The following is a 72089-nucleotide window of genomic DNA, read 5'->3' on the forward strand; positions in this document are numbered from 1 at the left end:
AACCTTACATTTTATTAGAACAACGATTTAACTTTTGTTGTAAAAAGTTTGCTAAATGCATGGACCATATAGTACTTTTGCGCAATCATACTCATGTTAAGTATTTTCGTCATACTTCGTTTTTGGTTCCTAGTACGGAAATTATGTTTTACAAGTGATTTAACGTTTGTAGATAATATGTATCCATACATATTTAAAAATCCTCTATCCCAAACATCAAAATATTGAATGAGAAGGAAAGCAAAAGAAAAAAATCAAAATAGAAAAAAAAAATCAAAACTAATACATATAAGTTTTTTTTTACTATCATTTTTTTTCTGCAACCGAAAAACAAAAACAAAAAAAATAGAGTTATACTTCTTTATTTTTTTATGCTTTTCTTATTAATTTGGCTATTTTTTTAGCTTCTTGTTTTTTTATTTATTTTCGCTTATTATTTTTTTTTTTCAAATATCTGAAATAAATTTAATTCGTGGGTTAAGTCTTTGATAACCAATGACCTTGTCATTTATCCATAATGTAAAAAGCTTTTGTGTGTAAGCATGTTGTGGGTATACAAGATTACGCCGAAAAGTGAGCAATTAATGAATTTATTTTTTGTTTTTCTTCGTTTTTTTGATCTTTGATGATTTTTTGATGATAATCTTTTTTGTATATCGTATTTTGTTATACATATGTATGTAGGTAGTTTTTTTTTTCACTTATGATTATGATGATCTTCTTTATATTATATTTTCTCAGAGATTAAATTTTATTTTTGTAACTAAAATTTATATGTATATATGTATGAATTTTTCATACTTATTACAAAAATATAGCACGCGAATTGACTAAAATACACATAATAGTAAGAAAATAATATAATCACAATAATAAAAAATAAGCAAAAAAAAATTGTTAACTACATATTAAAAATATTCACAATAAAGAAATGTGTTTGTTGTCTAGCTATTTTAAAAACGATACCTATAGAAATTTTAGATGAGGGAAATAAAAAAGTTAAAACAAACAAAAAAAAAAAAATTTATAACAAAATATTGAGAAAAATAAAAAAAAGAGAAGAAAAAAAAATTAAAATCACCAAAGATTTTTTAATCATTCAAATTAGATTCAAGTGAACAGTCGTGTTCACATCTTCTTTCGCGGAATTTTTACTTTTTTTTTTTACACTATTATTTTGTTTATTTTATTTTAATTTTTAAAAGTTGAAAAAGGAAAATAGCAAAATATTAAAAATTACAAAATCAAAATCAAATTAGTAATGAACATTATCATATTAGTAACAAAAATCGTATCGAAATGATTTTGATTTCGGGTTAAAAACAAAACAAAAAAAAAAACGCGGAATTTAAAAAAAAAATTATTTTTTACTTTATTATTTTTAAATTTTTTTTTTTGATTAAAATTTTGCAAAAATACGTATTATAAAAAACAAAAAAAAAATTAATTAAAAATTATTAAACATTTAAATTAATTAATTATTGAGTAATTATTATTAAATAATTACTTTATATTTATATATATTATATAAAATATAAATATATATATATATAGGAAATAATTATGAAATTAAAAAAATATATAAGTTTTATTACAATAATAATATCCTTTACGATATTAAATAAAATTTCAGCAGTAAAAGATGGTGATTATACAGGGTAATTAATTTAAATAAAAATTTTATATTTTATAATACTTATTATTATTAGATTTTATGCATAATGTTATATATTATAATAAATATATATGGACATATATACATACATAATATATTTAATAATTAATTAATAAGCTGCACACATTTTAATTAATTAAGATTAAAAAAATTATTCAATCTATATATATATTATATGGATTTAATCCATGGTGGATACATATATATATTTGACATTCCTATGAGTAAATATTATAAAAATACATGCATGCATATGTATATTTTGTTTTGAATATGTAGAGCTAAGTAAATATTAAAAATAAAAAAAAAAATGAAAAAAAATGTTGTTATAATAAATTAACAATTTGGAACAATTTTATCTTATTTTCCATAATAATTTATGAAAGAAAGAAAATAAGTAAATAAAAAAATAAAATAAAGATAAATTAAAATATAGGAAAGAAAAAACTAAATAACTGTAACATGTGTTAAATAAAAATGTTAGATTATGTTGTAAAACTTATCAAAACAAAACAAAAAAAAAATAAAATTTGTAATTTGTGTTGCATTGCATATTGAAAAATATAAAAATTATATAATTTTTGATCTTATATATTAAGAGGAACAAATTATTTGTAATTAAAGAGAAATACTATAAAATACAGTTATATAAATTACTGGGAGATGGAAAAAAAAGGACCAATACAAAAAGATTTGATTGATATTACCGTTATTTGCAACTAAAAACAAAAAAAAAAATGTGTAGTTTAACAAAAAGCAAATTGCATAAATTTAATTAGTTTACCGTTATATTGATACATATATATATGCATACCATTTTTAAGGATAATAAGATTAAAATATAAAATATGATATTAAAAATCAATTATCAAATTATTTTTTCATAAAAAATAAAAAAAAAAAAAATTAAATTTTAATTTATTCTATCTGATTCTATTTTAAAATTTTTAATAGCAACTTGAGCAATAAAATAAAAAAAATTTTTATGAATAAAATCTTAAAAATATTTTATGGCTATGTATTAAAAATTTAATAAGATTTTATACTTAAAATTTGTATAAACTTATTCTTTAATGTTAACAAAATTCTATCAAATTTGATTTATTTTTTAAAATAAAATTTATTCAAAAAATATTAATTGGATAAAATATATTTATAGATTGAATATTAAAAGTAATTATTTAAGTTAAAAGTTGTATAGTTTAAAGAATTCCGGTTCCTTATTTGCATAATACTTTTCATAATCGAATTTAATTCGGCAAGGATTCGATCTATATCTGCATATTGTTAAATTCGATTACATATATATTTTTAGAATGATAAAATGATATAAGTTCAAACTGTAATTAAATTTTTTTTTTCAAATTTTTTTTAAGCTTTTATTTTATCAACAATTTTTATGTTATACATCTCTATAATATGTTATACATCTAAAATATTATTATATTAGTTCGACCATCGTAAATATATAGAGTTACGTTAACGTAAAGGATATGAATCAATTGATTGTAATGGTTTTCAAAATTCAATTTTGATTTACGATACATATTATAAGTATATTGGTTACGCGTATGTTTCGCATACGATATACATATAATATATGTAAAAATGTACAAATAAAATGTCTTTTTCGATTTAAAGGAAATTTTTTCAATTTCCAATTTTTTTCTTTTTTTGGAAGTTGCAGATTCCAAAAATTATCAATTCATTTTGTAAAATTTTTGTTAGATATTAAGCCATTTAATTCCAATATTTATATTAATTGTTTTATACATGTATACTTATATATTCTCATATTTTTACTATGAAAGATCTTATTACTGTACATTAAGTATTACGCACTATATAATTTATATTCAGAATTCTGCGTAAAATTAAAAATCTTCAATTAATCATAATATAATTAAGATTTGAAATCTGAATTTTTCAACTAATTTTCATTTTATTTTTTTTTTTTTTTTCAAATTTTCAAATTTTTCAACACAAAATAAAATTGTCAAGAAAAATACACTATAAATAAGAATCCTTCACATTGTTGATTTTTTATTATCTATTAAATATTATTTTATTTTTCTACTATGTATATATATATACTTATATATGCGTATATTGCGAAAACATTTCCTATCATATATAATTAAATTATATTAGATAATATAAAACAAACACAGATTGGATTATTAATTTTTTTTATTGATATTATTTAAAAAAAAAAAAAAACCCTAAAAAATTATTTTAATAAATATTTTATTTTGATTAAATTTAAAAAAAGCTACAAAATTTTATGTTGAAATATTCATGACACTTTTGATTTACGTGCTTATGATGAGCTTTAAATAAGTAATAAATTATTGATATTTGATATGCCTTATGTAAATATGAAGAAAAAAACATGGAGAAATAATGGACCTTTTTTTTCTCTTGCAATGTTCATTGAAATGCTTTAAAAAATAATATTTTGCAGTCTTAAAATGATATACTTAAATGCACAATGTCGTCTAATATAATTTATGTAAAAATATTGTTTGTTTTTTTCAATTTTTATATCTTTTTATTGCAATGGTCTTTATAATGACCTTATAAGCCATTTATAATTAATAAAAGGTAATAAAATTTTATTATTTAAATTATGAATGAAAATATTTCTGAAAATTATTCTAGTTGTATTTTATTAATAAATTAATAAAATTATTGCAAATTTTATTCTAAATTCCTTGAAAACATAAATATTTTCAAGAAAATTGAAACGATGTTGCGAAAATAAGAGTTTGCGGGATATTTTGAATTATAAAAATATTGTTTGAAATTTAATTTTTTTCCTTTATAATCATTTCTTGTTTAGACATTCTTGTTACTGGACCTATTTATTGTTTTTTGAAAAATTTTATTTAAAAAAAAAATATAAAAAAATGATTTCAAGTACGTTACGATAATTTTTTTTCACTAGTCATTTATATAAAATTATTAGTGTTTCAAAGAGACTTAATCAACTTAATTATATGAATAATATTTTAATATACAAATAGGAAAAATTCAAAATATTAAATTTGTATTTAAATATAAATTACTTTTATAAGATATGTAATAAAAATCATTTATTTTTGTAGTTCAATGACCAAGAAAAAAAATGTATATAAAAATTTTTATATTATTATTTTTAGTTCAATAGCCGCGCGCGGCACATATAATTTATTAATTGTATATATTCGATGTATATGTAGTACATTACGCGTATAGTGAAACATAAAATTTATTTTTTGATAATAAAGGTAAAAAATAATAAAAAAAAACTAAAAATAAGACATTTTTGACGTAGAAATTCAGAAAAGACACATGAGTCTATTGAAATTAAGTTAAAAAAAATTTTTTAGAAAATCATTGTGAATGAGTGTGGTAGTGCTTCCAAAGAATGTTTCTTCTAACAAAATTTTTCTTTGTATATTGTTTTCTTATTTGTCCAATAAATAATGCCCTTGTAGAAGATCATCATTAAAAATTTACATTAAAATGTTGTAAGATGAGGTAGTTAAATTTGTTTTTCATTTTGTAATTAAGTTTTTTTATACCCTGCACTTCGTGAAGGGTATATTAACTTTGGTATGGAGTTTGTAACTACTTGAAGGAGTCATCTGCGGTATGGACATATATATATATTCTTGCTCAGCGTAAAATTCTGAGTCGATTTAGACATGTCCGTCCGTCCGTCCGTCCGTCCGTCCGTCCGTCCGTCCGTCCGTCCGTCCGTCCGTCCGTCCGTCCGTCCGATCGCACGATAACTCAAAAACGAATAATGCAATCGACACCAAACTTTCACAAGTTTTTTCTTTTGTGCCAAGGACGAACCCTATTGTTATTGGACTAATTCGGACAACGGGTTCGGGTAGCTGCCATACAGCTCAAAGAGTTTATTTTAAATATTTCGAAAACTAATAAAGCTATAAATATAAAATTTTGTATACATGTGTCCAATTATATTCTACACATGCTCTAAAAATTATAATGGGATAGCTGCACCGGTTCGGGTACCTGCCATACAACTCCAGAAGCTAATTTTAAATATTTGGAAAAATAATAAAGTCAGATTCATGAAACTTGGCACTTGTATGTCGAGTTACAGGTTAGATATATTTCTGAAGTTTTGGTGGAATTGCTTGACAGGTTCGAGTAGATACCATACAAGCCTAAAAGCTTATTTTTAATATTTGGAAAAATAATAAAGTCAGATTCATGAAACTTGGCAGTCGGATGTCCAATTATAGGTCAGACATATCCGTGAAGTTTCTATAGAATGATTTCACGGGTTCGTGTAATTGCTACACAATAACGAAAGGTGCAGGGTATAATTCAATCGGTTTATACTGACTGAAACGTTTTTACTTGTTTTAAATTATTTTACTTTATTAACAATTTTTTATATATTATGGACATTAAAATTATTTAGTTCATATAAAATCAAGTTCAAATTTAATAATAGGTCAAAATTTTATCCAACTAATTATTGTCTAAAAGCATTTAAAATACAAAATTTTGTTCATTTAAATATTGTGACAAAATGATTTTATTTATTTTCTATTTACATATATTTGTATTACTTTATTTATTGTAAGCCATGTCGAATATCCATGTCAAAAAATAAGTTTTAAACTATTTTAATATAAAATCTAAATTTAAATTACTAATTATTTCGGATATTAAAAAACTATTTGATTCAAAATCGAATTGGAGAGCCAAGATAACTAATAAAGTTCTATTTGATTCTGTTCCTTTTATCAGCGCGTAATACTTACAAGCTCTCCTAAACTATATCAGTCTAAAAACGATGTAGTTGCATACATTTTATACTATTATTGATAAACCGAATTTATAATTAAAGTTTTTTAAAATAATTGTAAAATCCTTGATATTACATTTTTATTCCGTGCATAAATAGAAAGTGTTATAGAAAGTGACATAGATAAGAGTGTGTTATGGACATCTATACTGAAAAAATATGTTCTATTCATAAATTATTTTCAATAACTAATTTCATTTAACATATGCATAGATATACATAAATTATAATTAATACCTAATTTCAATTTTTATAAAATTATAATTATTTTAATTTCTTGTTCCTTAATTACATTAAATTATTTTATTTATTCAGAGTAGTTTGGAATTTGGATATGCTTAACACTCGAAAGTCCAAACTGCTCTAAAGTAGTTACGAAGTATGAATACATGTAGCTAAAAGGCGAACGCTATTTTGTATGAAAATTTTATAATATTATAAGTATATGTATATTATAGGACTTAACACAAATCTGTAGACAGGAAATGAAATTTCGTTTTTTTTTATAAAGTTTGAAATAAATTGGCCAAAATCATATTTCTATGATTTGCAAAGTATATTGTCAGTAGAACCATCAATAATTAAATAAAAAAATTTTTTTTTTGGATTTATATTATTAATATTTGATTTATTTATTTGCATTCCATTTCTTTTTTTTATTGTTTTTCTTTTGTTTTAATAATAATTTCGTCAATAACGAATATTTTCATACATTTATACTACATATATTTATGTGTTATTTTTGTTATTCGAACAATTCACGGATTTTTTATTCACATAAAATAAATTAAAAGTTATCATATTAAATATAGTTAATAGATTTAAATCACGATTAAGTTGTTTAAGTTATATTTCAGTTTTATGTTTGGAGTTATAAATATTAATTAATATTTTAGCTTTTTAGATAGTTTTAATATAATTTATTTTAATTTTTATATATTCTCAATGAATTTGATGTTTATAGTGTTTCGTTGTATAGTTATATTTAGTTTACATAAAATAAATATAATTGCCGTTTAGTCACCTGTAAAAATGATAACCCTATGCACGCTTCGTTTCTAGTATCGCATACATAGATTAACTTGAATATGAGAATGAAAATGAAAAGCTACACGCAAGTAGTCACGTTGAGAGGGACACGAGCATTGGATTGTTACTCTACTGATTAATTTTAAATTGCTTGATTATCAAAATCCAATTATTTTATATGAATACTAAGAAAATTATGAAATATTCTTTTCTTCGAGCAATATGAATGAATCTTTCAATACATTGAATTCATGATAATGTTGTCTACACATACGATACAAATAAACCTACATATTTTACAATATAAAATTAACATAAATTTTTTTTTATGCGACGATCAGCCTAATTTTTTTTCTTCTCAACATTTTGTTATACATATTTTGTAAATATTCACATAAAATGATTAATAGCTGGTTAATTAAAGTTTACCTCGTTTAAGGTATAGGTACCTGTTAGACTTTAATGTCTTAGCTGTGTTTTATTTAATCTTTTAGCTTTGCCATATTTATTTTCTGTTTCCTTTCATTTTATATTATCTTGAAATTTTTTAAAGACTTCTTTATATTATTTTTTATCTGCATTCATTGTTAAAAAAAAAAATAGTTATGCTAATAAAATCAATTATCAATTCCGTAATTTTTTGACAACAACAACAACAAAATATGCACTTTATGTATTTCAACAATTGGGACTTTAATGTACTAATATCGATACAGTTTGTTTAATACTTTTAAGCTGATTAAAAAGGTAAAACAATATTTTTTAGGTTAAAATTAACTGTCAATTATTATTTAAAGTGGATTTTATTAAATTAGTGTTTACGAAATAAATTGATTAAATAAGAGTACGTTCTAGATAATTTTGACAATATCTCAGTAAATATCGATAATTAAATATCGAAAATATTATATCAGTTTAGTTATAAAATTTTACACATTTTTTTTTATACTTTCGAGATTTCGTTTTTATTCACAATACGTCATGTTTATGATGATTTAAATGCAATCGAAATATTGTTAATTAAATTTTAAACAAAATTTAATTAACATTTTAATACTAATTAATAAAATAAATTTTTAATTGTAAGTGTATCGCACATATAATGTACACGTATAATGTGTACGTACCTATATGAAGTTTGTCTATGATTGTATAAAATTATAAAATTACGTATGCCATACAGCCTTCAAAAATTTTAATTAATATTATTGTTTCTCATTTATACATTCTTATATTATGTGCATAATCTTAATGGCATTATACTTATTTAAATAATATTAAATGATAATATATTTTTTGTGGATAAAATTAAATAACTGGACTGATTTTATTCTTCATAAACATTCTGATATCATTTACAATAATAATATTAACGTTTTGGTTTTCTTATTACATTTAAACCATTTTTGTATGATCTAATATAGATGTCGCCTTTGATATTTGAATAATTAAATTTTTGTGACATTTCTAAAAAACTACTGAAAAGTCAAATTAACATAATGTGATTTAAAATACAAACATATGTATGTGAATTGTGCATTTAAATTGTAAACTAATTTTGTAATTCTTTGAATATTTATTGTGTGTAATTTAAATATATTTTTTCAATAATTATTGCTTAAACAATATGTTATTTGTTTTTGTAAAAATTTAAATATTATAGTGAACATTTATTTTCAAGCTAAACATAAAGTACATTATTGGATGTACATATGTATGTATGTATGTATGTAGGTAACTACAACTATTTTTAAATATGTACAATCTTTATTCTATCGTAGTTGAATAATGTGATAAGTTTAGTTAAATATTTTATGCATAACAGTTAGTCACTTGACATTTCAATTGTAAAACTAAAATGGATTTTTCTTTAATTTGCAACGTAATACCTCAAATGCACTTGTACCTGTAAAGAAGTGAATCGGAATATTAAATATGAATAAATGTGTATGGAGGGGCGCTATTTTGACTGCAATAAAAATACTGCTTGAAGTTTGCAGCTTTTCGCCAGTCATCGTAATATATACATATGTATGTACATACATAATGTGTATTATTTAGTATAACTTGCTTAAGTATAAGATGCTATTCATTACAATTTGCATGGTGAAATATGTTTGTTAAACAATTATATGACGCTCCTTAACGAGCAACCAAGCAATGTATTATTTTGTAGTAAAAACTTCAATATTGTTTTTATTAATACGCGCAATTTAACATTTGAAGTGTTTTTGACTTAAAGTACTTATTGTTAATAAACTTAAACTATTTAGAAGTAAATTTTTACTTGAAGTTCTAAAGAATGGAAATAATAAGGAAGTATATAGAAAATCGAGGATCAGTTAATTTCTTGCATCATAGAATACATTTAAGAAATTTGAATCCTTTGCGGGTTGAAGAAATTAGGTTAAGGTAATTTTTTTATTCAGCATTAAATTGAAAAAATTTAATATTGCATTTAAAAAACTGTTTTGACTGTCAATAAGTGCTTCCAGTTATTATAGCCCTTATTGGAGGTTTTCAATTATTTAAAACAATATCTCTCAAAATAGCTTCTTTTCAAAAATTAAGTCTCATAAGTTGCGGTAAAATTCATAAAAAATCTACACCTGCGGTTGAGGTCTTCTTGTTAAAGGTTTGCAAATTTAACTTATAAAAATGCCATTATCTTTAGTGATCTTCAAGTTAAATGATAAAATATTATGTACATATTTTATATTTTGTTAAATATTTTAACAAATTAACACATCAATTAAATGTCGCACATAATTACAAAACCTATACGTTATAGTATTTTTTTTTTCTTCCAAATTTAAATTAAAAAAAAAACCTTAAAACGATTAATATACAATTTCATTGAAAAACTTAATAAATTAAAAATTGTGTGTTTTTTTTATGAAAGATTTTTTAATTTGTTGCTAAGGTTATTTACTATTTACAAAAAAAAAATAAATTATATTTTTTTTAATATCAAAATCTACCGGTTAAATTCGCACATGAAGATGTCATAGGCCATAAGGAAGTTTTTAAAAATATATTTCCGCTTTTTATATAGCTAGCTAGCTGGTCGACATAATTTTATGCAAAACTTTTAATTCATATATACATATATATGTATGTGCATGTATGTATGTATGAAAGTACCTATACTAAACTTTTTCTTTTATTTATCTTTAAGATATGAAACTAAATTAGTTTTTCAAAATTAATTAGATGATTTATAGTAAAATTTATTTAAAAAAAAAGTGTTTTTATTTTATTACATAACTATTTTAGATAACAAACAAGTTCTATAGGAATTTTATGGCAACAAACAAAAAGCCAATTTTTTTTAAGGTTTTATGGCAAAAAAATTTAAATTTGACGTTTTTTTTTTTGGAAAGAATCTTGGAATAGTAAAAATTTTATTTAATTTTTTTGCTTTTTTGGAATTTTAAATTATAAATTCGTGATTTCCTGATAATTGGTTTTTGGCGATTAAGAAAAAAAACCTTAAAGAACTAATCTTTTGTTTTTCATTGTACTTTAGTGTAATTATTATTCATTGGAAAAAGAAAACAAAGAAATCGTTAATTTTGAATAAAAATGGAAAAAATTCAATCGATTTGCAATTAATATTAAAAATGATAGGTGTACAACAATCAAAAATGAATTTGAATAATTCAGATTAAAAGTTCAATCAATGAAATTCTTTTATTACAAAGACTTGCTTTATAAAATTTTTAAATATTTCATGTTTAACTGTCAAATTTATTGTATTACACGTTTTTTTTTTCTCTTTTCAATATTTTTAAACTATTGAACAAAGCGTTTGTAAACATTTCTTAGAATTTTTTTTTATATTTCCAAAAATTATTTTACTGATCAAAGATAAACGATTAAAAAAGTCAAGCTGAATTGATGATGATTTATGGAATGAATTGATAAATGAATTCGCAAGGTTAATACCCGAAATTGATTGAGTTATAATTACAGGTATATGACAGGTAGGAACTACGATTTTAAAAAAAGTATACAAATACTTACTTTTTTTTTCCTTTTTCATACCCTTTTGACTATATTGTTTCGTCATAACCCGCAGCTCTTTATTCATAATGTTTCCTAACCAGAATATTTTGCATATTATTTAGAGGCATTTACTAACTAAAATCTATATCTTATGTATGTTAAATCTTGACACCAACCACGTTACAAATATTTGAATTACAACAGCACTACTTTTAAAAATGCCTCAGTGTTGATATCCAAATAATATTTCAAGTAGGTAGGTTGTTGAATGTCCGATTTCTAATTGTATTCTTATTTTTTAGTATTTCGCATTTTCTCTTTTGATAAAAATTTACTTTTACATATGAATTGGAGACTACATTGGCTTCACTATCTGAAATAGTTTGGCAAATATGCTGTATAATTTTGTATATTATATTATGTATGTATATCATTTACTTTTAGTTATTTTTTATAGTTAGCAATTTTTTTTCCCGTAGGGGACCAAGGCCCGTATGCCATTCCCAGGTTTACCTATACGATCTTTTTTGATTCCCACTCTAACTTACATATGGGCCCCTGATAAATTGCAGTATTGCAGCTAATTAGAGCCGTGAGACTCTTTAATCTGGATCAGAAAACCCTTTCCGAAGCCTCCCAGTAAAAGCGAGCTGCTGCGTTAACATTGTAAATGCTTAATCGTTTCGTCCTCTTCCAAGTAGAAATGACAGACTTCGATCTCCGCTTTGTCACTCCTCTTTAGATAGACCATTGAGAGACACAGTTAGCACATATTATACGTATGAAATTTATTTTTAATTTTAATCATTTAATAAGTTGAAAATTATTTTAATAGTAGTTTAAATAGCGTGTGAAAATTTTTTAATCGCTTATAAATTTTTAATACATAAACACATATTGCATACATACATATGTACATATTTTATGATTTTAACTATCAAAAAATATGCAAAAAAGAAACCAGTAACAAATTTAAATAAAATTAAAAACTATAACAGCATGAACTTGTCTTACAAATTAAATGCATGGTATTTTTATACAAAAGGTATAACCACTACAAACTAAACATTTAGCAGTGATAATATGTACGTTCACAAATGCATGTATGTAAACATTATAGGAAGTCAATTTATGACATCTTAATCATATTACATATATGACATGTTTTCTAAATATTGAATGTCAAATAAAAATCATATTAAAATTTTTAATTAATGGATGGCGTTTATTCAACATCAATATTTAATTTACGAAAAAAAATTATAAAACAAACAGAAATAATTTATTCAGCTAAACTCATTTAATAATTATTAACACGAATAATGTGGGTGAAATAATAATTTTTTATAATATACATACATATATGCATGTCCATACATACATAATTATACACAATGTCCATTTGTAAATAAACAGGCGTTTATAATATTAAATTTTATACGATTTTAAGAGGTTGCAACTTAATATTTGATCTATATACAAATTCGTATACATATTATACATATTATGTTTACATATGAATGTCAATTTTTGCCATATATAGTAGAAAAAAAATTATAGATGTGTGTACATATTATAGATTATAACTATGTGATGTAATGAACTAATCAAAAATTTCGAACGTGAGACAAAATTATTTTTGCATTTATAAACTGTAAAATCTTATACATATTTTGATTGAATTTAAAATATGTACATACATACATACATATATTATAAATAAAAAAAAAGACATTTATGTTTGTATTTATGTGAATAAGTGTTTATTAGGAATTTAACATGTAGTAATTCAGTTAAATAGCTAACTGTTTTGTGCCTAGGAAAAACAACAAAAAAATTTCTTTTGTAATTAAAGGAAAATGTTCTTTAAGGACTCAATGTATAATTTAAAATCTAATGATCTTGAATATATAAGTATTCTGAATAAAAACACTTACGTAAGCAGCGCAAAATCGACCGTTCTTTTTTAATAGTAAATTAATTTTATTTTTCGAATTCTAGTAATTCGATTTTAATAAAAAGTTTGTTACATTATTTTCCATATAAAAATTGAGGTGATTCAGATATAAAATGTCAAATAAATATATTCATATTGCTCAAAAATTCGAAATGGATCTGCAAATTTAGTTCTGGGGATTGAATTTATTCATACCTTGGTATCAAGACTTGATCAATTCATCTTAATATATTTATCAGTAAAAAAGCCGCATAATGTATGTACGTATAAAAAAATATTATCCAATTACAATTGGAATTTAGATGTTGATTTTGTTGAAGGTTTCCTGAAATTGCTATTACTATTAATCTAATCTTTTAACGGCTTCTGAAAATCGTTTTAAATTAATTAATTAATTAATTATCTAGTTTGTAAAAAACTAATTAGTTAATTAATCAATTAATTAATAAGACTTTCTAGATAATATTCACATTAAAAAACCTACATATTTTAATATGGACAGAGCCATCTATTATATAATTTTTTTTTATACATTGCATCTACTGTCATCTTGTGATAATTTTTCCAATTTCAATGAAATCAAACTAGTTTTTGAACTTTTTATACTAATTTTATAAAATTAATTAAGATCATTTTAATTTTATGTTGCTTAATTATTTTTGTAAAAAGTTGAAACATTGAGGGGGGAAAAAAAAATAATTGAAATAAAAAATCAATAAATTTCAAATAAAAAATTGATATTTATGATATTTTAGCTGTCATTAAAATCATAAAATATTCAAGCAATATTATCGAGAAAAAAAAATATTTAAAAAAATTTAATAACAAAATGTTTAAATTATAAAGTGAAAAAAAGGTTATAATTGAATTAAAATGTCGCAAATTTTTCCCAAATTATCTCGTTTTTGAATTTAATTTATGGAAATTTTTATTTTAAAATGACTGTTTGGGTGCATCTAATCTATTACACTAAAAAAATAATCGCACTGTTTTTTTAACACTTTTGCAAAAAAAAAATTTTTTCCGCACTATTGGTCCATCTGTCTTTCCGTGGGCATGTTTACAAAATTTCTACACCTTTTAAGATAGAAAGCTGAAATTTATATATACAAATAGATTTTGACTAGAAACTTATTTCCGTAGAAAAAAAATTTTACCTATCCCTTTCCTCCCTATTCCGTTTTGTAACTATTTGTGGTAACGAACAAACATTTTTAAAATACAGCAAGCTCAGGAAGGTAGTAGCCGGCTTCTTCTATCTCGTCAAAGCCGTTTTTTTTTTTTTTCAAATTTTTGATACCGTTTTTCTTCTAGACGATAAACTATAGGAGTCTGAAATTTTAACAGCTTTGAGATAGCAATAAATAGTTTATTTCGTTTGAAGAAAATTTTATTCCACTTCGATTCTCTCTCAATTTGCGGCCTCTTTAACATTTTAATTTGAATTTACGACACCTTATATGTATTTTCGAAATTGGAAGCTTTTCCAAATTTCAAATACTGAAAACTAACTGTAAACGCCATGCTGCTAAAAAATATAATTACTTTTCTTATCTCGCGCAATTAGCCTTTCAATTTAAGCATTATGTTAATGTCTCTTTAATTTTTTTTTCATTCTAAATGTATGCAATCATTTGAAATATTTTGGTATGTGAATGACAGTAATTTCAATAATGCAATAAATAGATTGTTTTTAAAAGCAATATTATCTTGCCGAAGGAAAAAGTTCTACTTAACAAACCATTGGTTTGTTAAGTAAATAATAATACAATATAAAAATTTGATTAAAATAAAAAATTTTTAAGTTTTTTACACATATTTTTTTTTGGGAAAATTTTATCATTCCTACATTGCTATGTAAGAATTTCGTAAAATTAAAATTTTATAACTTTTTTCTTTCCTTTTGTTAAGAAATGCTGCTTTTTATAAAATCAAATCCATCACCATAAATCCCAGTATATACACATAAATATAAAAAAACTATTCAAATTTAAATGCAATTTAGTGTAAACAAAAGATTTATATTAAATGTAAATTTACATTTTCTTTTTGGGAACAAAATACAAATTTAGTAATTCTATACATACATATATAGAAAATATTTAGGTGTAAGTATAAAATGTAGATCACTTCTGTATAAATGTTGTATTGTTATTATTATAATCTCTATATATGTGTATATATACGTCATATTTATTGTATTTAATGTCCAAGATTATAAAATTATTATGTCTATCAGTAGTCAGTTTTTAACTCCCACAACCCAAATAAAATAAATTAAGCTAATATAATATAATAAAAATATTAATATATTATAATTTTGTAATTTATTATTATTTATGAACTTATAAATATACATATATGTATACAAGCGAACTATGTACTTGTATATATAAAATTAAGTGTAGATATTGGGTGTTAGTACTCGTATACAATGTAATGTGTGTAAAATTTTTTAAAATTTTTTGCGCCTGTTTTATTGGAAAACTTATACATACATGATATGTTTCTTAAATGTACTTATAGCCAACATTGTAGCAAAATGTTGCGAATTTCTGAACAATATTACGAGTAGTCTAAAAAGTATATAAATTAAGCAGTACATATTATGATGTGATAGTGACCAATAGTAAAATTAACGTACTAAATATTTATTTTAATAATTGAGTTAGCATGCTCTATATCTAACGATTTCTATCTCTCTTTATCAGTTAAATCAACATACAATACTAACAGGAAATCGGGAATCTTGTTAAAATAAAGAAAGTCAATTTAAATAAAATTTTAATGATCGAAAACAAATTCATTTTTTAGGAATTTTATGATTGCCTAAGGGTACTGAAGTTTTACATTTGGTAATATGATGTGCGCTATTCGTATTTTTAGCAAAATTTTCGTTAAAAATTTTGTATATCTTAAAATATATTTTTGAATTTCCATGTTTGACAATTATTATACTTAATTTCTAATCACATATAACTTAAATGAATGATATTATGTTGCTAGATATGACGATATGCATTCTGCCCAATTTATTTTCTAAGCATAAAGTTTTGGGTGAATTTACTCAATAATTAAAAAATCTAAATTATTATTTTTGAGATTCAAATAGGCTTTATTGTAAAAACTCACGGTAAATTTTATTTCCAATTTTTAAATCTCATTTTTTTTATTTCACTTTTATGACGAAAGTGTAAATGATATCACACTATTCATTTGATTATTTAACTAACGATTAACTTTTACCGTGACATATGTATGTTTTTCTTTAAATTGATATTAATATGAGACGAACGCTTGTTGTCAAAAACGGTGATTTCAATGATATTGTGAGAAAACTTTTTTATTAAATTGGAAAAATCATAATATTTTTATGTTTTGCTCGTTTAATGTTTTATACACTCATTTGTATATACGTATGTATTTTTATACCCTGCACTTCGTGAAGGGTATATTAACTTTGGTATGGAGTTTGTAACTACTTGAAGGAGTCATCTGCGGTATGGACATATATATATATTCTTGCTCAGCGTAAAATTCTGCGTTGATTTAGACATGTCCGTCCGTCCGTCCGTCCGTCCGTCCGTCCGTCCGTCCGTCCGTCCGTCCGTCCGTCCGTCCGTCCGTCCGTCCGTCCGTCCGTCCGTCCGTCCGTCCGTCCGTCCGTCCGTCCGTCCGTCCGTCCGTCCGTCCGTCCGATCGCACGATAACTCAAAAACGAATAATGCAATCGACACCAAACTTTCACAAGTTGCTTCTTTTGTGCCAAGGACGAACCCTATTGTTATTGGACCAATTCGGACATCGGGTTCGGGTAGCTGCCATACAACTCAAAGAGTTTATTTTAATTATTTCAAAAACTAATAAAGGTACAAATATAAAATTTTCTATACATGTGTCCAATTATATTCTACATATGCTCTAAAAATTTTAATGAGGTAGCTACACCGGTTCGGGTGGCTGCCATACAACTCCAAAAGCAAATTTTTTATATTCGGCAAAATAATAAAGTCAGATTCATGAAACTTGGCAGTTGTGTGTCCAATTATAGGTCAAAGATATTTCTGAAGTTTTGGTGGAATTGCTTGACAGGTTCGAGTGGCTTCCATACAAGTCCAAAAGCTTATTTTAAATATTTGGAAAAGTAATAAAGTTAGATTCTTGAAACTTGGCAGTTATGTGTCCAATTATAGATCAGATATACCTGCGAAGTTTTAGTGGAATTGCTTGACAGGTTCGGGTACCTGCCATACAACTCCAAAAGCTAATTTTAAATATTTGGAAAAATAATAAAGTCAAATTTATGAAACTTGGCAGTTGTGTGTCCAATTATAGATCAGATATATTTGCGAAGTTTCAGTGGAGTTGCTTGGCAGGTTCGGGTACCTGCCATACAACTCCAAAAGCTAATTTTAAATATTTGGAAAAATAATAAAGTCAAATTTATGAAACTTGGCAGTTGTGTGTCCAATTATAGGTGAAAGATATTTCTGAAGTTTTGGTGGAATTGCTTGACAGGTTCGAGTGGCTTCCATACAAGTCCAAAAGCTTATTTTAAATATTTGGAAAAGTAATAAAGTTAGATTCTTGAAACTTGGCAGTTATGTGTCCAATTATAGATCAGATATACCTGCGAAGTTTTAGTGGAATTGCTTGACAGGTTCGGATACCTGCCATACAACTCCAAAAGCTAATTTTAAATATTTGGAAAAATAATAAAGACAGATTCATGAAACTTGGCAGTTGTGTGTCCAATTATAGGTCAAAGATATTTCTGAAGTTTTGGTGGAATTGCTCTACAGGTTCGAGTGGCTCCCATACAAGTCCAAAAGCTTATTTTAAATATTTGGAAAAGAAATAAAGTTAGATTCTTGAAACTTGGCAGTTGTGTGTCCAATTATAGGTCAAAGATATTTCTGAAGTTTTGGTTGAATTGCTCTACAGCTACGAGTAGCTCCCATACAAGTCCAAAAGTTTAAATATTTGGAAAAATAAAGTCAGATTCATGAAACTTGGCAGTTGTGTGTCCAGTTATAAATCAGACATATCCGTGAAATTTCTATAGAATGGTTTCACAGGTTTGAGTAATTGCTATACAACAATGAAAGGTGCAGGGTATAATTCAATCGGTTTATACCGACTGAAACGTTTTTACTTGTTTTTATTATGATTTAGTAAAAATCAAAATAAATTTTCTCTCTAATTGAAAAAAAAATCCATCTTTATTAATTTGATGCTTATGTCTAAATGAGTGTGTTTTCCCAGACAAAAACAAAAAATAGTAAAACAAAATATCAAAGGAAAATGTTTGAAAAGTAGTTTTTCAGTTTTTTCTCTTACACAGTATTTCAATGTCAATAAAGAAAAAAAATGTAAATGGCTATATTTTATAGAGAAAGAGATTTTAAATGAAAATTATGTTAATTTTATTGAAAATTAACGACCCATTTTTAAAAATATTGTAAATTTACTACTTATAAAATTACAATAAAATTTTTTGTAACTTTGTTGTATAAAAAATAGTTGAAGTAATTCGGTCACATATTGTACATACCTTTAAAAATGTAATTATTGTTAAATCTTCAGACCACCAACCTTAGTTTTTCTCATTACTTGAAATAAATAAGCAAATCTCGAAATATGTAGTACATTTTCAGCTTGATGCGGAAGTTAACAAAATATTTACATATATAAAATTTAGAAATTTTATAAAAATATTAAAATAGATAATTAAATATAAAAATGTGGGTAACTTCGGCCATTGAAATTAAAATAAAGATGGTTGGTCTATTTCGGTTTCGTTGATTTTAGGTTATGTGGTTTGAAAGATTGATTGATATTTTTTTTTCGCACTAATATTTTGATTGACGTCAAGATAAATTTTCGTTTTTGTTCATTATATTCGAATTCAAATGTTGAAATAAAAATTCCATCACACTATATTATGCTTTTTTATATAGTTTCATTTAATTTTGCAATATCTTAATTAAATTTTATCCCTAGAGGTTAATTCAAAATGAGTTTTAGTATATTAATTTAATATACTAAAGACAATACGTTAGCAAGTTTTATGTAAGAGGGGAATCTAGAGATGATAATTACAGAATTATGGCAAAAAAGTAAATTTTTGAAAATAATTAGATTTAATGTTCGAGTCGAATGAGATTTAGTAGCTAAAATTGATTTATTAAAAATTTAGAAAAAAAATAAATACGATGTCATAGTAAACTGTTCAGTATTACAATTACTTTCGAATAACATGAAGCATACTCGTATCGATAAATTTTATAAAAGACAAGACAAGAAGACATTTGACATAGGTTAAAAAAACATCTGACCTTGAGTAAATTTTTAAAATTTGATGACAAAGAACTCCGACTATTATGACATCTATCGATTAAACCAAAGTGTTATCAAAGTGATAATTTAATTTGTTTGTTATGTATAACATTTCTTTAAAAATTTCCTATTATTTTGATCAAAAAAATTCGATTATTTTATTTTTTATATGAAAAACTAATTTCGAATATTAACGTTATATTATGAAAAGTGTTAATTAATGGTTACGATTATTTGTGTGATAAATTTTTGTTTTTCTTCATGTAAGCAGTAATTATACACTAGATAATATTCGTAATGGAAAATTATTATTCGTATTTATATAAATAATGGAAAAATTAGTCGAATTTTTTATCACTTTAATTCAATATTTTATAATTAATCAAATCAACTTATTTTCGATATTAATACCGAATGTACAAAAATGTTAAGGATAAATTGAAGAGTAATAAGGATAAATTTCTTATTTTTAGAATAAATATAATATAATAGAAAAACAAAAAAAATAAAATAGAATAATAACAAAAATACATTGAAATTTTTAATGTCATGATAAAGGTACTGTCATAAATTAATCAAAAATAATTTGAGCCCACGGTTAAAAAAATAATTTCGAAATAATAGCAAAAATCACGTGCTACAATGAATGTATGCTTGCATAAAAATGTCACATGGACAAAAATCTATTTTTATTTTGTTTGTACATATTATGTATTAATTAAAACAAACATATGTTGAATAAAAGTATTGAATTAATTAATCTGCTAAAAATACGTGATTTATTGTGATGTGTGGTAAATTTTAATTTTAATATTAAAAGTCTGGTATATTCACATTTAAGGTCTCTAAAACTTTAAATTAAACAAACATAAACTTAGGGTATTTAAAAATTAATTAAAACGTTTTAGTTTTGCTTATATAAATGAGCTTGAAGCAAAATATTTTAATAAAACTAAATTAATTGTTAAACATTTCAAAAATTAGTTTATTATTTTTTTATTTTTTTTTTTGGTTTTTGAATATACTGAAGACACATATTTTCTTAATTAATTGTTAAATATAATACGAAAACTGTTAATAATCAGAAAAACAAAAAATTAACAAAACGGTATAAAATTAAAAGAAATTCCGAGGTTAAAACACACATATCTGTCATTTCTATTACAACAAAAATAATTAAAAATCGAAATATTAAAAAATCGATTATAATTAAAAATTTCATTTAATAATGCTATTTCTGTGGTTGTTTATTAATTATGTCAAAAACGAAATAAAAAGCTAAAATTAAAATTTTTTTTTTCCGGTTATTAAAAACAAATCAATGCCAAAATTTTGCGCAAAATATTTCAAAAAAATATTTGATCGTTGCTGTGAATTTAACACATGTGTTGATTTGATTAACACGCATTTGTATGTTGCAAATCGAAAACAGGAGTTTTTAAAAAATTTTTATACGTTTTTTTGGAAAACTTAATCAATGATGTTGCTGAACGCGAATAATTATAATACTGCAGACCTATAGTAAATGGAATTTCCAATATGACATGGATATTATTGTTGCTGGATGTTGAAAGATGTTGACTAAGATCGTGGAGCATTTTAAGTTATATCTATTATAATTGTTAAGTAGCAACCTTTTTTACTAATGCCAAAGGATATTTTTAATTAAGGAGATCATAGAAAATGAATTTTATCTAGTATTAAGTAATTTTATTGTACCATATTTTCCTAAATAATTCTTAAGCATTAAAGTTGAAAATATACGAGTATTATACATATGCACTTATAGTTTTAATAGCTGGAAGTATTTATAAGTAATCGTGATCATAATTAAGTATGTACAAATTTTTTTTTTGCACAGAACAACTGAAATTATTTATCTTATTTGTACATGATAATTAAGGTATAATAAGGTAGCAATATAATAAATATGATATCAGTATCACCACACTGAAATTGGCTACCTTATTGATACCCTGTTAACAATTAACATGCATATAAAATAATTACTGATTTCCAATTGATATTTTATGAATTATGCATCAAAGATTATATTTTACTTTAAATTTTTATAATAATTTATTGTGGCAATTAAAAAAAATTATTGTTTTTCTTTTTTAAAATAAATAATAATTCAAACATTTTTTTTTATATTTTACAAAATATGTAATTCTTAGTATCAAATAACAAATCCGCGCTTGCATTGTTCATTATACTTAAGTGCTATTTTATGTTAAGTTTTTGTATATTTTATCATTATATTATTCTTTTGTATAAGTTTATAAAATGCCGAATCATATATTATTTTAAATTGTAACATACAAAATTTAAAATTAAATCATATTACATTTTAATGTTTCAATAAAATATCAATAATGATTTTGTTCCGTCAATGATCATTATCTCTATACAATCTAAATGAAATATAATAAAATGCCATTGTAAATAACCATGTGTGTAGACAAGAAATATAATAAAATTTGTTATAAAATATATAAAAAAGAAACAAAATAATAAAGGCATATAATTCGTTTACCTTTTAACACAAAATTAATTTAAATTTTAAATTGTTTTTTGATAAATTAATAATAATTATTAATTTATCAAAATTAATAATTATTATTAATTTATTAATTAACTCTTTTTCTTTTATAATATAGATATAAAAAATATTATGTAACACATGATTCTGATGCAATTCGAGAATATATGGTTGGTTTACAACTTGAAGAAACTGATTTAGATTTTTGGTTAATATCAGAAAATTCAACAACAGTTTTAGTGCCAGCACAATTACAAGAAAATTTTGAAAAACGTTTAACAGAATTAAATTCTTTTTTCAATAAAACTTCAATATATGGAAATGAGTAAGTTAAATAAATTTAAAAATTTTAAAATTCAATTTGCTGTCAAAATTATTTCATATAATATAAATATTTCCCATATTTGTATTTTTATAGATATGATTCTGATATTGATTCTGAAGTACCTCTAATAAGAGGTAGTAGACAGGTTTCAGGTTCTTTTTTTCGGAGTTTTCATCGATATGACACGGTAAGTTGTGAAAAATGTAAAATGCAAATTAGTTTCAGTAAGTGTTCAGATTTTTGCCAAATTTTTAAATATTAACAGAGCTATGATAGTATTTAAAAAAAAATAAAAATTGACTGTAAAAAGATTTTTATTTTCAAATCCGAAGTTAATTATTTATTGTGAATATAAAATAATTACATATAAGTTTTTTTATCGTATTATAGTTAGTTTATTAAGAATTTACGATAAATTTTTTTTTCTTTATTTATTATTATTAAAGACACAAACCGCACAATTTTGTAGTCTTTTAGAAACTCATATTTCATAATAATTGTGCGGTAAAATATTGTACTATTTGTATTGTCCATGCTAAAAATATTTGAATTTTTCTGTTTTAAACTGGCAGCATTGAGTGATTATAAATAACATTTCTTTTTTTTTTGCATATATTTTGGCGCGAAGAAATAATGATTTTTCTGTTATAAGAAAATAATCGTGCAATTTTCCTTTGTAGATATTGCAATATATGATTGCATTAGCAAGGCGATATCCTTCAATTGCAAGATATGAAACATTTGGACGTTCAGCTGAAGGTCGTGCTATTGGAGCTTTGTCAATATCAATAACAAGAGGTAGACCAAGAAAATTGGCATATATTCAAGCTGGTGCACACGCTAGGTATAATAAAAATTTAATTTTATAAAATTGTTTGATATAAAATTAATATTATTGATCAATATAAATAATAGTTTTCTTAATATTTCTATTCATTTCTATTAACTTTTTTTATTTATTTTTAATTTAGAGAATGGATTACACCGACAACAGTTCTATATTTTGCTGCAGAACTTTTAGCAAATATACAATTTTATCGTAGAATATTAAATGATGTTGAAGTCTATATTGTACCTGTATTAAATCCTGATGGTTACGAATATTCACATACCAGAGTAAGATTAAAGTGTTATATTTTTTTATGATATGTATATTTTTAATTGTTTATTATAACAAATTACAGGATAGATTTTGGAGAAAGAATAGACATTTTTATTCTGGTTTATCATGTAGAGGTGTAGATTTAAATCGTAATTTTGGTGTTTACTGGAATTATGTTGGATCAAGTCAAAATGTATTAATAAACCTTTTGAAATTCAAATTTAGTTGAATTGATTTAAATAATTAATTTAATGTTTTAGCTATGTTCTGAAGTTTATTCAGGTAGATCACCATATTCTGAACCAGAAACACAAGCAGTAAGACGTTTCTTAGAAGCAAATCGTTTTAGAGCAAAATTAGTATTGGATATACATTCATATGGCAAATATATTTTCTATCCATGGGGATATACAAAGTATGTTTTCTATAATTGAAAAAATTTTTAATGTTTTTTAATTTTCTTAAGATGTGTTCTCAAAATTTCAATATTGATTTTGATAGTTAAAAACATATTTTTTTTTTGCCAATTTTAGATTCCCAGCTAGAAATCGTAACTTCTTACATTCAGTTGCTTTAAGAGCAGCAAATTCAATAGCAAAATATCGTGGTACAATTTATCGTATTGGAACATCAGCACAATTATTATATGAAGCTTCTGGTGGTTTAGATGATTGGGCATATGGCGTATTAGGAATCCCATTAACATATACATTAGAATTACCTGGAAGTGGTTTTGTTGTACCAAATAGTGAAATTATACCAATAGGAAAAGAAACTTATGCAGCATTTATAGAATTTCTTAGGCATGTCAGTGTAGTTTAGTACCAAAAAAAACAAAAATTAAAAATTAAAAAAATTGAACAAAAAAATTTAATTTTAAATATTTTAGCAAAACTATTTATGTAAATATTATTATTAAAAAATTTTTTTTAATACTATTAAAATATTTCATATATTTAAGAATGTAAGAAATTTCGAAAAAAAATATAAATTAAAATAGTAACTATTTAAGATTTCATGAAAATTTTCATAAATACAAAATTTCTATTATTTTTATCAACATTGAAAACTAATATTGTGGAACATTAGATTTTTAAATAATTTTATATACATTTCTTTATTTAATACACATATTATTTAAAATATATATAATAATTCTCTAAATACCTCAATATTTATGAATTCAATTCAAAAAATTTTAACATACTCGTATATAGTGACTCTCTATAATATTGTATGTAATTTATGTACAAAAATTTTCAAATAATTTTAGTTAAAATAGATTTTAAGTGATTTAATTTAATTTTTGTATAATTGCGATACGAATTTAAAATTAAATTGTGTGTATAAATGTAAACTATAAGTTAGAGATCTTTATGAAATTTCTTACATTTTAAAACAAAACAAATCCTATATATAATATTTTGTATATAAATCTGTGAAAATTTTTCAAAATTTGATAACCTAATTTTTAAAAAAATTAAGCTAATTATGTAGAATTTAAATAAAAGATGTCCAATCTTTATTATTAGCTAAAATTGGGTAAAGTTAAGTTCTGTAATTTCTACTTACAAAGCATATTGAAATAACTGCTATAAATATATGTAGATATTTCTCTTACAAACAAAAATTCTAATCTTGAGGATATCAGGTTTTTGACAAATTTTCACAGAAATTTTCTTTAATTTAATGAACCAAAAAATCATTATAATTTTTTATTTTGTTCCTATAAATAATTATTATTTTTTAACTTAAATTATATAATATCATCAAAATACCTAAAACATAATCAATAATTCGTTTCTTTTATCATTTTTTTAAATTAATTTTTAAGTTAATTTATAAAATTAAAAACACGTTTACTTACTTATAATGAAAATAACATAATGCAATATGTTAGATTGTAAAGTGGCCTTCTAAATTACAAAACTTTATATAGCAACTTTATGGAGATTCCACTTTCAAGAGTGAATGTTTCATAAAATGATATAAAAATCATAAGTACGAAATAACAACTTTATATCTAAAAGATTTAAAGTCAGTTTTCGTGGTTGAATATTATATTCTGCCCTGTTTAATTTAGTGATTTCCTACTTTAAATTTTGTGAACATACTACTGAAGTTCATAAGTAATAAGAAATTTAAAATTTCACACTTTTCTTCTTTCCAAGATATAAAAATTTTTTTAAAATTTTCTCAAAAATCCCAAGATACGGATTCGTATTTCATGTTTAATAGGCTAGCAAGTTCTTAATTTATGATATAAGTTACGTTCTAAGATTATGACAATTTTAACATATGAATATAATTGAAAGCGTAAAAAAATCATTTAATTGTTACCGGCATAATGTGAAGTTTAATTATTTTTTAAATTTTTGTTTGAGGACTAGGTGTGCTGAGGACTAGGTGAATTTCAATTATACTCATAGTTGTATATAAAAATAAATATGATTGTAGTTTGTAATTAAATACAGAATTATTAGCAAAAAATAGATCAAATTTATGTGGAATAAGTTTAAGCTTGTTATTAGGAATCTAAAAAAATCTGAATGAAATTCTGCTGAAAATGAAAGAAAAAGTGAAAAAATCGTGATCGGTGAATTAACATTAAAGTTTAAATTTCATAATTATTTACGAATAATGTTTTTTTGCTTTTAACTCAAATTTTGAAACAAATTATAACTATAATTGTTAAATTTTTGAAAAATTACAAGCAAATTGCCAGCTAAATAAGCCTTAATTAAAAAATTTAATTTGTTAAAATACAGGAATAATTTAGGGAGGCTGCGTACATATAAAGCAGTGGATTCTGATTTGAGTGAAATCTATTTAAAAATTATCATTTTATTGTATTATACGGAAAAGTCTAAGGTAGAATTAATGCTTTATTGAAATACAATAGTGAAATGCAGTGTGGCTTTAAATTGTATAATATATTAAATTTAATACTTTACATCCATTTCCTTAGTAATATTAGGAAATTAGATTGTAAATTTGTACATTATGCATTAATATGAGTATTTCATCAGATTATTGATAAACTATCGTTAAATTTAAGTTCTTGAGCTCTAAACCATATTTTCGAATATTAATTTTGATTTACATAATATTATTAATTGTATAATAACTTCCATATTTAATATTCTATAATATGTTTAATTACTATCACTATTCTGTATATAAACTTTATGATGATAACTCTGATTTTAACCATTTATCATCTATATAATCGTTTCCAAAAACAGTATACGATTTCTTTCAAAAATCTTTTTAATCAATTTAACTATAAGCTTTTATATGCTGTATATATAATCATTACCATATCGTAGCTCATCATCCTCTGTATTACTAAGGTTGTTGAGAAAATCATCATTGTATTTTTGAAATACTATAGAGATTATGGTAAAACTGTCCTCTTTTTTTTTTTCCTTACAGTTATCTAGATGATGAGCAAATAGAATATGCGCAAAATTCTTTAATCTCAGATGATCAAAGTTTTGATTTTGGATTTAATGATGACATTTTTCGGAGTAATTTAAAATCAAATTAAATAAAATGTCATTGGAAATGCGTATATGAATGCGTATATATGTGTAATAAGTTTATATTATGGAAGTTCCAAAGAAATTTTATACTCGCATATTAATTTAGGATATCGATGTGGGTTTCGTTTTTAATTGTGTTTCTACGAGTATATACATGAAATAAAATTTAAAATTTTATGGATTTAAAGAGACCCCGTCATTTATAGTGTTATATGATTGTAAATATTAAAAATTAAGGTGTTGGATTATTTATTATTGTAATAAAAGTTTTTAATTTAAAAATTATTATTTCATAAAATATAGTTTCTTTCTTATATCTAACGAAATTGGACACATTATAATCTGTAAATGAGAACTAAATTTTCCAATTACTTATGAACTTAATGTAATTTTTTTATTTTTATGTGGTAACTTAGTACAGTAAAGTGATTAATGTTTTGATAGTAGAAGGACAAGACTAAAGAATTCAAATTTTAATTAATTTTCATAAAACTCAACAATACCTAGCAAATTGAGCTCGAAGTTAAGATTTAATTTTTAAAAAACCAACATTTAAAATGTTTTTTATGTTCTTATTCAAAATTTTAGAATCAGTTATAAGAAAAATGTAGTGAATTTTGACAAAATTCATGACTTACATTATACATTTTCTAAGTTTGTAATAAATTTGAAAACGATTTCAAATGTGAATTAGACAGTTTTTGCTTATGACCACAGAAATTTTATTCTGAGAATACGCAATTAAATTTTCGTAGTTAAATGACTTAAAAATATGAAACCAAATATTCAGGTTACCTAGAATTTTCTCTGTTGGAGCCCAGGAGATAAATATATAAAAAATTCCTGTTTTAAGGCAATATGACTTGAAGGTTTCACAGTGCTATTTCGTTATTGCGAATATTCTGAGATTTTTAAGGCATTCTCGCTACAATATAATTTCGGAAATTTATTTCGAATAAATATATGTTTATTTTTTTAATTACATTAATTTATTCTAATTTTCAATTAAATTAAATTAAATTTAATGTTTTTTATTTCAATATTTTGTGCTCTTTTATTAGAATTATAAAATTGTTAAATTTACTAATTTATTATATTATTATAGTTCCTAAATTTAATTTTAATTCAATAATAAAATTTTTTACTTTTTTAAGAGATCCCATACAATACATTTACAATAAACCTCAAGAACCTATATTTTCACTCTATAAACCTTTTAATGAGCTTAAATAAGAGATGCAAAAAAAAGTATTAAATTTTTAAGATAATCTTTAATATAATACAACGTATAATACATTCACCTGTTTAAAACCCATTCAAATCACAAGATATAGGACGAATAAACGATATTCGTGTTCCAAGGATATTTGTACTTTCTTTTATAAATATTTATCACTTCTTCTTTTATCCTATTTTGCCTTCATATTTTGTTTTGTAAAAATTTTTGTATATTTATGAAGGAAAATTATCTTATGAAGGAAGGTAATATTTTTTCATAAAAAGTTTGGACAATCACGCTACATTCATCCAAATAAAATGTAAGTATAATCGAGAGAAAGGATAATAATTGTTATATGCTAAAATACTTAATATTCTTATTCTTTTTAAAAAGAATTCCCATTAACTTTTCTTATATGTCTTTTTTGTTGGAAGGGGTATAGTAAAGTCAAAAAATTGTTACATATTTAGTGACCTAATTCTTTATATGTATATATGAAATTGCGTGATAAGTATCAACAATTATCTTGTTCAATTTATCTTCTGTGCATAAGGAAAAATTGAGAATTTTAGTTTTATTTTGTAATAAAGATTGGGAACGAAGTTTGTGGTGGACTTATATGGAAAAATTAGTGTGTGACTTTGTAAATTTTTTTAGATAATTGCAGGCATTAATTCGATACTATGAAAGATTCTTTCTTTAAATATTTTTTTATTGATAAATGAAATTTTTTTTATAAAAAATAGGAATTTATCGTTTATTTCAATTATTTATTAAAGAATAAAATAATATTAAGGGCAAAAATTTTGTACTAAAAGGAAAACGTTTAACACGTCTTGTAATAAAAAGTGCCTTTCATTAATCTCAATTTGAAAATTAGCAACAATGAAAGTAGTAAAATATGTTAATTTAAAACTAACTTAATTAAATATGTAAAAAAGTCGCTTTTATAATTGAAATATTTAAAAAGAATTGGCATAACAGAATAAAATTACAGAGAAGCAGCTTAGGTTCTCAAATGTAGGCATGAAGATTTTAACTTTTGTTTTGTCTAACTTTGGTAGCTTACACAATGCATACGATAAATAAACGATTAAAATATAGACATGTCGAAGTTTTTGATTCTGATTCTTTTAAATTCATAAATTATGTAGTGAGGTTTCAATCAGGATCAAGATGCACTGGTACACAAAATATCGGAGGCTGCTTATTATGTTCGTTCCCAAAATAATGTATTAAAAACATACAATGTGTACCGGAACCAAACAATAAATATTATCTGAAAGCCAAACAATTACTTGAGAGCTGTATCAAAGGTAGTCATTTATATAATTATATTTGGCGAATGGGCATTTTATGATTTAAATAATTCTAATTCAGTCCCAAAATATTTTAAGTTTAAATGAATAGACACGATTTAAAAACAAAATAAAATTTTCTTGTTTGGTTAAATTTTTTATATCTTTTTTAATTTTTTAAATGGTCTCTAAGTAGGATTCGAAATTTTTGAAAAATTTCGTTAAAATTCGTGTCACATGACATTAGTTACTAAATTTTGATTTAGCAATTATTCTGTGATCACAAATCAAGATCCTGTAAGACCGTAATAATAGTATCAGGAAAAATGACTAAAGTCAAACGTTTTCAATCGGATTTTTTGAGATGTTATGATTTGAAACCACTGAACTAATCGACTTCTATTTAAATAAACTTCATATATGTAATTCGGGGTTGTTTTTTTTAAATGTTGTAAATCCAAAATGTAAATTTAAATGATTTTATTGAAAATAAGAATAGTAGCGTAATAATTTCAACATGCCCTTTAACACGCATAATTTATTTATACTAAGATATTACATATTTCTTATCAAAATAAATATGACACGCCTATTTCGGGGGCGTTAAAAACAAAATAAAAATTTTAGTTTATAATACCTTCATATTTTCTGATACTAGGGTCTAGAAATTATTTTTAGTATTTTATTGATAATCTTATAGTTTGGTGGTTTTAAAATTAAAATTTTTTTTTTATACTCATAATTTTGTTTTCTTAGAATATACTATATTTAATTTTATAGTTTTAGAATTACGTGTCCTTTTATATGGGTTTAAAATGTGATATACATAATAAAAATTTAAAACTATACAAAAATATATATGTGTATTACTCGTATAATTTGTTTTTGTAAATTATATAAAATGTTAGAATACACTCATATAAAAAAGTTTTAGTGCGCAAGTTATAAAATTTCAGTGAGCACGTGTTATAACACTATCAATAAAATGTTATAATATTCATATATATATATATATATATATATATTAATAATTTTAATTTATAAACATTTTAAATAGATTTAAAGCGCAAGTTTTTTAAAACAAAAAAAAAAGGGTATTCAATATTTTCTGTAAAAATATTATCACGTGGTTTTCTTTACATATTTCGTTATATACGCATATATGTGTGAATGTAAATTTTGTGGAATCTGTTGCTAAAATAATATTTTGCCTGAGGAAAAATTAATTTGTTATAGTTTGTGTAGTTCAAAATTTAAGGTAAACTTTTAATATCTTACGAGTATATTTTTAATTTACCCTATATGACCAAAATTACAAAAGATTTCTAAATTTTAGAATTTTACTTGCAATTTCTATTTCTATTCCAAGAAAATTTGATTTTAATTGAACATGCTCGTATAAATTAACAAGGACTTTAATTTTGAGCAATATGAACTTACATAAAAATAATTATTTAAATTTTTTAATATCTATAAATTATTTTTTGAAATAAAAATCGAATAATCGTTCTTAAGACGCAAAATTACCATTACGATATAATCATTAATCACGTAAACAAGAACTAATATAACGTAAAAAATTAAATATTTTTAGTAAACATATATTATAAATGGCAAGTATGTGGTAGATTTTTATGGATTTCGTGTATCTTTATAAAATTTAGAATAAAAAATTTTTATATAAACGTGCTAGCTATATAGAATAAGAGGAAATTTTATTATTAAACAATAAATTACAGTGCATAAATTAAGAAACACAATTGTTTTAGGCTTTCTTTAACAAAGGTATGATATCAACAGTTAAAAACATTTTTAGTTTTAATGAGTAAGCTCCTTCACGAGACAGTTAAATTTTAGTAAATAATAAGCCACGAGGTTATAGTTCTAAAATAACGTTATGTCGAAGTACCATAAATGTTAAAACAAATGTAATATTATTGAAAAAAATACGCCACTCAGTTTATCGAATTAAAATTTAATTCAGTCCCATTAAAGGAGTTACTTTTTCAGTTTAAGAAGAATTGACAAAACTTTAAAAAATGAAGAAACATATTGGTTTTTCAGGAGCTAAATATTATTTAGTTTTATGATTTAGGACAAGTCTTTCCTTAAAATCGGAGATAATGTTTAGCAACAGATATTTCGTATATTGCTTTATATTATGCAACTTATCACAAAAAATTTTGTTGAAAGAACAATATTATTTGAGCGTCCTAAACATATGCAATTTATTTTTTTTGATATACGAGTATTACATATTATGTACAATTCTCAAAATATAATTTATTTTGAATATTTGACAGTTTAAGCTGGATTCATTAAACTAAACTATTATACATATAATTATTGTCAAAAAAGTAATATATGCATCATAACAAAAAAAGAACGATCGGCTTTTTTCAGACGAACCAATGAACAATCAGGAGAAAAAATAGTTCGACTTTAAATAGCTCAACTCAAAAATGATGAACCAGTGAATCCAGCTTTAAGGAAAAAGATTAGAATTCTTTAGTCAAAATAGAAGTTATTTAAACTTTTTGTATACTCTTCGTCAAATTTAATATATGTATATTCAGCGTACTAGGTGCCCTTGTAGAAGTGGATACAAACCATTTAATCAAGAGATAAGTCCTATGTATATAATAAATTATTTTGTGAACTCAAATTGCATATAAGACCGAAAAAAGATAATTTTTTTGGAAAAAGAATTTTTTTTTAAATTACTTTGAATGAAAATTGTTCTTTATGTCCAAAATCTAAGTTAACACATAATTTAACATTTTATTATGTTCTTTTGTCAAACTAGAAAAAATTTAAAATTATTATTTATTAAAAATCCATTTCATTAACAAAACTAATTTACAAGTTATTCCATTTTTATTGCAATTTCTATGACTTTTGAAATTTTGGAGGGAACAATTTAAAATACAATTTACATATATAGATTTATGTACAGAAGAAATTGCAGAATTGTAGAAATGGAGTCGAATTTTATTTATGTAAATACGTATGTATGTATGTATTCTTGAATGACGCTGCTTCTTTCCAAATATTTAAGAGAAAATGAAGAATGAAATATGTATGTATATGTATGCATGTAAGCGGTTTCCAGTGAAATAAATCTGAAAATTTTTAAAACAGGAGGACAATGAATATATGGCAACTATTCTTAAAAGCAATTTTTCCATCAATTCAAATTTCTTAAAAAAAACTACATTATGTACATATGTATATTATAAATCAAAAATTTGAAAAATTGTGCTACCAATTTTGTAATCGATAATCTTATACTGTATTGTGATAAAATCAATAGCGACTTCCTCCATATTTTCAAGTGTAGCGTGTACATACGTATTTCGGCTTCAATATTACACTGATAGGGTACCTTCGGAATTGCTTCTACGATGCATCAGACACATTGTAACATCTTCTAAAATATCAACAAAAAAATTTGACGATGTGTTATGACACTGAAATATTTGCCAAATTGTGTGTCAAAAATTTGTAATTAATAATGAATTAAAAAGTGGGAAAAACGAAGGACAGCGCTCAAGCTAATCACTACTTCGAAAGGAATATACTGGAAAAATATGTCGACAAAATTTTCATTTTTTAGATAATGGGCATAAATTGGTTTTTAATTCATTTAGATATTAAGATTAGTATCTAATTAAATAAATTAAAAACCATACAATTTCGTACAAAAATTTAAAATTTTAGTGAATGTAAGGTTATTTTCCATATTTTGACAAATTCATAAATCTGGCTTTTTAATTTTTTTTTAAATATTTTCTAATTTATACGAGTACGAGTACAAAGGTGAAACCTTGGGTTTGTTTATATCTCTTTCAGTTCAGTTGACATTTGACAGATGACAGTCAACATGTGGCAGTTGACAGATGACAGTTGATAGGTGGCAGTTGACAGATGGCATTTTACTGATGACAATTGACAGGTGATAGTTGACATTTGACAGATAACAGGGGACAGCTGACATTTGATAGGTGACATTTGAAAGTTGACAGGTGACATTTGACAGCTGACAGATGACACTTGACAGGTCACAGGTGACGGTTGACAGGTGACAGTTGACAGGTGACAGCTGATAGTTGACATTTTATAGGTGACACTTGACAGCTGACAGATGACACTGGACAGATGACGTTTGATGTTTGATAGGTGACATTTGACGATGACGGTTGACAGGTGACATTTGACAGCTGATAGATGGCAGTTGACGGTTTTGGTTGATATCTTAAAAAAAAAATTTTTATTTAAAATTTTCTCTTCAATAGATGGATAAATTCTATTTTTACATTGAAAATGTTAGTATTGGTATTACTTACGATAAATTCTGAAATAATGTCGAAGTTATTTTTGATAATGAGGATAAATGTCAATTCTTTAATTAATTGAATTACAAATTTTTGAAATTTAAAAATCGTTTATTTTTGACAGAAATTAAAATTTTTAACAGGACTAACATACGATATAATTAAAATCAGTTACTGTTGCTTTTATATGAAACAAAATCCATATAAATCTAGAGGTATGTGTATAGTATTCACAAACTAGGGTCATAATATTTCGTTTTGAAATGTATGAATAGCACATACTTGCATAGTTGCAAAAAGTAGTTGAAGAAACTAGTCATGTGACTTTTATAGTTGAACTTTTTAAACTTCAAATTTTTAAATTTCAATTTCTAAAAAACTTTAAAATTATTTTAATTTCATTAGAATTTCTTTTTGCATTTTTTTTGTAAAAGGGTATATCAAGAAAATTTACATAAATATTTTTGTTACAGATCTGTTAATAATTATAAGTTCCAAATTTAAAGTCAGGGACGAAAATATGCATATTTTCACTCTACCATATAAACAAAAACAAATTGGAAATAAAAAAAAATATAGTCCAAATTAATGTAATATCCTTGAAAAGGACTTTTTTCAATATTCTTTTTTTTACACATTTATACATGTGTGTATGGTTATATTTACTATGCAATTACATTTACAACAATTCTTTCATTTTATCATATACAAAAAATATAAGTGGATAGTCAGCCAAAATAATATATTTTATAATATGATAAGTAAATTTGTTAGAGGATAAAAAACGAAAAATAAAAAAACTAGGGCTATATGAATTTTTCATTTAATATTTACCACTTTTCTATATATAAGAGTTGAAAAATAAAATTTTTTTATAAAAAAACGTGGAGACCGGTATAAAAATAAATAAAAAAAATTTTGGTAAAAAAGAGAAAAACGAATTGAAACACTTGAAATTTACATTAAAATTGAATAAAAACTGAATAACGAGGCCATTTGGAAGTCCAAAAGTGAAAATTTTGTCATCTTTTAACATACATATATACACATACTAGTAAGTATTAAATATGTTTGCATACCAATATATTTTTTTGCATACATAATGTGATGTCTATACGGTTTGTTGTCATTTTTATTGTCAAATATAAAAATGAAACGAGTATAAAAAGCAAATAACGGAAAAAAAAAATTGGAATACATTCCTTCAATTGTGGGGCTCAGTGTCACTCTCGCGGATCTTAAATATTAAAAATTTCGAATTTAAGACTACATTTTGACATTTGGTAATAAGTTCATTAGGAGTATGACCGAATTTTTTTGATCGGAAAAGGCTAGCATTCGCATTCGCCAAGTCCGCCCATTGAAAGAAGTAAGACACAAGAAAACTCTGCTTGGAGTTCGTAAGCATCGGATATGCGCTCAGTAGGTGAATTATTCTTCCCTCCTCTTTCTAGTCGCAATAGACCCTACAGAGGTCGTTACAGGGCGGCAACTAATCTTGACACATTGGCCAATTAGACGGCATCCGTTGGAAATCACGTTGTTGTATTCTTCCGTCAAAGAGGTACTAAACGCCTTGTGTAACGAAAGACTTCAACTTCCCTGTCGCGTTGCATGTTATTCCATTTGCCCATCTGAGCTTTTTTCGCTCATGAATAAGGTTCTAATTAACAAAATTTTCTAATTAGTTGTTTGCTGTGAAAATTTTTGTTTTATATTTTTAAATTTTCTTTTTTGGAATTTCCTTAATTTTAAACATGAAAATCTTAGTCTTTTTATTTTCCTTTAACTCTCAAAAATTTGTTTTTAAGCAGTAAAGTTTTTAATTACTTAGAGCCTTATTCGTCGTACTGATTCAAATGTTTCGTATGGTTTCAGCTGCAGTCATTTGTGTTATAGGTTCAGCGTTATATGCAGTTTTTTTGTGTCGCACAGTTTTCAAATTCCATATGTAAATTTGTGAATGTGTTACCGTTCTATAATAAAAATTGTGAGACATTTTAAATATTTCTACAAAATTATTCGACTTTAGAGTGTGGTCGTTATAATTTTTTTTTTCTGTTCGTCAAATTACATAAATATCATAAGTATGCATGGATATGTGCACACTTTTTTCGAATATTCTTATAATAAGCAAAAAAAAATTTATTTAAAATAGGTTAGTATTCATATAATAAAAAAAAACAAGAAAACACAAAAATACAATTCCGCAATAAGAATATTTTGAAAAGGACAAAAATAAGTTATTGAAATTTCAATTTTAAAAAAATTAGCTCTTCTAACCAAAAAAAACTCTTCTAGCCAAATTTGTTATTTAAAATGACTTTTTATAGGCTTAGTATATTAAAATTGAATAAAACGAGAAAATAAAGCTGAGAAGAGCAGCAACGAGACACTTTAAGAACATATAAAGGACATTATCATTTTTATATTGCATTATTAAAATATTCTTATTATCATTGACTATAATGTGAAAAGGGTTTGTATTATGTGTTATGAGGACGTCTGGTCACAATAATATTGAATTTCATTATATTCTTTTTAACATAATGGAAGAGGTTTTTAAAGTATTATGTGTTGTTGCTATAGAATGTTGTACCAAATCAGTTTAGAATTCTACAATTTGAAAAAAACAAAATAATTGAATAATAGGTAATTGTTGAACTTCATTCGTAATGGAAAAGTTAAAGAATTGTGTAAAATAAAGCTGAATTAATTTTATATGAATTAAATATATAGACAGAAAGTATTCCAAGAATTCAAGCAAGGGTATGTTACTCATTAAGTTTTAGCTTCATTGTATTAGTGTCGAAGACTTATAGGACGTTTTGCAATTATTCCATTTTGTGTTTTGTAACTATTATAATTCGTTTCTGTTTAATAATTTTAGACCCACACACTTATGTGCATGTTTTGCGATTTTGCATGTAACTACTTTAGCTATAGTATTGCTAGCATATTTTTTGCAATATCGACTATTTCTTATATTTTTCAAGCGAATAAAATTGTGTCGTACCGCTAATGTTTAACAGTTATGTCAGTTTTTCAGTGTTATAACAATAATAGCGATATTATAGAGAATTAAGACAATATCATTGAAATGTCATTCGTAATAATATTATAAGTGTTTACAACATCATTTTGCATTTTTGCAAGGTCCCCCTTATTGTATTATAAGAATGCACATTTAATTTTTGAATTTTAAGAATTGAATATTTTATGGGAAACATTACGAAATGCAAAATGAAGTGAAAAAGACTAGACACAATTTAATTTATAAGCAATATTGAGAAAGTGTTCAGCCTCCTTGATTTTGTAATATATTATGTGTTATTTATTCTAATTTTAATATTTCAATGTTGCACTCAAAATAATGTTAAAGTTATGGGCTATAGACATTGTTTTTAAAATTTTTAATGTATTTTAAGGGAAATAATCTTCTTTATAAGGTAATCACGATTAGATTTTCGAATTTGAATAAATTGAATATTGCATTATTTATTTGAAAACAGAGGAGCTGCTACAAATCAAAACAATCTACAAATAAGCTGAAAATGAGGATTTAATGTTGGATTCATTTCTTCGTGGGTCTTAAACTGAGCATTTATTGTAAGTAATTTTTCACTTTGATAGTTAATTAGCTCGTCTGGAATTCGTTAAATTGATTATAGTACACTTTATTTAACTTTTTCATACCCATATGAACGTATGGTTGTTATATACCTGAAAATTATAACCTACAATAAGTTCGGAATTTATAGAATTCACAATATAGAAATTTCACACAAGAAAATATTTTATTAGGACTCTTACATTTGATAAAAATAATTAAGATATCTTGATATGTGGTAGTAGCTTCCATACAATTTTGAAAGTCATTTGGTCTTAAATTATGGAAACTATTGAGATTACAATTAAAACTCAATCAAAATTAACGCACGTCTATTAAAATCATTCATTCGTACGGATATCACAGAGTTGACACGGTTGCTTTTGACAAATAATGCATTTAATTTTAATAGCACAGTATAAAAATTAATAAAAGAATTGAACATGGAATTTGGCTCAGCTTGTTGAGAGAGAAAAATACTGCACTATATGGAGAATATTACGAGTATCTCAAGCTCAGCGTGAAGTCAACGAACATGAATCTAGTTCAACTAATTAAAAATAAGAATAAACAATAGCCTACAAAGGGGCTGAATTATTATTTTCCAAAATTAATACGTTCCTAATTCATCCATGCAATGAAAACCTCTTTTCTTTTACTTGTGACAAAAGTGTACAATAAAAGTTAACAATGCACCAAAAATCTTCATAAAAAAACGGAGAAAAATAATGCGAATTACTAACCGAAAATTGCTACAAAAATATACAAAGTCATAAAGAGAATCCGTGACTTATCCGTGAAACAAAAACGAGTGAAATATTAAGGATAAAAACTAAAAATATGAGTGAAAGTTGGGATTACTGCAATGAAAATAATAATAAAAATTAGAATAAACAACAAAAACAATAACAATTGAATTAGCAGCCTTCGTCGCCGTATTTTTTAAAAAAGTGCATAATCACTTTAACACACTAATATACGCTCATGTGTATTTCATGAAAAAAATTTTAGAATCCTTATATTGTGAAAAGCGAGACATAATGGGCGATAGGAAAAAAATTTTGAATGCAAATTTTTTATTTGTAATGCTGAAGTATTGCCGCATCTAAATGAATATGTAAAAAAAAATTGGTTGTAAATGGGAAAACAGGATAAAAACCTTTGTTTTTTTTATTTTTTTGTTGAAACGCTTAATAAATTCATAACATAACAATTTTTCATGTATGAATTTAAACTCGAAATTTTTTTATCACATGATATGAGCTTTAAATTCATATTTTTGTATAAATTTTATCATCTATGTATTGTTGTGCTGGTCTACATATAAGGAAATTGCCGCCTGTTATTGAAATTGAGAATCGAATGGAAGAATAAAAAGGGAAATAAATGTTTTAGTATTAAACCTATCTGAAATCGTCTGTAACATTTCAAACTAATGAGATTTATCGAATAGCTTAGTTGAAATTTTAAGAAATTATGAAAGATTTGTGGTGCACTTCAAAATCAAACTACCGAATTTTATAAAAGCAAATTTCACTTTTAGCTTTCATTTTTAAACAGATTCATTACAGTTCCATGAATTATCAATCCTTTAACATTAAAAATTTCAACCAAATTAGCTTCATACTTAATTAGCTTTCATTAAAAATTCTTGCAATTACAAGTACCTGCTAATTTATAACTTTTAATTTATTTTTCCCTTCCTTGACGATTATTAATTGTGTAAACTTAATATTTTTATAATTATCATACACTGACATACACTGAAAAAAAAAAATTAATTTTCTAATATTTTTATAAGATTTTTAAAATTCAATTGTGCCACATTTGATTTTAATTAAATTTTTCTTTAAAAAAAAATGTAAACAAAAATTTATTTATGTCCTTATTTTATTTTCATATCCTTACACTGTAAGATTATAAAATTAAACAAGGCAAAAATGGAAAGAGAAAAATTAATGATTTTTTTTTATATATTTTTAGGTAAATTAAATTTTGATTAAATAAAAAATAAAGATTCACTTTTTTACACGTGCATCGCATTCTATTCAAAACTCCATGTTATTTAAATAATTGAAGGAATCACATATCACAAAAGTCATTTCATTTATTTATCTTACGTGGTTAATTTTCCTTCTTTCCATATAACAAATCTTAGGTGATAAAGAAAGAAAATTTAATCAACAAAAATTACAGACATTTTTTTGGGTTTTTCTTTTATTTTTATTACAAAAAGATTTTCATCAAAATTTTCCTTCTCTTCATTTCTCATATTGTTTTCAATTTTTGTTTCTATTTTTGTTTGTTTTTATTATTTTTACATATGAATATTTTGGTAATATTAGAATTGTAAGAGAAAAATGAGAAGTTTCTGCTTCTTAATCTTTACATTTGATAATGTTGCTAATAAAAAATTGGTTTATATTTAAAAGCAGTTTCCGTTTTCACATGAAAATTTTTGTAGGATTTGAAAAAATTGAAAATTAATTTACAAAACTTTTAGATTTAGTTTAACACTTTAGAAAGGCAGCTTTTAAAATACTAATATACATAATTACGTAACTATGTAGTGTAAGATGTCTGATTTTGCTTAATTAGAAGTAACGAAATGATCAACTGCCAGAGAAGTTACCATACTTCGTTTGATTATGATTGTATTTTCTAATAAATTGCCATGAACGTAACACTTAGCTTCCCAATCACGGTACCAAATATACTTTGAAAATTATTCTTCGATTTCACTAGCTTTTATTATACGTAAAACTTTGTTTAGCAATATGACTCTGTTTGCTTATAATATTATTTCCAAATTAATGCCAGAGTTGGTGTTATTGTGGACCACAACAATTTTTTGCATTAATTTATTGTAATAAAAATTTATCAACTGGTACCTGAAACTGATTAGCCAGTAAATATTGATGTTTTAAGTGCCAATACTATATGTTTTTTGTTTCATCTTGAACACCCAGAATTCATACAAAAAAACACTACTTTTTTTCAATAACCAATTCCTTACGTCTACTTTTTTGATAAATACAAAAATTTTGGGTTGAATTCAATTTTTTGTAACATGTTTCACAAATTTAGGCTATATGAATATGAAAAAGGCAAGTTATGCTAATCTAAATTGTTGACTTCCAAAATTTTCCCAAAGAGTTTACGATGCATCCTTTCTATGATTTATACGACCTATCTTTAGAATTTGATCATGAAATAGCCCCAAAATACAAATTTTTGTACGAAAACCGGGTAAAATCAAAACATTTCATATAGATTCTTTAATATTCAACCTAAAAGATGAAACTTGAAAAACAACTTGAGTTCTTAAAGTTTTCTTAAAAAAAAAAAAACAAACATGTACCGAATTCTTCTCCTTATAAAAACAACAAATCGAAACAAATTCTGGCGATGACAATGACAAATTTATTATTTGTTATTTTTTATTTGTTTACATTTCAACTTTCACTTTTACTTTGACAGATTTCTTCTAAAGTTTCCAAAATAAGGGGGTCCTCCTAAATGTAATAAGAAAAACCAAAAAAAAAATAAAATAAAATAAATATTGTAATATAAGAAATTAGGATAATTTGTTGTTGATGCCTTGAACGTGAGGTAATTGGAAATAAAATGCTTGTTACAATTATACAAAATTTTTCTTTTTTTACGATTTATTGAACACAATGGAGAATGAGAAACTAAGAATAATGATTATAGAATTTTAGATTTTTGGAGAAGAGGAAAGAATGATTTTTGTTTTTTTAAGTTAATGACATTTGATTTGGTATTAATTTTAAAATATTAGGGAAATTTTTTTTTTTTTTTTGGGTTGCTATGAAATTTTCTTGGTATAATTAAGTTTGATTTAATATGACGTGTTTTTGAAATGAAAATTCCAAATTAAATTAGTTGTTAAAGTTTAAAATATTCGAAATTTGACAGAATATTTTATTCTAACAGTAGTATAAGTTCAAATTTTATTGAAACAAATATTTTAAGGTGGCATTGTTAACGAAAATTTTATATAAATTTTAATAAAAAATTAATTTTCGTATTTAATAAAGTTAGGTCAAAGCAATGGTTTGTAAAGTAGTCTTCTTCCCTTCAACAAGTAAGAAAATGCTGCTGTTAAAATTATTCTACCACATTATTAAAATCACTTTCATTCATACATAATTATAACAGAATATCTATATCAAATTATTGCATAAATTTAGGGTAAGCACCAAAAAAACATTAGAAAACGTGTTAGCAAATTGGTTTAATTGAATGGTTAAGTAAGTAAGTGAGAGAAAGTAATTGTATTTTTGATGGCATATAATTTACTGTTAACTTTTTGATTTAACAGAAATCTGGAAAAGCTTGCAGTTACGGAAATATAAGGGATTGAAAATTTAAATTTTACAAATTTCGAGAAACAATAACTTGGAGAAGGAAGAGGTGAATATAATTAAGTGAAGGAGGAAGAAAAATAATTAATTGATAGTGACTAAAAGCTGTTAAAATTTAATACTCTTACAACTTACCGGCTAGAAGAAAGATGATGTTAAAAATTAAAAAAAAAAAGAAGAGTTAATTGCGACCATTTGGTCATTTAAATGCTTGACTATTTTTTTTTAGAAACGTGATAATAAGAAAACTCTTTAAAGAAGAAAAATGAGTAGAGAAGAGTAGAGCGGGCGGCTTTCTTTATGATTTTTTCAATAAAATTTTGACATTAAAATTAAATATGCGAAAATCTACTTACTTTTAATAATTGTTGTTGTTGTAATCTTCTGTAAAATTTGAGTGTTTATTTTGTTTTTTTTGCTAATGAGAGAATTACCTTAAAACGATTTTATTATCCGATTTTTCTCTTATTATATCAAATTTTAGATTCGATTTCTCTTTGACGCTTATTATTGTTTGGCGTGAATTTTTAAGAGTTAATTTTATAAATTGGAAGCCTATTGAGAAAATTAAACATATTGAGCCTGAGCGTATTTCCTGTATATGTAACTTATTTGAGAGAGCATTACGTTTCAACATATTCTGACTTACTGAGTACCCTTTTTATGGTGTGCAGCTTTCATACTGCATATCACAGAGCAAGAATGCGTTGTAAAAGTCTCTACGTACGTATTATATTGTGCCGAAGTGTTTATAATTTTGTATTAAAAATGTTTTAGTGTAATGGCGAATAAGAAAATCTTCAAATTTAAGGAATTGTGCTTGAAGTAATATTGTAAGGGCTAAGAAAACATAAAACAAAAAATTTAACATCACATTATCTGGACAATATTTTTACCCAAATTTTTATTTATTTAAATTTTTTGTTTTTCTTAAAACTGATCCTTAAATGAACTCTTGCGTGAAAAGAATTCGCAAATTCTTTGAATTTATTTCAAATAAAAATTCATAAAGTGGAACTTTCTATAAATTTTATTTATTTTTTTCATTGCTATTAAATTACAAGCGTGTACCGTTTATAAATAATGTATGGCTACATAATATTATAAGTGTATACATCTTCCGCTTAAATAAATTTTAAACATATTTTCAAGAATGTTCGCGCCCCATTTTTAAAATGAAAACTGAAAAAAATTTTCATATGTGTAAGTGCGTGTTGAAAACATAAAAAAAGCATTTGTTTTTTATGTCCATAAAATAAGCTACATAAAAAAACAATGAAGACAAAATTTTCCTATATATATGTATGTATGTATGTACATCATGTATATGTAAGAAATTTTATAGAGATAATTTAAATTTCATCTTACACCACATCTCATAATTTTTGAATTCATAGAAAAATGTTTAAGTAAATTGCATGTTTTTTTTATGTTTTTTTTTTTGTTAATGGAAAATGAAAATTCTTTTACTTACTTGTTGGTTTTTTGTATTTTGTTTTCCATTTTTTTTTCCAAAGGGGTAATGATTTTAAATTTTTTTGTTCCATGTTGACTATAAAATTTTCCATTTATAATGGGGGCAAAAATCATCTTATCTTACAAGATATTTTTAATCTTTATAAATAAATTTTGTTTTTCAAATATCTTCGAAAATTTTCTAGAATTTGCTAGAATTTTTATTTTTAGTACAACATGTTGTTCACATACTAAAACGTTCATACATTTTCTCCTGTATAACGAGATAATTTTCATTATCTGACTAGAGTTTTACCATTCTTGATTTAAGGCAAGTTTTTCATTTAAAGAATACCTCTTTTATGAGGCCACCTCCGTATTAATCGTAAATAGTATGTTATCTAGTATTCGCTTTCATTTGCATATTAAAATGCATATAAAAATTGGAGCTTCGTCTTATCGCACTTCATCTTATGAAGGTTCTACTGTATATCATTTTTATACTTATCAAACAATTACTCTAAACAGGAATTTTAGCAAAAAAAAAAAAACAAAAGTGTTATTTAGTTTTACTGTGACAATTGGGCGAGAAATTCAAAATCTTATTCAACTGAAGAGTAATTTGAAGGAAAGATTATAATTTGGAGTTTCTAATTTGCATACAGTCTCATTAATTTACTAAAAGTGGTTAACTATTTAAGAAAGAATCGCTTAAATGCGGGTTCTAGTTTAAAATTTCAAGAGCTTCATTATTTCAAGAGCAAACATGTTTATAACCTTACTATTTTCCTGACACGAAGTCATTCATCTGTATTATAATTTTTTGAACTACACCAACCTGTATAATTGTTTTAATGAAAAGTTTTATAAGATGAAATATTTTATTCTCTAAAATTCCTTTAGATGTCATTTAAGTAGAAACACCAAAAAAAAACATTAAAATTTCAGTAATGGAATGAAAATTTTATTATATAAACTCTTATATTTTTTTGTATAATGTATATAGGGTGTTCGAGAATGAATGGTACTAGTGCAGAAGATAGAATGCGTTAAAGCGAAAAGAAAGCATCTACCAACATTTTCTATTTTTAACACCTAACCTCTCTTGTAGGAAATGAAAATTATTTGACTCATCTTCATTTCCGATACCACATGTTTCCTACCATATTGCAGAACCTCGTACCTAAAAGCGAAATTCAAAAAGAAAATAATAATGTGTTTCACAACGAGTTTAATCCAGTGTTACTAGGTGAGAATTATTTTATTCAGCTTGACGGGGGTTCTATATAACCTTGTTTCGGGAGTACCATCGAATCTCGAACACCCTGTATATTTTTTTTATCATCTTATAAAAATATAATATCTTAAGTTGTTGCATTCTTAATCTCATATAGCAAAATGAAGAATAACTATACAACAATATAAAAACAAAAGTAACACAATGAGGTAACACTATAAGGTATAGAATTTGTTCGCATATTATAGAAATTATATCTAGTCATTCGAATACAAAAATATTTTTTTTTTATGATTCTAGTAAGTCATATCCTTGAAATAAATAATATTTGAACTTGGTACATTCTCCACTTTTTTTGTTTCTCTCACTCAAGATTATTAAAGATGGTACATATGGTAAAACATGGGCTATAAAAGGCATATTTTTATTCATTTTATTTCAAATTAATGATGACAAGCTGTGTTTCTTCTCATCGATTCAGAGACCTAGGCTACAATAAAAACCTCTAATGAATGTACGAAAAAAAAAAATAAAGGAAAATAAAATAGAAATGAAAAATTTTTTTGGTTGTTTTATTGTTAAATGGCCCAAAATAAAATATGATAAAGGAAAGAAAGAAAAACGTAAAATGAGAATGAAAATATAAAAAGGATAATGTATGAAATGTGCGTTATTATTTAAAGTATTTATGAAAAATAAAATAAATAAGGATAAGAAAGTAATGAGGGCGAGAGGAAAAATTTTTGTCTTGAGAATTATTCTTAGGTTTTAGCCATTTTGACCAAATACGAGCTTAAAATAATTAAATGTAAGCTAGTTTTTAAAATCTACTATGTGCGAAATTTAAATGGCGATCACAGGTTGTGTGGTGGTATTGTAATGCGTCTGGTGATCAAGATCTATAATTCGTAGTTTTTATTAGAAAACTGATTGTCAAAGGGTGCAATTTCGCGTCTTTATTAAAAGCTTTTAATATTAAAACAATGAATTGAAAAATTGCGTTAAAATTCTTTGCTTAATTTTGTCTAAATGCTTATTAACTACAGGCCCCATATATCATTAACCATAAGAATTTATTAATAAAATTTATTTCATGAAAATAAATTTTCTTTTCGTCTTAAAATTTCATCCTTTTGAAAATTATTAGAAAAATCTTAAACTAAGCAAAATTAAATGGCAAAAAAAAAATTATTTTTTAAAATTTGTATGCAAAAAAGCTGATTATAATCCTTTATCTTATCGTCCTTATGCAAATTCCAGAAAACAGAAAAAAAACCAAATCCTGAGGAAAAAGGGAAGAAGAAATATAAGAAAAATTAAAAATAACACAACCAAATTTTATTTAAATAGCTAGCAGACTATAACTAAGAAATTTTTATTTGAAAAAGAAAAAGAGGAGTGAATATGCGTGTATTTTGGAGAAAATGCCGAAATACCGAAACAGAATCGTACATTTTAAGAAAAAATAATTTTCTTTATGAAAAATTTAACCATCCGGAAAATCTCGTTTATGTAATAAAGAAAAAAAAAAAAGGAAAGCAAAAGAAAAAAAAAATTTATGATTACATTTTAAAAGGAGGCTTGTTTTTTGTTTTCTTCTTATTTCTTCCCCCTTCCCTATAAGATTTTGAGTATATAAGCATAGCACACTACAATTCTACTCATCTCTCTTGTTTAAAATATAATTTAGAGTGTATAATGTAAGAGGAGTGTGAGAGTTTTTTTTTTAGAGACATTAGAACAAAAATAAAAGACTAAAAAATAATAAAAAGTAACTAAACGAATTTGTAAGGCGATAAAAGGATATTAAAAATTGAATAAAAAGAAAAAAAAAGGTGTATTTATTTTTTTATTTTTGTTTTAATAAAAGAAGAAAAGAAAAGAAAATTTTTTTATTTAATCAAAGATTGTAATCGGAATTACGGATTTATTTAAAAATTTAAATATTAAGAAAATGCGGCTAAAAATTATGGAATGAAATTTTATACCAAAGCAGTTATACTCCTAACACTAGAATGAGAACTACTCCAGATATGAATTTGATATTAGAAACCGGTAACATTTTTGGAATTTTTAATGATCTTGTTTCAAAAGTACCTTTTTGCTTACTATTCCCAATTTATTATTTTGAATTTCTTCAATAATTGAAGAAATATTTACTTGGATGTGTATGGAATCAGCTAATTAGAAAATAAGAGCAGTTTGGCATAAATCAAGGCTGTTACATACAGCGATTCTGTTGAATCAATAAGAATTTCAACAGAGAAAAAAATTTGTGTATGATCCACATTAATTATGTTATATAGAGGAAACTTTTAGCAAAAATGAATTTTTAAACAACATTACGAAACTAAGCGGTAAAGACTATATTGAGGAGCTCAGAAGCAAGGTGTCCTAACCCACAATTTTGCCACAATATATAGTTAAGACTATTTTTGCACTGGAAAAAATTAAATTTTGGGTTTGGGCCAAAAAAAATAACGGAATATGGGAAATATTTGATTTTTTTGTGGATAAAATAAAATTTGGGAGTGAGGGTCCGTTTGCTTCTGAGCTCCTAATATTGTATAAACAGAGATATCAAATTTTAAAATCAAAATTATTATAATTTAGATTATTATATAATAATTTATATATTTGGTATTTTTTCAGGAATTAGGAGAATTGTGTGTGATTCCAAGACCGTAGATTGAAATGTAGCACGAGTATAATATTAGAAAATCAAAGTTATGCAAAGACATTGTATCAAAAGTTAATTCAGTTTTTTGTAGAAAACAAAAGTGCATATTAAAATATTATGGAATTCTTGATTTCAATTTCCTATTCACAATATAAGAAAAGAGAATTCACGGACGGATTACTTGAGGTCTTTCATTAAATGCTATTGAAAATAGCATTTAAATTGGCGCTCCTATAAATTCAACATACAACCATATATGTGCTGCAGATCGAATACTTCATTGGCTGATTCACAATTTCAATGAATCAAACTTTTTCAACACCTCATTATTTTTATAAAGATTAAAGAACCAAGAATTTATTAACAATTTGCAAACAGGATCTCCGAAATATCATTTAATTCTTCCTCATATAAAAAATTCTCTACTTTCATTAAAGTAAGATCAAATTAATGAAAAAAAAATGTAACATTTTGCCGACTGATTCATCGCCCTGTTTTTTATCCCTTTAAAATTCATTTTGTACAAGCAAAAATTTTATTACTAAAATTTCTTTATTTATTCATTTAATTTTTTCTCTGTCTACCTTTTCCAGCTTTATACTCATTCTCCTTGTAATATTTTACTAAATGAATTGAATATAGAATGAAGTTTTTTTTTTTTACCGCAACTCACGTGAAAATTTCTATATCGAATAAGATACAAGAAAAAATTCGTGAGTGTGAAAATTGGTTTAAAGAGGGATTTAACGTGTTTTAGTCCTTGTTTTATTTTTGTTGCTATTTTTATTATTTTAAAGGTAATTTTCTGTTAAAAGCTTGTTACAAAAATAAATCTTCTATCCAGAATCTTAAAGGCAAAAAGGCAGAAAAAATTCTTATTTTTAGGTCAAAAATTTCAAAAAAAAAATGTTATTAAAAACTTAAAATTAAAATAAATGAAAATGAAGAAAACTGTAAAGTGATGAGGTAAAAAAAGGGAAAACTCCTTTAAAAGGATTATTTGAAGAGAGAGCAGAAAATTCCTTTTGTTTTTCTCCGCTTGAAAACTCTTTCCTCTTTTTATTTTTAGAGGGATTATGAACACCTTTAAAATTATTTTAAAGTTAATTATATATAAACACAGAAAAGCGTGTGTGTATATTGTGTTTGTGTATCTAAATTAAGGATTCTTTTTATAATTGTTTTATGGTTGGAGTACTTAAAGTATAATTTTTGTGGTTTAATTGTGTTTAAATAGCTGCCAGAATAAATAAAGAAGCTATAAAATCAAAAATTAATTAATAAAGAGCATTTATGAAGGCGATACATTAAATAAAATGGAGAAGAGGATAGAAATTTTTTTTGGGTTTTAATTAAACTGAACGTGAACATGCGAATTAATTTGGAAAATAAAGTGAATTAAATTTTTATCTTCTCTGGTGTTAATATAAATTTCTTGTTTTTCTAATTAAATAAAAAAGAAATTACAAAAATTCTTAAAATTAAATAAAACAAAAATTGTAAGTGGGACTCCTTTTTGTTGAGTTTATTAAGCAATAATTATTAAAGGATTAGGGATTTGTCTCGCCATCTCAAGTTAAAATCTATAATAAACAAAAATGGTAAAAATTGGGAGTAAAAAAAATTGAACAGAAAATTTTAAAAAGTGCAACATAATTCAGTAAACTTTACAATTTCTAAATTTGATTTAAAACATTTGCGATTATCCAAAACTGAAGAAGAATGATGATGAAACATTGTTTTGGATAGGAAATCAGAGCCACTGAGCGCTGGTTAGTTCAAATAGTCCTTTTGTTTCTAAGAAATATTGTTGGAGGATACAATAATAAAGAACCTATGAGTGGCTATGATATACAGGAACGGAACAGTTGTTGTGCCCAAGAAATCCACCATTCGCAGAAAATCCGCAACCATCTTGCGTTACATGAAATTTAATTTGAAAATCAAAGTTTTTTGTTATTTTTAAAGCGATCGAATCGTATAAACAGCTTGGAATTTTAAGTGTACATAATATTATTAATAGAATTCAGAAACAGTAAAGAGAAGTAAAATAAAAATAATTCATATTGGACTGACTGGGACTGCGTATTTGTGTTGTTAAATTTTTTGATTATTTAAAAAAAAATTTAGCCTCCAAGTTAAGTAGGAAGGAATTGCAATTAGTTTCTTTTATAATTTTAATTAATTTAATAAAATACTGTAATAAACTTATTGCTAAATTAAGAAAATGTAAATTTTTTAAAAGAAGACTAATGTGTTATAAAGTTTTTAAAAATATACAAAAATTTTTGAATATTGTTCATTACCATTACCGAAATATGGGTAAGGAGTGACGCATATTATTTGTTTTATAATTTATATTTATTTTAAAAATTTTATTCCCTATAATAATTTATAGCAAACATACTATATAAATACCATAATAATTCAAAATCCAAATATACGCAACATCTTGTAGTACTCGTAGTTTACTTTTATCAATATGTTGATTGACTATAAAATATAATGACCTCTTAAAATTCGCTATTCAATGTAGGCATTGCGAGCATTGCAGTACAATTTCCATTACTTATATTACAAATAAACTTATACCTTTACGGGGCTATACGTGTGTTGAGGTAGATATACTTAAGCGTTTAATATCATTCTAACGTCACTTGTTGAAAGAGAAAAACTCAAAGAAAAAAAAAAAGGAAAATTTCTTTTAAAAGGAAAATTATTATGTTACCTTTTCTTTTTATACACTCGTACTTATACTCGTATATGGCACATTGGAAATTTATTAAATTTTTATCACTTTTGTACTTTTGAGAGAATTTTAAAGTTGAAAAAATTGAAAAACAAAATAAGAGTTTAAAAAGTTTTAAACATTGAAAATATTTTCATTTTTCATGTGTGATGGGTTAAGAATTTTCACTGACTCGCCAATATAAGAAAAAATTATTTTCCCTTTACATGCCCTCTGAATATCTCATTGCACAAAAATTCTAAATGAGAAAATTTTTGCATTGGGAAAATTGAGAGCTTCACTAAATAGTGAATTTCCTCACATTATCTTAATATTAACATTGTTAAATTTGGCTTTTTACAACGTTAATATTGTGTTATAAAATATTTTAATGTAGTAATCTGCAGTATAAATTTGCCTAAAATCTGGCAAATAGTTATAACACAATGCTCATAGCGTTTTCAATTAAAATCTGATTGAATAAAATATTAATACGTAGTATTAATATTAATAGTAGTATTTCCGAAAATCGTCTAATTATATTTCTGAATCTCTCCTTTGCGTCCCCTCTCTTTCGACCGTTTTTAGTTTTTCTATAAAGCATTCTTAAATATTATAAAAAATAGGAATAATATAAGAGGAAATACCAACTTAGTAAATTCATTTTATTTAGATCACTCATTTACAGAACTCTATCTTGGGTAAAAAATTCTTAAAAATGGCAAAGCTTTGAGCCATAGTATAAATTTACAGTTCTAATTTTACTGTCACATAAACTCAAAGGCTATTTAATGAGAAAACATGTTTAGCCTTCATAAATTATGAATTAAATATGGAAAAATTTAAATTTTCTTAATATCTAGGGAAAACTTGTATTGTTTTTTTAAATAAATTTTAATATTTGACCCAAAATTTATCGTTGCATACTATTATTTATTTTAGCAATAAAAAAACTTCCTTTTTAAAAAAATTTTAAAATTTATTATTTGGAAGAAAACAAAAATAAATACATTGAAAAACTTGCGTAAAATTCTCATTAATTTCAAGGACATCTTTTTTTTCATGTCATTTAATTTCATAATAAAAAAATTCAATAATAAATTTTTTTTCAAATCTTAAGAGATTTTTGAATTTTCTTGAAATTATACTTGAATTGATAGGAAGAAAAACAAACAAGGACCCTATATTATTATTATGATAATTTGAGTTGTTGACGAGATTTTTCATTTCAAAACCAATATTAAAATATTAAAATTTAAAGTTCGCATTAAAAAAACATGACTTTTTTTTGTCTCTTAATGTTTTCCCTGTTCAGGACTCGATCAGATTTTGTTGTTGTAGTTTGTTTTTATTTTAGATTTTCTTTCATTTTTTAAATTCTTAACACGTTGTATTTTTGTCTTAATATTATTGCAATATTAATAAATGAGAATTCGTTTGATATCCTTCTTATATCCTTCGAAATTGGAAGATGTCGTCTTAAAATACCAATAACCTTACAAAATTTATTATTATTATAGAAAGCATATTTTTTTTTTTTTAGCGAATTCAAATCACGTAATCATTTTTAAAGAAAGTGATGAAGACAACAATAACAATAATAGGAAAATAGAAAAAAAAAATAAGGTAATATTTTAATTTTTCATGATAAAAATGAGTGGCAGAGGGCAATAGGACGCGATGAAGTACAAATAAACAGCAAAAAAAAAAATCTTTTTCTTGTTAGCGAATAAGGATAATAAATAATGATTTTTAATATTGTATAACATTAGATTATCATTGACTTTGAATTTAATCAAAAATCATCTTAAGAGGGAGATCTGAAAAAATAAAAAATTAAACACAAAATAATTAATGAAATTTTACAAATTTTAAAATTTAAATTAATTAAAAACAAAATCTGTTATCTTGTTAAATTAGAACTTTAATTAGAAATTTAAATAAAGGATGATTTTAAGTAATACTAGCAGTAAATTTATGTAACGCTTAATTTAGGAAAATCTTACTCATTTTATTATAGGAGGTCCGTGATTATCATTGGTTTTATAATATAAAAGTGATTTGCAAAGCGTTATACAAAAGTATATGGGCACTTTAAAATTGGAATAAAATGTTCCGAAATTTCTTCAATAAAACCATTTTGAAATTAGCTTATTAGAGCCCGAAATATTAAAGAATTTTCATATTATCCATTGTGTTCTTGTCCATACAAGTGCATATATTGTAAAAATAAAACAACAAAAAATAGAGTTGGTAAAGAATTTTAGATTTTAGGTACAGGGAATTTTCACCTTCCAGTGACAATTATTGTCGAAACAATATTCTATACGTATTGTTGGGAGCAACTTTCCTATAATCTATCAATTTAATTTTAATTTTAAAAATATTTATTTTTTATTTGATTTATTTTAAAATAGAGAACATAAAAATAAATTCATATTTTCTTAACAAATCAAAAATTCCATTAAATTTCCTTTTTTTACTTATAAATATTGAAAAAAAAAAAACTCTTCCGAAGGGTTCATTTATATAGAGAGAAAAATTCTATAAAAATGAAAATAAACCGAAAAATTTGTACTTTATCAATTTTTAATCCATTATTTAGTACAATAGAATAATTTACAATAGAATAGAGCCATAATCTATTCAAAATATAGGTTTTTTTGTGTATTGTAAAAATATTGCTTTTCCTACATAGAAATAAACTTATACCAGAAGGTAATAGTAAAAATAAGGCTTACTTAAAAGGTACAATTTGAAATTTTGAGTGCTGTCTCAGTGTAACCCTAGCAAAAGAGAATAACTAGTCATATTTCAGGGTAGTATAACAATATTTGTATTAGTTTACGAAATGAAATTTAAAATTTATATTAAAAGTAAATTTGAAAATATTGCATACTTATAGGGGTATGTATTTTTTCCAATCATACTGTATCAATATTGCTTTACATATAATTACAATGGAAAGGAATTTGAAAAGGATGATTGGAGGTCAGGATTTCCTGAATTCTAGAAGGCTTTTTGTGGCAACAATATGGTAATAATATAATTCTATAGTTTTGATCGTAAATCACCAAAAATCAAAAAATCGCTTAGTTGACTTTTCTTTGATAATTTTTGTACAGAGAATTTGCAGCGGATAATATGTATCATCCTCTGTTATATATCAGCTTATTACTCATCCTCGTTTTATTTATTTTCATTATAGATAGAACAGAGTCAATCAATTAATCCCAATATAAAATTTGCGTAAGAAATTTTCGATTAATCCCAATTTTTATATTAGTGATAGTTTATAATTTACAACAATCAAGAGGAATCGTTGCAATATTCTCTCTTCTGCCCATCCAGTTCTCATATTTGTTCTCTTATCAAGGATTAATCATTGGTAAAGCCACATTTTTAATGGCGTTAGTCTTTTTTATTTTAAATTTACTTATTCTACGATAAATTAAAGAGCTGGTAAAATATAAAAATTTAGCATTTTCTATTCAAAACATTTGAACTAAGAACAAAACTTATAAAATCATTGAACTATAGAACAAAATTTTTATTGTTACATTATCCTTTTGGTTTTTTCTTTATTTTGAATACATTTTTATACATAGGTACATACGTTATTTTAACCTCAATTTTATTAAATCTAAAAAATCATAATATAATCTTTATAGAAAAAGGGAACCTTCCATTTTCAAAATTATTTAGTTTTTCTACTTTTTCTATTATGTTGTATGGTGCTCCATGCATGGCTCTATGGCTCTACTTTAGAAACTATGTTTGTATATAAAATTTTTTATATAATAAGGGTGAGAAAGGATAAGATTTACTGATTCGATATTGTAATAAAAAAAAATTAGACAAAGAGAAGAAAAAAACAGTTCATATTAGATCTTTGAATTCCTCTTCAATTATTCAAAATGATTGTTGTTATTTGTGAATTCCCCACAAAAAATTTGCGTCAGAATTCCCTTGCTTCAATTCTCCTTGTTTCTCCTTGTTTTTTTGGTATTTTGATATTTACCCTTATTTGAATAACTTTAACGAAAAAAAATTTGCTATATATAATTAATTATAGCTTCGCATATATTCTTGATTTGAATAGATTTTTGTATATATACATACTTGAATATACATATATTCATACATGTAGATTTCTATCATCTTCAAAAGGATAAAGAGGCATTTAATAGCTTTAAAATATGCAAAAGATGGGATTAAAATTACTTATTAGAAATTTATTGTTTGAATTTTGGGGAATTTTTCAAAAGAAATGAGATGAAGAATATTTTTGTTGCCATTGATAAAAGTGGGGATACTCTATATTATATGTGTGTGTGCGTGTATTGTAGCATCTATTTGAAAAATATTCGAGAGCAACAGGTTGTAAAATCAATTGACTTAATGAAATTATTTAAGGTGTTTAAAATGATAAGAATTTTATGTAATGAAGGGTGTTTTTGAATTTCGACGAACTTTGGAATGATAAAGATAAACATGGAAAACATGGAAAACTAAATTACAACACACGTATAGCTATTAATGCTAGCTGAAAGTCGTGACACGAACAACGTTAGTTGTTGTGGGAGAATCAGCTTTTTGTTAATACTTTTATTGTTGGTGATTATCTAAAACGGCACGGAAAGTCTTCTTGATGAAAATATATTTTGGACAGATTTATTTTCATCAAAAGCCGGCATTCACTTAGTTTTCGAATTGTTTCTAGAAAATTATGAATAAAAATTGTCTTGAATAAATTTATTCCATTAACAATTAAATTTTTTAACTACAAATCAGGTTATTCTCAACAGTTTTTCTTTCAAGGGGATTGATTTGCTTGTATATCCATTTGCACAGAATGGTGGATTAGCTGCGTTACTGACACTTTCGTTCTTTTAAGTCGAATTAAGTAGAAAGGCAAATCAACACAACAGATACCATTTAATATAAATTGGCCAATGCTATACAAAAAGAATTTGGTGGGATTGCAGAGGCTGGCACACTTATGTTTCAAACGTATGGCAACTGCTAAAATGGTAACAATGAAGGTAATTCCGTCGATGCATTAGGTGGGAGGGCCGAGGAGAGGGAAACTATCTACGGACAAAAATACTGACACTATTGGGAGGCACAATAAATCTTTTAGTTGGCAGTGTTTCATGCTCCCAATGTAATCATCATTTTTTTAAAGTTTCTTCCTTCGAATGAAAATTCCTATTTGTACTGTTGTATATAAGTTTCCAACAACAACAAAAAAACTTGGAGCATGAAGAGAGAAGAGAGAGAAAAAAACTAATTTTGTTAAGAACATAAAATGATTATGAATATTAATGAGAAATTATCCATTTTTTTTTTGTTATTTTCTCAAAAATTTTCTACTTCTTTCTTATACGATTTTTGTTGTAATTGTTTATTTTGTTGACTCTTGAGTTAAAACTCTTAGAATGAATGGAAAATTTTGTTATGGATGAACGCCTCGTCGACCACTTTGTGAAAAAGTTGTTTTATTTTTTCATGTTTTCTCTTTTTTATTGTTTCATTCTTTGTGTTTCACTTGTTGTCATTTCATTCGTTTCATTTTGATTATAAAAAAGTGGTGAATTTGTTATAAAGTCTGTTGTTGTGCTTGTGTGAATGTTTTGTATGTTTTTTCTTTACTTTTAAACTAACAAAAAAAAAACAAAAGAAAAATCGTTAATAATACAGGTCTTTTTTTCTAAATATACAGATTGTTTTGAAATGAATTAATAAACAAGTGAAAACGTTTCAGTCGATATTAACCAAATGAATTGCACCCTACACCTTGACAATCGGACTTTAAAATCTAGTTAAAAGTCCGATTGTCAAGGTGTAGGTAAATATTGAAAATTTTATGGTTTTATATGGCAGCTAATTGAAATTCAGCTATTTCAGATAAACTTTAGAGAGATATCTGAGCTAGAATTGAACACAAATTTTCCAGCAAAAAGCTCTAAATATTATTTTTTAAAATTTTTAAAATTACTTTATAGGGTTGTAACATATGGCCGCTACCCGAACCACTTATCAGAATTGTTTCAATTTCATGTCCTTGACTGAAAAGATTAATAATTTGTGAAAGTTTGATGGTGTTGGTTTTAATCGTGTTTGAGTTATTTTGTGATTAGACATACGGACGGACGAATATGTCCAAATCAGCGAAATATTTTATTTTAAGCAAGAATATTATATTCCCACATGATAGTGCGAGACTTCTTCAAGTAATTTACAAAATCCATACCAAAGTTATTGTACCCTTCATTAAAGCGCGGGGTACGTAAACATTTTAATATTCCTGTTTTAAGTAAGAAGGTTTCAAAAAATTTTAAAGTTTTAGAACCGAGATTGATTTAGCACAATACATACCGTAATACATAAGCTCAATATAATAATTGAATGGTCTTAATGCTAAATTTAATAAATTTCCAGGACATTATGTACACCATTTTGCATATTGTACACCATTTTTCATTCGAACGCTAGGAGCTCCTTTCCAATTTTAAACACTTAACATATGAATTAAAATTTTTTAAATTTCTACCGACTCTGTTGTTTTAAACATCACATTTTATTTTTTCTTGTACCAGTATGAACGTTAATTTTATTGTTCTATTGTTTTTGTAATTTCTACTTCTTTACCCAAAATAGTAGACGGTGACAACCATAGTATTATTCTACTGCATATTTTTTTTTACTTAAAATATTTATTTTACAACTCTTTAATATTGAAAAAAAAAGAGAAATAAAACAAACAGAGTTTCCGGACTTTAAAATGAGAGCTCAAAAAAAAAAAATAGTAAATAATATGAAATAGAATAAAAATAAAAATTTTGCATTTCAAAGAGAAGAGACTGAAAATTTGCACATTAAAGAAGAAAATGGCATAACGCTAAAAATGATGATAAATGGTGGTGTATGTGTGGATGCATTATAGTACTAGAGTATTAGAACAAACACATGGCAACAAAAAAATAATTTTATTTAGTATTCCAAGGCACAAAAAATGAGAAAAAGGATTATAAGGATAAAATTTAAATATTTTTTTTAGGTTAGTATTTTGTATTATTTTATTGTTTTTTTTTATCTATCTATTCTTCTCTATAATTTTCCAGTAAAAAAGGAGTTGGTGTTTGTTTTTTTTCAAATTTAGTTTTTTGATATTGTTTTTCTTTAATTTTATTTGTTTTTTGGATTCGAATTACTTAAACAATAAAAAATAAAGATCTAGTATGTAGTGCAAGGAATTCTTTTTATATTGTTGTTATGGAGAACTTCAGATCGGTTACAGCTGTAAATGATATAAAAACAATACTTAAGAAATATTAACATGAAAATTTTTTAAATTTAATGCATGTGAGATGATCTGAAAGAATTTTTTGTTTTTTTTGGTTTTGGTGTAAAAACATTAATAATGTTCAAAAGTAATGCAGTTAAAATATGTAGGTCTTGAACAATATGATAATGAACTAGATAGTAGGGTTGTATACGGTCGATATTTGAGCTTATTAAATTAAAGTAAATAAAATATACAAGAAAAAGTATAAATTATATCAAAATAATAAAGAGTGTAAAGTAAACGAAAATACTTTAAAAATTGAGAAAGCGTAATAAATACAATTATTAGAGAAGTATTAAACGATTAAAGTATAATGGTCGCCGAAAGGTAGGCAATTTTTATTAATAGTGAAATGAATATTAATGGTATTCAATTTTTATATTAAATTTAACAAATCATGCTCAAAACCAGTATAAAAACTTAAAATAAGTAAATTTCGGCTTCACTAGAGTTCTAATAGTGAAATAAAAAAATTAATAAAAAACTAAAGCAATAATTAAAAGTAGGCAATACTTAAGTATAAATAAATAAAATATTATTCATCCTATTTTTCCATTATTGAAAAGTCAAGCCGGTTATCATGTTTCTCATAATTGTTTCTATAAATAAGAACTATGAAAATATCAAGGGTACAAGATTTAAATTTTCAGTTAGTAACAATTTTATTCAATATTTCTGGAGAGATTAATTCAGCTTTAATATGTTGAAAAATGAATCACACATCTACGCCAGTGTGAGTAAGTCAATTAATTTGAGTCTCTGTTCATATGGTGTAAGAATGATGGAGTCTTCAATCTTCTTAATATGTTCATTGTAATACGTTAAATATACAGGTAAAGCATACTCAGGATGAGGTCATACAAGGCACGAGTCTAGGAATTTTAAGATAAAAATATCATCAACTCCTTCGATCAGGGCTTAATGACATCCAAAATTGAGCTTGATCACTTATGATATGATTATAGTGGGTTATATAAAATAACTTGTTATTAAAGCAAACATCTTAGTCCTTAATCTAATCGACTCTACTAAGAACTTGGTTATTTAAAGTATAGTTTGTTAAAAATAACTCTGGCTGTCTTTGCCTAGAGTAGCACATTTTTCTACATTAATTTACATTGATTTTTTGGCTTATTATTTGAACATCATTTTAAATCAGAGCCTATTTTTTTGATTTAAAAAATTTAGGAAATCTTTAACTTTAGTTTAGCAAATCTTAAGTTTAAGATGTTATTGCGTTGTTCACCCTTTTATGTGTTCTTTTAGAAAGAAAATATCATTTTGTGAATTTTTTTAATATTATTTTATTAATAATTATGAATTGTGCTAATAATCCGATAATAAATGCAAAACCTATAATATTAAAAGAAACTAAGTGTAATTTAAAAAGAAAATCAAATGAATTTAATTCTTTAGGGCCTTATCTTTTAATGAACAATATTGGAGCTTTGCTTACTAATTAAACTAATTATTTCATGCTTGCTAGTGCTTACATTGTCAATATATTTCCAGGAAATAATTGATTTTATTGCTATTTCATAAGATAAATATGAAAGTAAATCAAAATGTTTTCTAAGGGTGAGGGGGTTATGGAAATATTGTTATTTAATTTCAAGGTAATCCTGTATATATACAAAATAATACGTACATAATGATTGTCCTTGTATAATATAATTTATTTTTAAATTTTAAATAAAAGATAAAAATTATTTTAATTAAATAATCATAGAAGAAAATTAATAGAAAATGAAATTATGGAAATATTCATAAATTTCAATACAAAATCCAAAGTCCTAATAATGTTTTGAAAAAAAGAAACCAATTTTTTTCATCGAATTCCCATTTGTATAACATAATTTCTTTCATTTGAAAATTAAATAAAATTCATTTAGAATTTATTTTTTATTTATTGATTAAAAACAATAAGAAATTATTTTCTATATTATCATCTTTGATTGAAATATTGTGCACGTCTATAAATAGGAGATTTTCCTTCAGTATCCTTCTATTGAAGCGTTATAATATTACGATTGAAATTATCCTTAAAACAAATTATACTTCAGACTGAGAAAGGAAAAAATGAAAAACTTTAAATATAATTATTGCGTAGAATTTTTATGTTTGTGAACAAATCGGAACGAAATTAAATGAAATGGAAGTCTTTTTTATGTGAAACTTATGAAACGTATACTTAGTTAGGTATACGTAAAATTTAAAGTGAACTTTAAAAAAGTTAAAATGGATTGCCTTGTAAGTGAATTATAAATCTTTAGTTTTTGATGAAAAAGTTAAAAGTTATTACAGTAAATATGTAGAGATACTGTATTAGATTTTCTATAGTTAAATTATGTTATTAGTCTTTTGAAAATCATTGAAAGAGTTTAACTATAACGTATTTTATTGTACTTGGAAATCTTGAAGAACAGTGTCGGATTTTCTAATATATACACTGAATACAATTTTGATGACATTAGAAGACTGTGTTTATGGACTATTCTTGGTGAAAAGCCGGGGTAGTGTTAGTAAAATGGCAAATTTGTGCTAATTGGGGTGCGGTGGACCTACAACGTCAACTAACCCACCATCCAAACCTATATATCTTAATTCTCCGCCTAGGTGTACAATGTTGACGGCAATGCATACAGTAAACGGTATTCAGTGGAACTTAAAAACAAATACCCAGATCTCAAAATCATAAAAAAGGCAATGCAAACAACAGTAGGTTCTCGCATATTACAATTTGAAATTACATTTAAAAAAATTTGAACTAATGGTGCACGTTTTGTCTAGATTTTACTGTCAAGATTAGAGAAAGAGAAAAAGTTAAATCACCTTTTTTATGCGGATGTGGTCCTTGCGCAAAATCTTTAATTTCATGTATAATGTTATGGTGGAATCGAATTATAAATGTAATTAAGATGCAAAAATGCATTTCAATATTATGCTTGAATGTAATTGAATTGAAGCGCACTAATTAAAACTGGAGTTTCAAAGCCGAACAAGATTCTCTTATTTTCTAATTTTGAATCTGCTGTCTGTCAAAGTTTTCTAATTTTACAGCAAATTGACTACTAACTTGTAGGTGCTTTTTTACTGCACAAAATCATTGATTTGTTAAGTTTTGAAGTGCATCTTTGACTACAGCAGCTTAAAACTTAATTCCTCCGTTAATTTGCTTAGTCTCCTGTGATTTGGCTCTCCCTTAATTTATCTTTTAATCTATTAATCTATTTCTTGCATATTGTTTCTGAGTACATATCTGAGACTATACACATTATATTATATGAATAACGGTGTATACTCACAACTTCTAAACTCCTTAATTTTTGAATTATTTTATTTTATATATTGGAACTTATGTTATTGCATTACAAATTCATTTTAAATTCATTTAAGAAACTGATATCCAATTGGAAAACTATGTTGAAAAATACAGCAAAAAAAAACAAAAAAAAAAAGTTTTAATAAAGTGTTCCTATATTGTTCCAATAGTAAAAATTAAAGTCATGCCATATTAAGAAATAGAAAACTTAAGGCAATTTTTATATTAGAAGGATCAACTATATACTAACATGTTAACATGTCTATAAGTTCTGATATATATAAATGGAAAAAAAAATAAGGAATTGAGTAGGAATAGTAGAACGGAAAAAGATTCTTTGCAATAAATTTTAAAACACTAAATTGATACAAGAAAAAAAATAATAATAAAATAAAGGAATTCTATAGTTGTATAACGGTAATGTTAAAGGATAATGTAATTTTTTTTCTCCCTATTTATAATGTGATACTGATATTATGTTATTGTACATGAAATACACGCCAAAGAAATCGAGAAGTATTTAATAAGTGCATAATGTATGCTTGTATGTAAAGGATTTTGTTAAAAATTATTATCCTTAATTTATATCAGTATAACATGAAAATATTTTAATGCAATAAAATATAATATGTAGCGTAATATTAATGTATGTATGTACATTTTATATTGATTATAACTTGGTTTAAAATTTCTATAGAGGATACAAACCTTTTTTACTTTTTCAATTGAGTAAAAAATTGCATTTAAAATTTAAATTATTAAATTTAAAACTAGCTTATTACATTGTAACAGCAGTAATTTCTCTGAAATAATATTACAAATTTCAAAGGGCCAAATACATAGCCAAATAGTCAACATAACCTCTTCAACTTTCCTCCATTATGTGCCATTCTCTTTATTTCTGCCAATTTTTATTTGCTTAGCTCCAATTCTTTCTGAACACTTCTTCTTCATATCTGTTTTGGTTACCCCACACTTCTATGCTCTTGCAGGCTCCATTCCAGAGTTTGAAGTGCTACTGATGTTACTGGGCTTCTTAATATGTGAGCAATTCATTTCCATTTTATTGCTCTTATGTGAATTTTTAACGTATTGGAGCTCTTTTCGTCATTACTCATAGTTCATGGTTCATAATTCATCGTGGCCATATAAATATTTTGCGTATAATTTTGAGATATTTATTAACGAAGATCTGTATCTTTACAAAATTTTGAGCTTATTTTACTCACAACACAATATTTCAAGTTAGACATATTTTCTTTAGAACCATTGAATATTATTGTTTGTAATATGCCTACTTATATTTACTATAAAAATATTTCACACGTTCAAAAATAGGATAGGTAGATGAAATTCATGAATTTTAAGTAGGCATATAATGTTTTAGGATATCCTTTAAAAAAATATATTTTATGCCAATTAAATTGTCTTTCATATAGAAATTTATTAATTTAAAAAAGTGTTGTAATTTATAAAGAAAAATTCCCTAAATTTTTTTTTGGAAAATAATTGTATAAAATTATTTAGTTTTTCAATTTTATTCAATTAAAAATCTCAGCAACATTATACGAAACTAGTTTCTGCTCAACAAACAGGAATTTCATTTATTTTTTCAAAAATTAAATCAAAAGAAGCCAGGTAAGATAAAATACGAGCAGCTAGAACTCTAGAAGTCTGTTTCCGATAAAAAGAACAGCTTGTATTAGAATTATGGCAAGAAACAGTTTCCCACTAGGAACAAGCAATCAGAAAGAAAATTTCTTTAACTTCTACTGTCTTGGTAGTACAATTAATGAAGATGGAAGTATTAAAAGGAACGTACCTTACAGAATAGAACTTTTTAGGATAACATTTTTGTATTCTAGCTATATATGAAGGAAAAGCCAGTTTATGTAAATACAAAATATATGCTCTCCCGGATAAAGACCCTAAATTGTGATATAAGAGTAATTCAAATATATTTTTTTTTTGCAGGCAGGAACCACAAACAATCTAATTTATATTTTGAGCAGAAAATGTACAATTGAAATCTCAGATTAGAAAGGAGAATGCATATAAACTATGGAGGTCAATAACAAAAGAAATAGAAAGTAGGTGTAAGATAGCAGACGCAAGAGATAAAAAGACGTCTTGTAGATGCCTTAAGTCTCCAAGGAGACTAACAGAAAAAATTCTATGTAAAACTAAGTTGAATTTATGATCGTTTATCGTAAAAAAAATCCAGAATTTCCGATAAGCTAAAGAACTTCCAGATAACTATGTACAAAAGTTGTTCAAAAAATTTATTGCGATTTGAAAAAAACAGGTGAAAAAGCTCATGGCGAGATATTGGAGACTGGATAGGCGTCTGAATATAGTTAAGTATATTACGGGGTTGGATGTACCTGTAGATTTTATTGAGGCGTGAAAGAAACCTTGTTGCACTTTATAAGGAAAAACAATAACATTCTCAACATATTCCCTTCAAAGGTATTACATTCTCATAGCGACGGAACTACGGGCGCTCGATCCCCTTAATATAGTTTATTAGGAGTATAGGCCACGAAAGATTGCTTTATAACTAAGCTTGGCGGAGGTGGGTGGCAAAAAAGTGAAAGAAAAATTAATAAATTCTGTATTTTAACAGGTGCGTATTATTGTCTGTTTGCACCATTTGTACTAATTAAAATAACTAGAATGTGAATTCCAATCTCCTAGTTGATTACTATTCCAATCTCCTATGTGGACTAATATCCTAATTTACTCATAACATTTCATTTATTAAACATATACACAAGATCTTCTATTTTAAATATGTAACTAATGCATGGATTGAGGCCTTCATAACATATATAAACCAAAAGAAATAATTTTATAAAATAAAAATTAATTCAAAATCAAATAAAATCTCAAAATGAATTTGTTTCTTCAATCAATTACATACTTGGAAGGCCCAGAAATAAATGAAATCATTTTCATTTATTTTACACTTAAATTATTACAATATGAATGAAATGAAATGAAGATAAGGTTAATGAAAAAAAAATTTTCTATTTTCATTATAAGCTTCCAAAAAATGCATACATGCTATAATATAGTATTTGGGAACTGCACCCTTGGGAAATTTTCAATATTACGTTTGTTTTATGAAAAGATGGAGAAGAAAAAAACGAAAAATGATGAAAAATTTTTTTCTTTTAACCAACAAAACAGAAAATATAAACGAGTTTATCATTCTCTCTACCCTTGGGTTTAACAAATATCGCAAGTATAAGTTTCAAATCTTATATAGATACTATGACTTCCTTAAAAATGCCTCTTTTCATATACAATTTTCCTTTTATTCTCTTACATTTTTTCATTCTGGTTTCTTTGAGATTGAAATTTTTTTCTGTTTCATAAATAAAAATAAGAAATCGTTTAAAATTCTCAAAAAACACCAAAAACAAATTCCTACTTTTTTGGTTTTTTTCTTTTTTTGGAATAATTCTTTTATGACTGACATTATTTGGAAGCTGAAACAAGACGGAAGGAAGGAAATATTTGAGTTAAAAATTCTCACTTCAACAAAATTTATAATACACTTATTGCATTACTTTAAAAAAAGTAGAGAAAAGTGGAATCCTAACCCCGAAAGTAAAGTTCTTTTCTTATTACTATTGTTATTGTATAAGTTTTGTGTACAGGTAGGTACATAAAATATGAATCTATTGTTGTTACCTTCTGCATATTATTATTTAGTCTATGTTCATTACATTTCCAATTTCCGTTAACATTGAAAGCAAATAAACACACTTGTACATATATTGGTATACATGAAACATTTATGATTTAAAGAATGAGCATAATAATAGGAAAAGGATAGCGCTCTACTTTTAAAACGAAAAAATGAAGAAAATAAAAACAACAACAGTGTGGTAACAATAACGCTAAAAAGAAAATTTTATTATTATATAAAAAGGTGTTCAAAGAGGATGAAAAATTTTCCAGACAATTTCAATCTTATTATTTCTTCATTTTGAAAAATTTTACCTGGTTTTTAGGAAATTTTGGTTATGCACTAAGTTAAGAAATGAATAGCTTAAAAAAAATTTTTGTTTCCAGTGATGGGGTCATGAAAATTTGTTCGAAATTTAAAATTACGAAGCGAGATTTTACAATTTTAGTAACGAGTTAATAAATATTCTAAGTTCTGTGGTATATCAAGCAGTCCATTCCCAATGGGTCGATCCAAAAGAGCAGGGAATGTTCGCGAGCCCTGGAGGTTATGTTTTTATTATTCAAAATTTTGGACATTGTTACTATTTTGTGTATGATAGAGGCGTGTAATTAATAATGACAATTTTTCTTACGAATATCATAGAGCATATTCATACAGAATCATCATCATAGAGCAAACATCCAAAAAGAATAAATTAATTTTATTGATAATATTTGCATAAATCTGTGATTCAGTGTTGATAAATCATCTGCTAAAAGAAGTAGAGTTGTAAATAGAGAAAATTCCATCATGCAATACTGCAGAACAGATGAATGAACATAATTAAAGAAATGAGTCAAGCAAGACAGAAAAATTAAAATTTTTCTCCTTAAAATGGACTCGAACCAGTGACCTACTTTCTAGATGGACGCTCTACCAACTGAGCTACAGATTAAGTTATACTTTGTTTTATATAGTGACATAGTCATGATTACGATGTCTTTTTTTATATGCGGTCGATATATACAGAGTAGAATTGTATTGCTTGAATTTGTTTTGGAGGAGTTTAATGAACGGTTTTTGAAAAGTTTGTGATCTTTCCGCTTTCTCACACCGGTTTGTGTTTTTCAGAAAAATTTATTTTTTATATTTCGAAATTTCGAATATAGCCTAGAGTTTTGGAATTACTTTTTTCGACGTAATAATCTTCAAACTATATATTTGTAGTTTTTTAGTTTTGCGGTATAAGACGAACTATTTTGCATACTTTTTAAGTAAAGATGCACAAGGTAAAAATATTACAAATTTTTCGTATTTTGGTTTGTAAATAAATTTTTGAAATATAATCTAAGCGACATTAAAATAAATTACTTAATTTTTTAAGGTGAATATGCAATGTCAAAAAAAGAATTTATAATAAAAGGTTAAAATCAAAATTAATTTTTACCAATTTAACAAATTTTGTTCTTAAATGAATTCAATTTTTTTTTTAAATCGGTCTAATTCAATTTAATGAATTTATTTCATTTAATCTATATAGAGAAAGTTGGTAAAATTTCAAAGCATTTGAATGGAGTTGATAAAATTTTGCAAATTCATGGATTTTTTCCCAAAAATATTTTACATTTCGAGAAAATATGCAGTTATGCAGTATTTAGTAGATAACTATCTCCATTATAGTCCAAAGTTTATACTCTAAACTCTAATCTTATTGACTTACATGGAACAGAGTTCAAATATGTACGGAAGGCGACTAAACTTTTTACAATAGCTGTTAATATTTTCGATTAATTCGATTACTATTCATTATTAAAAGTATTAAATTTTTAGTTTTTGAAGGATTAAATTTGCAATTCTGTTATAAAGGATCGGATTCCTTTCTTAAAAGCTGCATATTAAGTACCAAATCTCTTCAATCGCATGTTTTTTTCTCTCTCTCTATTAAAAAGGATTTTAAAATTTTCTATACAAGTGAAAAAATCTGATGTGGTCAGCACATAACCGACCGCATTGTGTATTGTCTAGTTAAGTGAAAGTGTTACAGAATATTATAAAAATGTCTGTTAAATACTTCTTTCCAATTTTTAAGACATTAGTAAGCTTATAGTTAGCATATCTAGAAAAATGTAAATTTGGCTCTTAGTAGAGTTTCGCTTTGTGCTACCCGAATTCCCTGAAATGCTCGCCAGTTAGTTTCGGTAACAACCAGAACTCAAATATCAAATTTCAAGAAACTCCATCAATTCGTTCCGTAGATATGGTGAAAAATGTAAAATCGGCCCGCAGATCAGTTTTCGAGCCCTGATCTTTCCAAAAAAGTTATATGTTCATTGTTTTAATACAAGGAATTCAAATATTAAATTTCAATGAAATCGGTTTATTATTTCTCTTTATATACACAAAAATGTATATTTGGCCCGTAGTAAACGTCCAGTTGCTGATGCCTGATTTCTTCCAAAAGTTAGGAAGTTTCATCGCCGGTAGAGCAAAACTTATATATGAAATTTCAAGTAAATCGGTTGAATATGTTCTTCAATATGCTCAAGAATGGAAAACGGGCCCGCTAAAAAGTGCAGTTCCCGAGGCCTGGTATATACCAAAAGTTGATCGATCTGTGCCATGGTGGAAATAAACTTACATATAAAATTTCATCAAAATCGGTTCAGCCGAACTTGAGATACACGCGTGCACACACAGACCGACAGACCGACAGACGGACAGACCGACAGACCGACAGACCGACAGACCGACAGACCGACAGACCGACAGACCTACAGACCGACGGACCGACAGGTTGCTAAAAATAGTTTATTTACACTTCCCTACTATGGAGAAGTACGTTCCCACCGAAAACTCGATATGCAAAATTTGTTGCCATCACATAACCTACCTATTGTTTACACAATACGGTCGGTAAAAATATTAGAAAATACAAAATATATTGTGCAATAAAATCAAGAAAATAAAAATAAAAAAAAAATATTTTCATTTAAAAATCAAGAATTGTTTTGTGGTGTACAAATTGAGTGCTTAATAGGGATTGCATTATCGGTTAACGATTAACCGATTAACCGATAAATCGTCGAAAAATTGACGATAAATATTATCGATAATTTTTTTTAAATTTACCGATAATTCCGATAAATTAAGTTTTATACAACATTAAATATTATACAACAACATCAACTGATAAAATGACGAAAATCAATCAAATCTTGGTTGCTTTGGAATTTTGAAGATTCAAATTGAGAAACGCATTATTAAAGACATACTGTCCTTATGTGAAAGACAAAAGCAAATAGTATGCGACAAAGAACTGTTTTTCAGTTATTATATTTGTACTGTTTTCTTCAATCTCTTTCTAAAAACTATCTCTTTTGTTCTGAAAGTTCAAAAGAAACAAATGGTAAAGAACTTATGAAAATTATTAAGAGGGTAATGGTTCATTATGAAGATATTGGGGTACGTGGAGTATATCTGGAAATGGTATATAAATATTTAGAAACAATTAAACCGACCAGTGTAGAAGCCGAAAGAGCTTTTTCATCGGCCGGTTTATTTTGTACTAAAATTAGATCTAGATTAAGCGATTATACATTAAATTGCCTTTGTTTCTTGCGAACCTATTTTATGAATAAAAATAATCCAAAATAATAATGTAAAGTAGAACTAATTTGAATTAATAAAGCATTTATATGTACAAAACAAAAATTAAATTTTTATCGGTAAATTATCGGTAAACCGATAATTGAGAAGAAATTTATCGGATTACCGGTAAATGATTTTCGACGGTAAATTGCAATCCCTAGTGCTTAAGTGGTCAGAATAATTTTCAAGGTATGGTAATAATTTTGGTTTTATTATTACTGTTTTTTGTGGTCATTTAGAAGAAATGCTCACAATAATAAAAATTTTGTAAAATAAAATATTGGGCTACAATAAGCCAGGAATTTCAGAGGTGGCTCGGGGGGTTTTCCTACCCCACTCGTTTCCCTTAAAATTTCCAATCTACAAAATAAAATATTAAGGATATTTTCACTTTAAACAACATGAAATTTTATTTAAAAATAAAATTGACTTGGAAACAGGAATAAGAGTCTTAAGAATAAAGTCCAAACCATATTCCGTTTTGAGCAATTTCCTGTAGACAACAATGTTCATCTATTTTTTTTTTAAAGCTTACTCTAGGGAAAATCTATGAAAACGAAAATATTGAATGTTAGGCTGTCATTCTTGATTTAAAATTTTCATTCAATACTGTTAGCTTTTACGTTCGGAGTTTGCTTAATTTATGAGAAAATCTGATGTAATACAAGTTTTTCTGGTTTTAGCGTGTTAATTGATAAATAATGTTGTGTGATCAAGAGTTTTGAAAAGTCTAATTTTGATAAACCTTAAAGTAAGATCTAAAGGTAGGGGAAAATATGTTTCATCCAATCGGATTCAGATTAGAATTACAAATTCGAGATGACTGTAAAAATTTAAAATGTAGACAAAAAGCGTTCGTCACCTATATTGAGTTAAATTTAGTCGAAATTCCTTGAATTGATTTGAACGCCTATATAAATATTAATTAAACAGCTGCAAAATTTTAACTCTTGCGATATAAATCGTATTGCTATTCTTATTTGGAATGCAATTTGAAAAATTTTTATTTCAGTTCGATTTTATGCAAAATTTATGTCTAGAAATCTCCTTTATTGATTTGAATTTAATTTATAGTTTACAATTAAATGATTTGATTCACAAAATCTTATAAATCAGTCTGATATTAAAAAATTTTTCGATTATTTGAAAAACGTTTAAAAATTTTTTTAAAACTTCAATTTCTCTCTTAATTCTAATTCCTTATTCTTTACATGGTTAAATATCACAAATACAAGAGGATGCCAGACAATATTCGCTTAATATTCAAGATACTATTAAATCAGAGAAAAAATTTTTTTTTAAGCAGCATTCCGTGGAAAATCTATAGACGTTAAAGAATTTCTTAATTATATTTTAGTTTAGCTGTGGTATTTGTGTTTCTTATGTAAAGACCTACTGGTTAAACGTAGATGTAGAACAAATTTGAATAAAGAAGAATGAGTGAAGAAGTTAGTTAAACGCGTTTGTAAAACGTTTTGGATAGAATGATGCAGTGAAAGGATAAGAGTGTAGTTTGCAGTATTTTATGCTTAACATTTTATAATATTAGTTGTTGTAAAACTGAACAGTTTGGAATTCAATTATTAATTTTAAATTTTTATATATTTATTTTATTAAATTTTAAATTTAATATTTTTATTTTTGTACTTGTCAGATAGGCAATATTAGGTGACATTCCCTATCTTTTCTTATCTTATCGTTACATAACGACTTTGACAGTTTTAATTTGTGGTATCGCAGTAACGGCTTAGAGCTGAACAAGTGTCATATATATTAAGTTTCTCTCGTAAAAGCGAGTCTTCTATAATTAAATAAATCTACCGCTTGGATGGAAGAGTTCTGAAGCGGGTTAATTTTATGAATGATCTTAGGGTCATGCTCGACCAGAAGCTTAATATTGTTTTATATGAAGCGTATTCCAAGTTAGGTTTCGTTAAAAGGAGGGCGATGTAGTTTTCTGACCCCTACGTGGGAAAGCATTTTTATTTATTATATGTACTTTTTTTGAAGTATGCGTCTCATGTTTGGGTTCATTGATTATACCGTGCTATTGATATTTCTAGGATTGAATAAGTGCAAAAAGATTTCCCTGTATCGCACTGCGTGGTTTAGGTTGCATTATCTCTCATACTAATAAACTCTACCTTTACTAACAAAAATATCCTTTTCCTTATATTAAATTAGCTTGTTTATAATTCGTATTTTTGCATTCAAATTTGCTTGGAGGAGTGCACTTTTTTTAAATTGTACTTAAAATCGTTCTAGTACTTAAAATATCCAACCCAGTGTGAATGAAATTCCATCTTTATCATCTGCATCATTATCATTTTATTTTAATAATTTTCTAAATTGACAAAAATTCAAGAAATGACAAAATATTGAACTTTTCGAAATTCATTTTCTAAATTACTTTTTATATACTTACGTCATAAATTTCTTATAAAATTTACTTTATGATTTTCAATGTGACATTCAATATTCAATTTATAATGCGTGATGAATACATTTAATATCTAAAAGAATAAATAAGATGGAAAACAATTTTTATAAATTATTTTAAAATGGAAGCCATCAACTGATTAGCAGCATCACTTATCACAAATGGTTTTTCTGATGGTAACCAAAAATATTTGTAAAAGTCCATAGAAGATTAGGGTGTGTTTTATTTCTAATTCATTCGTTTAAATGTAGTACGCTCTTTGTTTTGAAAGAAAAATCCATTTTTCTTTTAGAAGAGTTGAAGAAGAAACCGGAATATTGCGACACAATCTCATCAAAAACCGATTTAACTAAAATTGTCTCATGAAATTCATCTTCTTTTACCAGAGTATTTCAAGAGCAAGTTAGTGCTAAGCACAGTGAAAATGAATAACGCAATAATTTTCCAACAACTTCTCTTTCCACTGTTATTTACTCAAAAATCTCAGAAATAAATTGTCAAAAGTTTTATTTTCAAAATTTTGAGGTGTCATGACTCGTTACATTACGTTGATTCAAAAGTATCATTGAGTCCCGGACATCTTTCTTTCACTAGACCGAATGGTTCTTGTATTTTTTAAATTTTATAATGATATCAAGAGAGAGAGAGAGAGAGGTGAATGAAATCAGAATTTTTCAGTAGCTAATCTGTGAAAATAAGAATTTATAAAAGATTTCCCGCCTTTTCTCTCAACTGAATTTTAAAATAATAATGAGAAAAATTTCAATCAGAGTTCGTTGAAAGTAACGTTCCACTTAATAGTTTAAATATCATTTCAAGAATATTTCTATTGTAATAAGGACTTTTGTTAAAAATAAATGAAAAAAATCCTGAGCTTACAATACATTAAAATTTATAGAGTAGGTATACTCTACAAAAGGCAAAAAGTGTATAATAAAAGCGTATACAAAGACTTCAAAAGCACAATAACCATTTACAGTTTTGCATTTAATTTAGAATGAAAAGAACGCTATTTCTATTGTATTCAAATTATTTTGTACTTCCAAACAAAATCCAAAAATAAATCGTCCCATTGTCATTTCCAAAATGAGTGTAGAAAATAAACTTTGAAATTAAATTTTAATTTTGAATAAAAAAAAAAAAAATGATTTTTTCTTTTTGCTGTTGTTCGCGGCGCTTTTCTCTCAATTCACAATAAAAATTCAGTTGTTCAGGAAAATAAGTTTTCCAATTAATTACATCTTGACGTTGTGAGTTTTTTCTTGCTTTTTATACCATGCGATAATCGTTGTATGTAGTTAATTACGAAGTACAATAATAAAAATAATGATGCAGATGAAAATAAAT

The 72089-nt window shown here is 25.0% G+C and overlaps 1 protein-coding gene across 1 annotated transcript; it reads left to right on the forward strand.

Moving 5' to 3' along the window:
* Nucleotides 1-1456: 1456 nt before the first annotated feature.
* LOC129610482 (carboxypeptidase B-like) lies at nt 1457-27534 on the forward strand. The gene is made up of 9 exons (XM_055523092.1): nt 1457-1658; nt 22500-22706; nt 22800-22893; nt 23387-23550; nt 23678-23822; nt 23891-24001; nt 24069-24223; nt 24342-24611; nt 27244-27534. The coding sequence occupies exons 1-9, from the start codon at nt 1564-1566 to the stop codon at nt 27356-27358; spliced, it is 1356 nt and encodes a 451-aa protein (XP_055379067.1). The 5' UTR covers nt 1457-1563; the 3' UTR covers nt 27359-27534.
* Nucleotides 27535-72089: the final 44555 nt, after the last annotated feature.

The sequence above is a fragment of the Condylostylus longicornis genome, unplaced genomic scaffold (assembly GCF_029603195.1).
Source record: "Condylostylus longicornis isolate FDR11 unplaced genomic scaffold, ASM2960319v2 ptg000044l, whole genome shotgun sequence".
Classification (NCBI taxonomy): Eukaryota; Metazoa; Arthropoda; class Insecta; order Diptera; family Dolichopodidae; genus Condylostylus; species Condylostylus longicornis.

Coding starts and splice junctions, on each gene's coding strand:
- LOC129610482 (XM_055523092.1), top strand. CDS start 1,564: ATGAAATTAAAAAAATATATAAGTTTTATTACAATAATAATATCCTTT. Junction 22,894..23,386: donor GTTTTCATCGATATGACACG/GTAAGTTGTGAA, acceptor TTTCCTTTGTAG/ATATTGCAATATATGATTGC. Junction 24,224..24,341: donor TATCCATGGGGATATACAAA/GTATGTTTTCTA, acceptor TGCCAATTTTAG/ATTCCCAGCTAGAAATCGTA.